Raw genomic sequence first — 54294 nt, 5'->3', positions numbered from 1 at the left:
GAGAAAGATTTTTGAAAACTTTCAATTTATCGTTAGAGGCCAAATGAATGATTTTTGAATAATCATCAGATGTAAAGAGAATGCCTTTATTCCAACATCTGATTTCAGTGAAGCCAGGGCCAGTTGTTAGTGCTTTAATGACTTTAACTCCTTCTTTCACCTGCAGTTGTTGAATTTTTCTAACTCCATCTGTGATCCAGATGTTACCATCCTTGTCACTTGTGATACTATTTATTTTCAATACGTCTAACATGTTTAGTTCATATTTTGCTTTTGTTTCAAAATGAATTTCAATTTCAATTGATTTAGAATTGGTCTGGATTTTATAATTAGGAACATAATGTAGTATTTTCATATCAAACGATTTTGAACTTGTTGTCTTAATCGACTCTAATTTTGAATGCATATTTCGTATAGCTTCAAGAAATTCTTCTGTATTTCGTGATTCGTATTTATTTTCTACTTGTTGTATAACTGTTTTGATATCTTTTTTATCTTCTAGAATTTCAAATTCTTTCGATGACATCAGTTCAGATTGTCTTTCTGTCTTATCTTTATGTTCTTTAAGTAACCTCAAACATTTTGACTGAACTTCCCTTGCTTGTTTTTCCTCCATTAATATATTTTGCTCTATTTCATGTGATTTTGCTTTCTCAATTTCTCCCATTAAATTTACATTTTCTATTAATTTTTCTATCTTAGATTTAGCTTGATCTTGAAGTATTTTCATTTCTTCAACTTTCTTTTGACAAACAGTTTGTATGTCTTCCATTAAATGAAGTTGATGAGTTTTTGCTATGCACATTGGGCAAACTAATAGTTCACACGTTAAGCAGTACATGCAGCACAGTTGTTTTCTATGATCTTTACATTTTACTGGTTTGAATTCAGAATTTGCTTTAGTTTCATCAATATGAGAATGAATGTCCTTCAAATCAACAATGTCATGGAGATCAGCATTCTTGAACTTTGCATGTATTTTATCTGTACATTTTTGGCACATATATAGATCACAGTTCATACATTTCACTTTTATTTTTGTTTCTACTTCACATAATCCACAAGCTAGAATATCCTGGGACCTTTGACCTGACCCAAAATGAGCCATGTTTTTCACTGATATATTCCTATTTTCATGCTTTATAATTCTTGATTATCAAGTTAAATAGTTTTAAAACAAGCAACTTCTATACGCTGTTCAAATAATCACTGTGTTTAAACATGTGATATAAATTATATCTTATCTTACTTTAAACTCATTCATAAAGAAAAATTGTGCAGTTTTGTAATACATATAAACATGATAATACTTGAAACTACTTGAATGTTAAAGTTTACATTCAACAAAATAAAGGTAATATAAACCCTACCAACTGACATACATTTCATAAGATCACATTCAAACTTTTAAAATTATTTTTTTAAAAGTTATTTTTCACTGATGTATTTAAAAAATATTTCGAAGCATGGAGGGTGACTAAGACGCTTATTATTCTTTACATAACTTTTAATTTCCGTGATTTCAAAATGTTCAAGGCTGGGACGATATGGTGACTAAGAAACTGATTCTATTTTTAAATATGCAAGTTTTCAGTGTGTTCCAAATTGATCAAGGCAAGTAGGGTGACTAAGAAACTTAAAGTTTATAAGCCCCATTCTAGGAGTGGGGTTATTTTGCATTCACCTTGTCCGTCTATTGTTGCATACATGTACATTGTCTACTGTAAATATTTCTCTTTTTTCTGTTGAGTGTACAGACACATTGATATGTACTCAAGCTGTTTCACAATTTTTTGTTTAAGAGAAAATATTTTTCAGAACAGACCATGTGATTGCTAAAAAGACCAAGATTGATGCAGAGAAATCTATGACTAAATTAACCTTCCGATATCCTCAATACATTTCTTTTCCACTTCTAAAACAGCTTATAATTAGAATTTCTAGGTAAAATGTCTAAACATGCATTTTACTTCTCATATCAAAAGTATGTCGACTTGTATTTTAGATATTTATTTATTATTTACTATCACTATGTGCCAAACTAGAGTTATATTTGGACACATGTATTGTTGTCTTTATCATCTACGTTTTGACCTCTTACATTTTTTTTTAGACTGGCTATATGAGTTGGACATATACCCAGGCTGCAGGCATCATCGCCACTGTTTGTGTTTTTGAAGATCTTTTATTCTCTGCATCATTCGACAAATTTATCAGATGTTACACCAGACAGGTAATAAAATTAGACATTAAAATGATTTTGGGGTTTCAAGCAAACACAGGTAAGTTGGGTTATATTTTCAGGTAACCATGTCTTGAAAAAAGCTGCTTTTGATCATACCAGTTAGCAGTTTACAAGGCTTAATTTTGCTGGAAGTTCCCTGTTTGAACAATGTATATAAACAAATTCATAACCAATAACAATTTTGATAGAATTCTTTCCAATGGAAAGTATTGGTTATTTGAATATGTAAGTTTTTGAGATAAAATAGGGTTGTTCAGGTTGTTTCAATGTCAGACAGTGAGAAATAATGCTTTATTGAATGGGCATAAACACTTTAGATCAATGAATTTAGTAAAAAGGCAGCCTTTTTCAACATTACCAATGTATTTGTAAGAAAACAATCTAAAGTTAATAAAACTTTATTTATATAGTCTCTGTTAGTGGTAGCCCTCTCGCCAAAGGGAGGCAGTCATAGGTTTGATTCCTGATCAGACTTGAAAATTGATATTGCTGCTTCTGTGCAATGACTGACATTCAAGAATAGAACATCTTAGAACCAGAATCATGGTACCGGGTGAGGTGACATATCTTTCAACGGACTGTTACCTTTTGAACTTACGCTTTTAAAATTCTGCTTAACATGTCAGTGTAGAACAAATCAGGGTTTATTTTCAAATCACACAAAAATGTTCACATTTTCATATGTATTAAATATTTGCCACTGGATATAAAACACCCACTGATTGTCATCATCATCTAGTCTCTCTGTTTTACATAATGCATATTTTAAGGTCGTTCTTGTCGTATAACACACCGAGGGTTGTCAGGATTGTTTAAATGAAAGACCTGCCGTAGAGAGGTCTTTAATTTCTTTGTGCAATCCTGACACTGCAAAGTGTGTTATACGACAAGAAAAACTTAAAAATTTTTCTTCAATAAATGAGAATCAGGATAAAATTTATTAACCCCCCCCCCCCCCCTCTATTATAAAATACATGGCTGTTCCCTTATAGAAAACGAAAAAATGAGCATATTTGGATGTAAAAAAATCAAGAACTGGCACGAATAAAGTACAAAATCGTAATGTACATGTAACACGAAAAAACGGAAATCGGTCAAAGCAAGATTTCCAATACAGTGTGTACCAACAAAATTGTATTCTTCTGTTTTTAAAAATCGTAAACACAAATGTGATAGAATTTTGCTTGTTTTAAAAGTGTTATCAAAAGTTTTGCATAATCAAATTTATCTCACATATTTCTCATTTCCCTTTAATGTAGCTATAAATTCACCAAACTTTTTTCGTTTCAAAAGTTAAAATGTGCGTTAACAACATTTTCTGGTATTTCAGTCTAATAAACGGGTTGTTTCTTCAAAAGAAATACCTGTCGTTCTGAAAGAATATAACTCCATATAGGTATATGATGCACAGTTATCGATAAAGCAAAGTTAAAAATGGATCTATTTTGCAGATTAAATAAGGTTGCCTTTAAATTATCTATACTTTTTTAATATTGACTGAGTAATGAAAGGAGTTGTTGGATAAGTGACAGTAATTTAAAAACACAAGAAAAGCAAAGCAGAAATTCAGTTAAGTCTTTTTATGAATGTTTCAACAAAATCAAATGTCAATATTTCCATTGTTTAATATCTGTATTTCCTATATCCTGTTTCCAGGACCACAAATTGAAAGCATTGTATTATGGAGCAGAGAGAGGACTGGTTACACAGATGACAGTTATAGATGATAAGGTACCAGTGCATTTTACTCTGTTAGATATAGATTTTAAGGATGTTCGCTACTCTTGTTTTTTAATTTTTGTGAGATATTCAGAATCCTCTACTTTTATCCATGCAGGGCCAATAAAAATTTTGCCCACTAACCCCTACTTTTCTTAATTTTATTGCATATAGTTTATAAAGCCATTTTTGGAATCTTATAATTTCCTTGTTATTTTATCATAGTTTTTTAAAGAAAAGAGGTTCCAATATTGAATGTATGAAAAATGTAAAGATAATTATTTCGCGCCAAATTTTCAATTGATTATATCTCAAAAACATGGACTTTTCATTTTTCTGCTTTTTGGGTTCCGTAATATATTTTTTCTGAACATTTGGAGGTGATAACCTAGTTGGATATATTCATTTTGTAACATAATTTTTGTTGAAAATCAAACATTTGTTTTAAATAATTACTGGTAACAGAAATGGAATTGTAGAAGTAATTCCTATCAACAGAGATAAAGAAACAATGTGCCAAGTAATAAAGTAAATTCATGGGGTTGAAATGTATTAATGAAATCCTTGTAAAGTTTTGAGTCTTTTTTTTTGTTGATGAGTAGTAATATTTTGATATATAAGCTATATAGTCCATGACTGCAATTGAGGAGGAATATGGTTTGCGAAGATTGTATATGTCCCTTGTATGGGGATATACAACATAAATTGAAGTTAAAATAATCAAACAAGGGCATGTGTTAAAAACACTAACAGCCAATAGACAATTTTACCATGTTTAGCTTTGAAACTGTACTGGAAAAATACAAGAACAACCACAGAAACTAAATTCTTCTGGATCCAGTTGCCATCGTTACCTTAACAGTTATGTTATTACCCATGCTAATGTCTCAATGATATGGTAGTTTGAATACAAATATATTCTGGATTGTGATTGAAGCAAATGAAAATAACACTTTATATAAATTTTAGGCATCAAAAGCACTTATCTGGTTTTACCTGAAATTATGATAACATGCAATTTAGTATCCTTGAAATTTTTATCAAACTTAACTACTAAATTCGAAACTTATGAACATAAATGAATCCACAAGCATTTCAACTGATTTCCATAGATAAACTTTTGTATAATTTGTATTACTAGTATTGTTTTGATGAATGAACACTAAACTTCTTTCTACATTAAACTGATAAGCACTATTAGTGATTTGAGATGACATGTTGTGTTTATTTATTCATAGTTTGAAGGCTGTTGTCATGTTTTTGGAATCAAACCACATTTATTGTCTCATGTGACACCCGACACAAAAACTGTTCCGTTGTCTATGGAGAGGATGTAAAGATTGGTTATCAACAAAAGAAGGTCATCAGGCAGAATAACTTGAATGACTAATTATTTCTTAATACATACATATATGAATAAAATGTCAATGAGATCATATGTATTTGTGTATGTAAAAATGAAACGTGGAGATGTGGTAATGATGGAAATTAAACCTCTGTCTACCAAAGACTGAAGAACCAGAAAGCATCTACAGATCACCATATGGTCTTCTACAAATTGAATGAGCAACCACCCACATCTTGGAGCAAGTTATAAAATGGTCTCTAAAAATAAAAATTTGAAGTTATTAAAATAAAATTGCTAATAGTGATAAACCAAAGACTTTTTTTAACAGAAATAACAACAACGAATTAACAACAGGGCCCTGGTTTAGGATAGATCTCTTGAATATGTGATTGGGTTAAACAAGTTTTTAAGGACTCAACCCTTTTCACTGTGACAGTGGTATCAAAGTTAAATTATGCATCACTAAAGAATCCAAAAACAGATTATGAAACAATGCAAATTAGAAGACTTCACTTAAATTGTTTGATATCATATCTTACTAATAATGGTTTTTTTTTATATATATTTTGGCAATTTGGTGTTGATAGCAGATATTTTACCATTTCTGTTTTATGTGTTCATAATTTGTTTGTACACCGGATGATTTAGATTCACAAACTTTACATGGAAGTTTTATGGACTATTATTCAATTTTTGGTTTAATCAACATAGTTTGCACAACAACAATCTCTTGAAGAAATTGTGTTAATCCTATAGTAAAGTAATTTGAAACTGGTTTTTTTTTCAGGAAGCAGAGGAGCACATGAAACTTCACATATTTAACTGATTGACATCTTAATGCTCCAATGATGCAACATTGATAAAGTTGTGTAAGTGGTGCTCATAGAATCCCATCAATTCACCTGGTGCTGATAGAAAGACATAGAGACACAAATATGATTTATAGAGAATATTCCTGAAAGGGAAAACAGTATTCTCTCAGTAGTCTTTGTGTTTTTTAAGTCTTCATTATGGATAGCAAATACAACTATCAATACATCATATAGGTAGATAAATTCGGCACAAGTTTGTTTTAAGATATCACTAATACCAATCTTGTATAATGTTTGAAGAGAAGTTATTAAATAAATGACAAAGGATTTACTGAATCAAACACTTGATAAATTAAAGTAAAGTGTTAAACAGAAAAGTATACAGACAAAGCAGATCTAAGATATTGACCTTTCTACTGAGTTAAGGTATCCTGAATATAAATGAAACACTTGCCACTGGACATCGATCAGGCAAGGAAACAAGCAACAAACAATTAACCTTTTTACCTGTGAAGCTTATGTCTTTTAGATTGATCCTTTACTCTGAACAATATATTGTGTAGATATATCAAAGAAGTGGGTTATATATATAGCAACAGAGGTTTAAATGCAGGCTATTGAATTTGTTATTTAGACCAATTGGAGAAAGTAGAAAATAGTTTTTTATTTGTGATTTTAATGAATAAAGAAAGGCATTAGTTTATAAATTGTATTAAGATAGAGCAAATATGGAAAGATGTGTTATCAGTGAGGTGTTTTATCACAAAAGAGCAAACCATTAAATAGAAAACTTATTTGAAATGATGAAAGTACACACTTATATAAATGTATACTGAGGAAGATGAGGTTATGCTTGAAATAATGTTTACGATTTTTCTGTTAGTGCCATACTGTAAAAATATCACTTCTGTTTGTGTATATTGACACACTGTACATTTGTTTATGGCTTTATTTCACTTGTTTTACACACACACACACACAATATATATATATATGTACAGTAGGCATCACTGTGATTAGTAACAATTTTTGTATCTTGTATATGCCATTAGATACCCAGGCACTATACAACATGGCTTGTCAAAAAGTGTTTAATTTTCTGAATTAGTATTTACTTCTATTCATACACTATTCTGTTTATATGGGTAGATGTTTCAACATGAAATTAGCAAATCCCTGTCAGACTGTAAATCTGTTTTGTGAAGTGCTTTTGGACATAAACATGTATGCCTGTCAAAGGTCAGGAGCCTGTAATCCAGTGGGGATATTGGTTGTTGTCTGCAATAGTTTTTCGTTTATTATTCAGACCCTTGGTTTCCCTTTTGAACTGTTTTATATTTTGTTATTCAAGAGTCATTTTTAGCTCACCTGGCCCAAAGGGCAAAGTGAGCTTTTCTCATCACTTGGTGTCCGTCGTCGTCGTCTGTTAACTTTTACAAAAATCTTCTCCTCTGAAACTACTGGGTCAAAATTAATCTAACGTGGCCACTAGGCCATTAGGGTATCTAGTTTCAAAAATGTGTCCGATGACCCTGTCTGCCAACCAAGATGGCAAACATGGCTAAAAATAGAACATATGGGGAAAAATGCAAGTTTTGTCTATTATTTTGAAAACCGTTATAAATAGAGAAAATCTTACAGGAACAGAAATGTTAAGAATGTTGAATTCTACCAATTGTCCATATACCTCAAAACTGTCAGACGACATCTTTTAGGAGTTATTGCCCTTAAATGACAAATTTTACCATTTTTTTAGCTCACCTGGGCCGAAGGGCCAAGTGAGCTTTTCTCATCACTTGGCGTCCATCGTCCGTCGTCGTCGTTGTTTTTACAAAATCTTCTCCTCTGAAACCACTGGGCCAAATTTAACCAAACTTGGCCACAATCATCATTAGGGTATCTAGTTAAAAAATGTGTCAAATGACCCTACCAACCAACCAAGGTGCCGCCATGGCTAAAAATAGAACATAGGGGTAAAATGTAGATTTTGGCTTATATCTCTGAAACCAAAGCATTTAGAGTAAATCTGACATGGCTAAAACTGATTATCAGGTCAAGATCTATCTGCCCTGAAATTTTCAGACGAATCTGACAACCTGTTGTTGGGTTGCTGCCCCTGAATTGGTAATTTTAAGGAAATTTTGCAGGTTTTGGTTATTATCTTGAATTTTATTATAGATAGAGATAAACTGTAAACAGCAATAATGTTCAGCAAAGTAAGATCTACAAATAAGTCGCATGACCAAAATTGTCATTCGACCCCTTTAGGAGTTATTGCCCTTTATAGTCAATTTTTAACAATTTTTCGTAAATTTTTGTAATCTTCTACAAAAATCTTCTTCTCTGAAACTACTGAGACAAATTTAACCATACTTGGCCATAATCATTATTAGGGTATCTAGTTAAAAAAATTTGTCCGATGATCCCGCCTTCCAACCATCATGGCTGACTTGGTTAAAAATAGAACATGGGGGTAAAATGCAGTTTTTGGTTTATATCTCTGAAACTGAAGCATTTAGAGCAAATCTGACAGGTGGCAAAACTGTTCATCAGATTTAGATTTTTGTGCCTTGAAATTTCCAAAGCATCAGTAAATACAGGTGAGCGACACAGGCTCTTGAGAGCCTCTAGTTTCATTTTTGCCTATTATCTTGAAAACTATAATAGATAGAGGGAAACTTTAAATTGCAAAAATAATCAGCAAGACAAGCTCTACAAATAATAAGTCTACACGGTCGAAATATTCAGTCGACTCCTTAAAAGAGTTATTGCCCTTTTATGAAGATTTTTTACCAATTTTTTGCGTTTTTGCCTCACATCTTTAAAATTATAATAAATAGATAGAAACTTAAGTAATTAAAAATTATCAGCAAGACAAGAGCTACAATTAAGACACTATGGAGGAAATTGTTCGACGACTCCTTATTGGAGTTATTGATTGCCCTTAAATGACAAATTTTACTATTTTTTTTCATTTTTGCCTATTATCTTGAAAACTATTATAGATAGAGAGAAACTTTAAACTGCAAAAATGAATGATCAGCAAGACAAGTTCTACAAACAAGTGTGACATGGTCGAAATTGTAAGTCAACTCCTTATAGGTTGCAATTCTGTAAATATAGACAATGCAATTTCCCATAGGAACTCCCTTTGCGGCTTAAACTGTGCCACTTTTACTATGAAGTTTCATGAAAAATTATATCCCAGAACAGAAAGTTGATATGCACTACTATTTTATTCAAAGGTCAAAATATAGGGCTGTGCGGCATATTTTCAACATTTATATGCCCTGAACTTCTCAGAGTTTAAACTTGTACTAAAATTCTATACTGCCCCTTCCTCCATTTTTGGACCTCCTAAGTACTAAGTTTTAGGCGCTGCCATGTTTTTCTAGACTGGTAACATTCCCAAGTTATGTCTCTATGAGATGAAACACAGAGATCATATCTGGGAACCAGTACGTTAACAAATTAACATATCTATGAATATTATATATCTTTCCAAATGAGGCGTGGCTTGTGAAACAGCTGTATTTACAAAGTGCAACCTATACAAAACATTTATTCAAATAGAAAACTCATGAAAAACACTTTTTCTCACAACAATACTTATTTATCAGAATTATAGCCTTAAAGAAATCACTGCATATACTCTAACTTTTCTTTTACAGTACATTTTATACCCCCACCCCTGTTTCAATTTTTTAAAGAATTTGAAAACAAGACTTTAATTATTGTCAACTCACCCTATGTGCATGTTTTTTGACATGAAATGTCTAGAACTTGTTTGAAACTATTCTTATAACAAATTAAAAGCATTTCAGAATACTATAAATGTAAAGTTTAGTAGTTAATCATTCCAACATTCAAGATTATATAAAGTATCCAATCCTGCCTTAGTCTCCAGTCCACATATTACTGTATGCCTATTTGTTAATTAAAGTTAACAATTTCTACCTCAAATGGTCAGTGTAGAAAAGTTGTCACAACAATATCATCTCTAAAAGAGGGAGGAAAGATACTAGAGGGACAGTCAAACTCATAGATCGAAAACAAACTGACAACGCCATGGCCAAAAATAAAAAGACAAACAGACAAATAATAGTACAGATGACACAACATAGAAAACTAAAGACTAAGCAACACGAACCCCACCAAAAACTGGGGGTGATCTCAGGTGCTCCGGAAAGGTAAGCAGATCCTGCTTCACATGTGGCACCCGTCGTGTTGCTTATGTTATTGCAAATCCGGAAAATAGTCTAATTCGGTTGGTCAAATTCGTGAAAAGGGAAAGGTATTGTAGTTACGATATAAGGAACATATCTGATATCATCTGTGAAACGGTTATTCCATAACGGTCAACCAACTCGTGATGGCGTCTGTAAAATTTACGAAGGGATGATTTCAACTTCACCATTTGGAACTCTTGGTTTAATAGCTTCCTTGTGAGCAGCAATCCTCTGTCAAGGAAATCATGATAGGAAATACAAGCCCGGGAATATCGTATCAATTTGGAGATATATACTCCATATGCAGGCGCTGCTGGAATGTAGCTACATAGAAATGGAAAGTTCACAATTGGGAAGCTGAAATCATCTCTTTTGTCGTAAAGTTTTGTTTTCAACCGACCCTCATTGTCAATTTCTAGATGTAAGTCAAGAGATATATATATATATATATATATATATATATAACATATATCTAACATAATAAAGCTGATATATGAACTAGAAGTGTTTAAACAAAGCCATATTTTCAAAAGTTGTATGTATGAAGTTACCAGTCTTAATGTATGACTTTACTAAAAGTTTTATAGAACTAACTGCTAACATCTGTTTTTTGCATAATTTCAAAGCACAGTTATTGTTTTCTATACAAAAGACTTTAAAATAATAAAATCATAGCATTTACAGGTTAAATTATCTGTTTTGTGACCCCGGGGGTAGGCATTTTTCTGGGTTTTTTTTGCCACTGGGGCCTCACATTTGCTAAATTATTCTGTTTTTTCTGTGAATATGGAATATTAAGTACATTTTTAGGATAGAACACACTATTGTTAGTTTTATTATGGTATTTTTGTATTTCTAGCTTGTATTTTTTTATGCCACGGTCACAAAAAAAGGCACATTTAGGTGTTACGGCTTACTTTTGGGTAATCGACAGAACAAAAACACCCCAAAAACAATATTCAGGAAGGATCTATGAGTTTCAATGACTGCAAAGAGAAAATATCAGCAATTCTTTACCAGTCAAATTACAAATATGCATACATTAAGAATTTTTTTTCAATTCAGGCCTTTCAATAAACTGTGAATTTATGCTGAGTCATCATAGTTAAGGCCCAGGATTTTCTCAATCTTCATGAAGTTATATCCAATTTAAGATGCCAACATGACTTAAATATTGTATACATTGTACCAAGATGGCAAACATGGCTAAAAATAGAACATATGGGGAAAAATGCAAGTTTTGTCTATTATTTTGAAAACCGTTATAAATAGAGAAAATCTTACAGGAACAGAAATGTTAAGAATGTTGAATTCTACCAATTGTCCATATACCTCAAAACTGTCAGACGACTTCTTTTAGGAGTTATTGCCCTTAAATGACAAATTTTACCATTTTTTTAGCTCACCTGGGCCGAAGGGCCAAGTGAGCTTTTCTCATCACTTGGCGTCCATCGTCCGTCGTCGTCGTTGTTTTTACAAAATCTTCTCCTCTGAAACCACTGGGCCAAATTTAACCAAACTTGGCCACAATCATCATTAGGGTATCTAGTTAAAAAAATGTGTCAAATGACCCTACCAACCAACCAAGGTGCCGCCATGGCTAAAAATAGAACATAGGGGTAAAATGTAGATTTTGGCTTATATCTCTGAAACCAAAGCATTTAGAGTAAATCTGACATGGCTAAAACTGATTATCAGGTCAAGATCTATCTGCCCTGAAATTTTCAGACGAATCTGACAACCTGTTGTTGGGTTGCTGCCCCTGAATTGGTAATTTTAAGGAAATTTTGCAGGTTTTGGTTATTATCTTGAATTTTATTATAGATAGAGATAAACTGTAAACAGCAATAATGTTCAGCAAAGTAAGATCTACAAATAAGTCGCATGACCAAAATTGTCATTCGACCCCTTTAGGAGTTATTGCCCTTTATAGTCAATTTTTAACAATTTTTCGTAAATTTTTGTAATCTTCTTCAAAAATCTTCTTCTCTGAAACTACTGAGACAAATTTAACCATACTTGGCCATAATCATTATTAGGGTATCTAGTTTAAAAAATTTGTCCGATGATCCCGCCTTCCAACCATCATGGCTGACTTGGTTAAAAATAGAACATGGGGGTAAAATGCAGTTTTTGGTTTATATCTCTGAAACTGAAGCATTTAGAGCAAATCTGACAGGTGGCAAAACTGTTCATCAGATTTAGATTTATGTGCCTTGAAATTTCCAAAGCATCAGTAAATACAGGTGAGCGACACAGGCTCTTGAGAGCCTCTAGTTTCATTTTTGCCTATTATCTTGAAAACTATAATAGATAGAGGGAAACTTTAAATTGCAAAAATAATCAGCAAGACAAGCTCTACAAATAATAAGTCTACACGGTCGAAATATTCAGTCGACTCCTTAAAAGAGTTATTGCCCTTTTATGAAGATTTTTTACCAATTTTTTGCGTTTTTGCCTCACATCTTTAAAATTATAATAAATAGATAGAAACTTAAGTAATTAAAAATTATCAGCAAGACAAGAGCTACAATTAAGACACTATGGAGGAAATTGTTCGACGACTCCTTATTGGAGTTATTGATTGCCCTTAAATGACAAATTTTAATATTTTTTTTCATTTTTGCCTATTATCTTGAAAACTATTATAGATAGAGAGAAACTTTAAACTGCAAAAATGAATGATCAGCAAGACAAGTTCTACAAACAAGTGTGACATGGTCGAAATTGTAAGTCAACTCCTTATAGGTTGCAATTCTGTAAATATAGACAATGCAATTTCCCATAGGAACTCCCTTTGCGGCTTAAACTGTGCCACTTTTACTATGAAGTTTCATGAAAAATTATATCCCAGAACATAAAGTTGATGAGCACTACTATTTTATTCAAAGGTCAAAATATAGGGCTGTGCGGCATATTTTCAACATTTATATGCCCTGAACTTCTCAGAGTTTAAACTTGTACTAAAATTCTATACTACCCCTTCCTCCATTTTTGGACCTCCTAAGTACTAAGTTTTAGGCGCTGCCATGTTTTTCTAGACTGGTAACATTCCCAAGTTATGTCTCTATGAGATGAAACACATAGATCATATCTGGGAACCAGAACGTTAACAAATTAACATATCTATGAATATTATATATCTCCCCAAATGAGGCGTGGCTTGTGAAACAGCTGTATTTACAAAGTGCAACCTATACAAAACATTTATTCAAATAGAAAACTCATGAAAAACACTTTTTCTCACAACAATACTTATTTATCAGAATTATAGCCTTAAAGAAATCACTGCATATACTCTAACTTTTCTTTTACAGTACATTTTATACCCCCACCCCTGTTTCAATTTTTTAAAGAATTTGAAAACAAGACTTTAATTATTGTCAACTCACCCTATGTGCATGTTTTCTGACATGAAATGTCTAGAACTTGTTTGAAACTATTCTTATAACAAATTAAAAGCATTTCAGAATACTATAAATGTAAAGTTTAGTAGTTAATCATTCCAACATTCAAGATTATATAAAGTATCCAATCCTGCCTTAGTCTCCAGTCCACATATTACTGTATGCCTATTTGTTAATTAAAGTTAACAATTTCTACCTCAAATGGTCAGTGTAGAAAAGTTGTCACAACAATATCATCTCTAAAAGAGGGAGGAAAGATACTAGAGGGACAGTCAAACTCATAGATCGAAAACAAACTGACAACGCCATGGCCAAAAATAAAAAGACAAACAGACAAATAATAGTACAGATGACACAACATAGAAAACTAAAGACTAAGCAACACGAACCCCACCAAAAACTGGGGGTGATCTCAGGTGCTCCGGAAAGGTAAGCAGATCCTGCTTCACATGTGGCACCCGTCGTGTTGCTTATGTTATTACAAATCCGGAAAATAGTCTAATTCGGTTGGTCAAATTCGTGAAAAGGGAAAGGTATTGTAGTTACGATATAAGGAACATATCTGATATCATCTGTGAAACGGTTATTCCATAACGGTCAACCAACTCGTGATGGCGTCTGTAAAATTTACGAAGGGATGATTTCAACTTCACCATTTGGAACTCTTGGTTTAATAGCTTCCTTGTGAGCAGCAATCCTCTGTCAAGGAAATCATGATAGGAAATACAAGCCCGGGAATATCGTATCAATTTGGAGATATATACTCCATATGCAGGCGCTGCTGGAATGTAGCTACATAGAAATGGAAAGTTCACAATTGGGAAGCTGAAATCATCTCTTTTGTCGTAAAGTTTTGTTTTCAACCGACCCTCATTGTCAATTTCTAGATGTAAGTCAAGATATATATATATATATATATATATATATATATATAACATATATCTAACATAATTAAGCTGATATATGAACTAGAAGTGTTTAAACAAAGCCATATTTTCAAAAGTTGTATGTATGAAGTTACCAGTCTTAATGTATGACTTTACTAAAAGTTTTATAGAACTAACTGCTAACATCTGTTTTTTGCATAATTTCAAAGCACAGTTATTGTTTTCTATACAAAAGACTTTAAAATAATAAAATCATAGCATTTACAGGTTAAATTATCTGTTTTGTGACCCCGGGGGTAGGCATTTTTCTGGGTTTTTTTTTGCCACTGGGGCCTCACATTTGCTAAATTATTCTGTTTTTTCTGTGAATATGGAATATTAAGTACATTTTTAGGATAGAACACACTATTGTTAGTTTTATTATGGTATTTTTGTATTTCTAGCTTGTATTTTTTTATGCCACGGTCACAAAAAAAGGCACATTTAGGTGTTACGGCTTACTTTTGGGTAATCGACAGAACAAAAACACCCCAAAAACAATATTCAGGAAGGATCTATGAGTTTCAATGACTGCAAAGAGAAAATATCAGCAATTCTTTACCAGTCAAATTACAAATATGCATACATTAAGAATTTTTTTTCAATTCAGGCCTTTCAATAAACTGTGAATTTATGCTGAGTCATCATAGTTAAGGCCCAGGATTTTCTCAATCTTCATGAAGTTATATCCAATTTAAGATGCCAACATGACTTAAATATTGTATACATTTATCATTGAGCATGTTTCGTCGAAGGAACTGTGCTGCATATAGTTAACCTTTTAATCCTCTCACTCGTCTTGCTCAAATCTTATTGCTGACATTGTTAAGCTTGAGTTGATCGCGGATTATCCAATAATGAGAGTTTAACCGCCTCAAGGTAGGTGGTGTAACAATTGGGTGTTCAGATAGATATGTGGAGTTAACAAGCAAGTGACAACCACGAGGAAACGGTCATTCCTTCTCTCGACCTATATGACGTCCACCAATGCGTCATTTTTATCACAAAGGAAGCCAGATTGTAGATATCTTACTTTCTTTTAAGTATATAAAGGGAAGGTATCCAAACTCCAAGGTTAATACAAAATGGAAAAGTCCTTAAAACCTGACAACATCAAACGCTCGACTATTTCAACCAACGAAACGAATTAAAAACAAATGTCATATTCCTCACTATCAAGCGATCATCCAAATTTGGCAAATTATTCATTAAAGGTTTTATAATTGATTATTAAATTGCCCTCTGCTTAAGAATGATAAAATATAAAAGAGGATGGTGAGGCCTTTGAAGAATCAGTTAGATTTATTGATTGCACCACAATAGAAAATACAGAAAACCAGACTTTGATTTACAGTGGTCATCAACACATACATTGTATTCATTGAGGTTATGAAAGATACCAAAATAAGAATAAGATATCTGAAATCTGGCTTCCTAGGTCACAAGAATGATGCGATGGCTTACACAGATTGATGCAGTCCATATACCCAGAGGAAACATTACCTTTCCCTCGTTATTTTCACTTTCTTGTTATCACCATATATCTAGCTGAACAACCCATTGTTAGACCCTATAATTCAAGAAGTTTACGTTTTACGTTTTCAAGATGAGATTATCACGATCAACGCAAGCTTATCAACGAAAAGACTTGTAAAAAGAGAAGTTAATGTAGAAAACTCATTTGACGAACGAAACTTTTTAAAAATCATAAGCGACATTGGACCACTTATGTTCATCACTGTTCCTTCTTCATAATTAATGTGCATCAAAACTAAAGTTATACTGACATATTTAATTACATATTACTTAATAAGTGTATTCAGTAAATGTTTTAACTAATAATCTTCATTAGTTAAATATATTCATGTGAATTGATGTTGCGTGTAGTAATCGGTGTGATATTGTCAGCTTCCGAAAAAAATGTAAATGAATATACGGGTTGAGTTCATTAAAACTTAATAACATTAAGAGTTACACATGACTTATGAGAATTTCAACTCATCCAACTACCTTGGTTTCGGTTTCTGTTTTGGTATCGGTGTCGGTTTCGGTTTCGTCTTATACTGAAGATGTCTAACATGGAAAATAAAGAGTGAAAGTGCACTCATGCCTACATTTTTAATCAGTGTTTAGTGCAGTTTATTTCTATGATTAACATCAACAATATCTCATGGCTATTGGGATGAAAATATTTCATGAAAATGGCAATTTAGTGTTTAGTTTCTTTCGATATTTGGGATATTGTGGTGATATTTGGTATACAGTTGTATATAAAATAAGGTGATGTGGTATGCTTGCCAAGAGACAAACTTTTCAATGGTCCAAAATGAAGCGGATTTAAGCTATAGGTCATTGTACAGCTTTCAAACCCATACTGCAAAGTCAGCTGTAGAAGGCCCTGAGATGACAAAACGTGAAGCAATTCAAACAACAACAAAAAAACCAATAGCCTGGGGTTAAACATGTCTGTGAGCGCTTAGTTTTTACATACTATATGGGATACAAACGAAAGGAGATCTGAGCTCTTTTCAAGGTGAGTTCAACTCTGATTTCAATTTTCTTTGATTGGCAAGTTTTTTGTCAAAGTTAGATAGTTTTCTCTGGCTACTCCAGCTTCCTCCAACAATGAAAACTGAGCGCTATGATATAGTTAAGCGTGCTGAAAGCGGTGTCAAACACCAACAATCAATCAATCAGTCTTACCTAAAACGGTTACATTAAACTGCAGTAGAAGCTACATTGACCTTTTTGTAGAAATCAGTTATTGGAATTGTCAGCTCAATCCAAACATAGATCATTATGGATAAGATGTTATACATCATTTACTTTAAAAGTTATGTCTATGGTTTTAAAGGTTTTTTAAAAAGCAAATTCGGGGACAAACTAGAAAACTAGTCCTTCTGTACAGTGTTAAAAATGAATACCAACTTGCTTATTGTTGCAGACTGTATGATCTCTTTGGGTGCCTTTGTCTTTAATGTCTTTGAATTGGTTTCTCAAAAATGTATACACTGCATCTGCTTGAATTTATATTGTCAGGCAAATTAACGAAAGACAGAACAATTTTTACCAAATATTGTATTGTTGAACAACGTCAGAGTATTACTCTGATAAACAAAGTGGATATATCTACATGGTTCATAAATAGAGTTATAATACATATATATATATAACAATTGAATAATGAGGATTTTTACAAGACGATTTAAGTTAATATGTACATATGACTGTCACTACTATAAGAATAAAAAGTAGTAGATTCAAGGCCAAAGTTTACTTCTCTTAGGAACTTAAGAACACGGAATTTTGTTGAAAAGTGTTATTTTGTATTATATCTTATGTTTGATATTTTTGTTCATTTAATATTATAAATGTAATGTATACAGCATAATCTTTGCATGCTCAGATTTAAAAAAAATATATATTGTTAGTCGGCTCCACAATTCGATTTTTTCTCTTTGTCTTGTCAAAGAAGTGAAGAGCAGTTTTTTTCTGCTCTTTGGTCGGGTTGTTGTCTCTTTGACACAATCCCCTTTTCTATTCTCTTTGGTATTGTCTTTTGGATATGCACTGTTCCTATGCATTGGTTTCACGGGAAATTAATAACGAAGTGTCCATTGTCAAGTTAAACTTTAAGTTTAACTGTTTAAAACTAGTAAACACTTTTTGAATGAATTGCTTGCATGATACTTTATGCTTTAGGAATTTTGAGACTGGGAATTTTCGTATTGTGTATATTGTGTCTTTTCGAACACAGAAATCCTACTTAATATCCAGCATTACAGGCTGCACATGGATTTAACAAGTGTGCACACGCTGAAATGTCTCGCCTGCTTTACTTATGATTAAGTTTATGTTGAAAGTCTGTAATATGAAGGTTTTACTACAAGTATCACATACATTTAACAATATTCATGTTCTGTGAAAATGAGGGCATGGTGAGACTATGTCAGACATACATGTACACCTTGCCATCATTCCATACACCAAATATAGTGGTCCTATCGCGTATAGTACATGAGAAACAGATCAAACCACAAAAACTTATCATTGACCAATGAACCATGAAAATGAGTTCAAGGTCATATGAACCCTGCCAGACAGACATGAACACCTTACAATCATCCCCTACACTAAAAATGACCTTATGCTTATAGTATCTGAGAAAAATACCAAATTATCCAATGAACCATAAAAATGAGGTCAGGTCAGATGAAACCTGCCAGTCGGACATGAACACCTTACAATCATTCCATACACCAAATATAGTTATCCTATTACTGATAATAAGTTAGTGACAAATAAGGTATCTGCATAGAAGGTATGAAGCATCCATGTCCTCTACCTTCTGAAATATAAGGCTTTATACACATAGTTTACACCGTTGCCGTCGCCGCCGCCGCCGCCGTCGCCGGATTGTAATACATATTGTAATACATATGTGTCGCATTCTGCGACTGTCGTCGCAGGCGAGATAAAAATTGACGCGTAATTTATCTGATTGGTTGAGTTTTCGTTTTGACTTGACCTGCTGTAAAAAAATAAATTACATTAACAATAGTCTTATTTAGTATTCTCAATATTTGTTATGGACATAGACTCGGAAAACCTTTGTTGACGAATTTATGTTGCTCTCTGATTATTGTTTTCCTGTCTCATTGACAGATACGCCAGACTTCTTTTCATTCCTAGATTTAAACATATAAAATGACATCAAATACTTGCATACGTGTAAATAGCAAGAGTAAAAGAAAATATAGGACATAGTGGTTTAGTTAATGACACAAAAAAACATAAACGGAAAAAATTTTGAACAGCCATTTTATTCACAGTTTGGTTTTTTTAATCATGTTGTGAAAAAATAAAAAAAAGAACTCATCAAAGATACCAGGATTGCAATTTTGTACGCCAGACGAGCATTTCGTCTACAAAGGTCTCATCAGTGACGCTCGAATAAAAAAAAAAAAAAAAATGCCAAATAAAATACGAAGTTGAAGAGAATTGAGGACCCAAAATTCCTAAAAGTTTTGTCAAATACAGCTAAAGTAATCTATTTCTGGGAAAGAAAATCCTTAGTGTTTCGAAAAATTCAAAGTTTTGTAAACAATTGATTTATAATTATGACCATATATATGTCACTTTTATTTTTGATTGATTGATTGTTGGTTGCTGGACTTCCAGTGACAAATATTTCATGCATGTTCAGAACGAGAGCAAATTAACAATAAATACAATAGTTAGGTCCTGTAAAATAGGTTGTTCTTGATGAAGGTCGGAAATTTAGACCCAAGCACTATAAATTAAACTTTCAGGATTAATGAACGAAATTACATTCTAATAAACTAATAACACAGTTATAGAGACAAAAGAGAGGCAAAGGATACCAAAGAGGCATCCAATAAGTATTTACAATAAAACAATGATAGGTCAATGTTCAGTCCCTTTGGTAACACTCGAAGACAATTTCTGGTAATCTCTGTAGACGTTTAGTATTTGGTTTTAGTTTTTTGGGCAATGACCCTTTGATCGACATATATTGAACTTTGCAATGACAGAAGTAGGATTGATATCATAAAATATAGTATGTGCCAAAACAAAAAAGATTTGTGAGTGTAAGCTATAAACACTCTCTTTGAATTTTCCTTGAAGTTCGGTATTTTTGTTATTTTACTTTTTTCGAAATTTTCCAAAATACTTTTCGAAATCTGAATGCACGCATACATCGTTTGAATTTGTGTGTCGTTTGGTCGCTCTCTAGTAAGCGAATGTATGAAATGTTTGTTCATTTATCCATCAAATTAGTGGCTTTGTTTAAATATAAACATAAGAAGATGTGGTATGTTTGCCAATGAGACAACTCTCCACCAGATACCAAATGACATAGAAGTTAACAACTATAGGTCACGGTACGGCCTTCAACAATGAGCCAAACCCATACCGCATAGTCAGCTATAAACACACCAAAATGACAAATGTAAATCAATCCAAACGAGAAAACTTACGACCTGATTCATGTACAAAACAATGAACGAAAAACAACTATGATATATACAGCAACAAGCGACAACCACTGAAATACAGTCTCCTTTTTTGGTAAAGGCACATATAGCATGTGCCGGGGTTAAACTAGTTTGCTGGCGCAACCCCCCTCCTCCTAACCTGGGACAGTGATATTACAATATAACATAAGATCACACTATAAAAAATCAGTTGAGGCTGACCTCATCAGATCGACACAAAGCAGAAAAGCAATTAACATAAACGCTGACCGAACGTGGCTGGGAATTTATACAACCCCACAACAAAAAAGACACTAAGGACAGATCTGAGAGTACTTGCAGTTACTGACAACAGTTCAAAGCCAATAACAACTAATAAAAACAATATGTGTATCTAGTCTCACTATTTTTAATATATACCACCTTTGATAAGTGTTTAGTATGACGATAAATTTTCACTTTTGTTCTCGTACTAGGAACAACAAAATTATTCTTTTTTTTTAAATATTTCCGTACTCCATGTATACCTTACAACAAAATTATTTTTATCTACCTGTGTACGTTATTTTATTTGGCGGCATTTTGTCCAAGGTTATGGTTGTCTTTTGATATTGTTTTACATCTAACCCCCTTGTTTAAATTATTTTGTATTTACATTGTGTCATTGATCAAATTTATTCGTTCAGTGTATGTTCACTTGTTTTTGTTAATATGTCTTAGTGTGTCTTTCTATGTTGTGATGTTACACTATTGTTTCAGGTAGGGTGAAGGCTGGCGCCTATTAAAACGTTTAAACCCGCTGCATTTGTTTGCACCTTTCCTAAGTCAGGAACCTGATGTTCAGTGGTTGTCGTTTGTTGATGTGGTTTATAAGTGTTTCTCGTTTCACGTTTTTTACATAAATTAGACCGTTGGTTTTCCTGTTTGAATGGTTTTACACTAGTCATTTTTGGGGCCCTTTATAGCTTGCTGTTCGGTGTGAGCCAAGGCTCCGTGTTGAAGGCCGTACTTTGACCTATAATGGTTTACTTTTACAAATTGTGACTTGGATGGAGAGTTGTCTCATTGGCTCTCATAACACATCTTCTTATATCTACTTAGACTAAAAAACCAATCAGTACATTTCCATCATCTAATGTATTTAGTGTAAAGACGTCATTAACAGTCAGAGAAAAAAACGTTTAAAGTATTTCAAACCCTCATTTCTTAGAACAAAATCAATTTTTTATTTGTTAATATTAGCATATAAGTAATACTATATATTACACTGTTAGTGTAACCACATTAGAAGAAAATGTAAGATAATTTTTTTTTCTCGAGCAATCCATGAAAAATTGTGAGTTTTGCCATTAAAATATGAGCTATCGGAAAATTGTAAACACGTTGTAGTCCATCAAGCATTGCAAACATTCACTGGATTGGTCAATGACCCAGGCAAAACAAATTGAGTATGAAGTAAGCATATTATATTACCGGGAACATTTGTATTTTGCATATCCATATAAGGTAGTGTTTCTGACCTGTTTAATTCTTACAGATTTCATAGCATTAAATATATTTCCTCAGTTGTGATACTTAAAACATCATATAAATCAATAACAATTCACAAACTTGCTAAACTAAAAGGTTAACAATGGAAAATCTGATAACAAGTTGTATGGAAGAATTAAAGATTGAATCAGAATACTTATTTTAGCTAAATATTTTGTCATCAAGGTTTGAACATTTGATACAAAGATATTATGCTCTATTCTAGACTGACAAGCTTATGTTTTAAGCTAGACAGTTTAAAAGGTAGATTTCTCCTGCAAGAAATAAACCTTACTTGTACTAATTAATTTGATCACAAACAGACAAATTTAGTCTTTACTTTTTTTCTTTTGATACAATTGCACGCAGAAAATTCTAATTTTCAAATTCTTTAAAATAACCCCTCCCGGGACTCAAATGCACAATAAAAAAAATGGTAGGCAAGCACACTACCAATAAAAAGTAGGAGTAAATCAAGCATTTTATAGTTTTTCTTGTACAAGGTACATAGCTTATCTTTTCTTCATTTTTGTGATTATAACGCATTGGTTTTAGTTTAGTCCAATTGACCTTCTTTAACCTGATTATGGTCTTTTATTAGTATGAAAATAACAATGTTCTCTAACTATGATAAGCTACACATTAATTGCAAATTTGTTCTTGTTGACAAATTATTAACTTCATTACAACTATTTGAGATTGAAAAATTCGAAAGAGCTACTCTAAACTTTAAAAAAGATACTTTTCTTCTCACTTTTCGACTCCATCACAATTAATGTAATTCATATGCTACCTGTCATTTATTTCATAGAATTTACTTTTGAAAATGTTTTACATGTGGTTTTTCGTAAAACAATGCCTGTTTTGAATTAATGAAGAGTTACAAATGCATCTCTACACAAAAAAATTACAATGAAATTATATAGGTCACTTTGGAATCAGGACTTGTCTGATTTTTCTGCCTAGAATCCAGAGAATATCACATGACTGAGTATCCGTTTGTTTAGTTCTTTGCTTTCTATCCATAAAGTTCCTCTGACATCAATTGTCATAACCCCTGGCTTTTCTAATCCCATTAATGTTATATCTATTATTGTCACTAATTCCCCCCTTGCGGTGACAATATGGAGAGCATGTTGTTTTTTATCAGAAATTATCAAATTCTTGGATTTGGTACTTAACACTTCCACAGGAGTAAAGAAATGTTCATTTGAATTGATAAAGGAATTTCCTATGTATTTCCATTGAATAATTCCATCTTTCCTGATAAGCACTACATCTCCTTTAAGGCCCCCTTTGAAAATACTATCAATGTAGCAGATATCATCATCATTGATTGTCGTACAGCATCGTACAACATCTCTTGTAAGCAGTTGTCTCCCATGATTTTTGTAGATCTGTATGATTTCCCCATCAAATCCTAATCGCATGATGATGGGTGTTTCTACTTTGTCGTTTACCGAGGTACAATCCATTCCCACAATAATTTCATTGTCTGAAATATGAAGAGTGTATGGTGAATTAGGAGAAAGATCTTTGAAAACTTTTGATTCATCATTAGCAGCTAATTGGCAGATTTGTTGAAAAGATGTTAAGAGAATGTTTTTATTTAAACATCTAATTTCAGGATAACCACGGACATTTTTAATTGATTTTAAGGTTTTAATTCCCTCTTTCACCTGCAGTTGATGTATTTCTTTGCATCCATCTGCGATCCAAATGTTGCCTTCCTTGTCACTTGTGATACTGTTTATGCTTGACATGTTGATATCATATTTTGATTTGATTTCAAATTGAATTTCCATTTCAACCATTTTAGAATTAGTTTGGATTTTATAATGAGGAACATACTGTTGTGTTTTTATATTAAATGATTTTGAACTTGCTGTCTGCTCAATTGATTCCAATTTTGTCTGCAGACCTTTTACAGCCCCAAAAAACAACTCTGCGCTTTTTGATTTTTGAATATTTTCTACATCCTGCATGACTTTTTCAATATCTATATCTTTTTCTAACAATTCCGATTCTTTCTTTGACATCAGTTCAGCATGTCTTTTGGTCTCTTCTTTATGTTCTTTAAGTAGCCTCAAACATTGTGACTGAACTTCTCTTGCTTGTTTTTCCTCTTCCAATATCTTTTGTTCTATCTCATTTGACTTTGATCTTTCAATTTCTGCCATTAAATTTAATTTTCCTATGAACTTTTCAATCTTAGTGTGAACTTGATCTTGCAGTTTTTTCATTTCTTCAACTTTTTGTTGACAAACTGTTTGTATTTCTTCCATTAGATGGCTACGATGAGTTGTTGCTATGCATTTGGGACAAACTAATAGATCACATGTAATGCAATACATGCAGCACAGTTGTTTTCTATGGTCTTTACATTTGACAGGTTTGAATTCAGACTTTGCATCAGTCTCATCAAGATGGGAATGAATATCCTTCAAAGCTACAATATCATGGAGATCAGCATTCTTAAACTTGGCATGTACTTTATCTGTACATTTCTGGCACATATAGAGATCACAGTCCATACATTTCACTTTTATTTTTGTATCTGTTTCACATAATCCACAAGCTAGAATATCTTGGGACCTTTTGACTGACCCAGAATGAGCCATGTTTTTCACTGATATATTCCTGTTTTCATGCTTAATAATTCTTGAATATCTACGCCTCTCTTTTAAAAAGTTTCGAACAGGTAATTCCCATACACTGTTCAAATAATCATTGTGCTCAAACATGTGATATAAATCATATCTTATGTTACCTTGAACTCATTCATAAAGAAAAATTGTGCAGTTTTGTTATACATTTAAACTTGATAATACTTGAAAATGTTTGATTGTTAATGATTACATTTAACAAAATATAGGTAAAATAAACCCTACAAACAGACCTGAATTTCTAAGGATCACCTTCAAACTAACTTTTATATTAAGTTAGTTCTCGCAACTGTATGCCAAAAATTTTCAAGCATGGAGGATGACTAAGAAAATTATTATATTTTAAATAAAATTTGTTTTCCAATTATTCCTAAATGTTCAAGGCAGGAAGGGTAGGGTGACTAAGAAATTGATGTTATATTACTTAAGGCAAACTTTCAGTGTGTCCCAAATTTGTCAAGGCAGGGAAGGTTACTTAGAAACTTAATATTTTATTTTGCATTCACCTTGTCCATCCATTTGTCTCTATTTCCATAACTTTTTTCACAGGATTTCCAAAGGAAAAATCGATTATTAGTCCCCTACCGTCGAAGTCGAAGGGGACTTTAGGTTTGCACTCTGTCTGTCTGTCTGTCTGTCTATCCGTCAGTCCGGCAAATCAGTTTTCCACACTTTTTTTCTTCGTGCTTGAAGATATTGATTTGATTTTTGGTATATTGTTTTACCATGACATGTTACAGATCAAGTTGGAATTTTGTTTCGGTCTGATGATTTTGTCCAGAGTTATGGTCCATGGACTTAGTAAATTCACTCAAATATTCAGTTTTCCACACTTTTTGTAGTCATGCTTGAAGATATTGATTTGATAATTGGTATATAGTGTTATCATGACAAGTTATAGATCAAGTTCGAATTTTGTTCCGGTTTAAGGATTTTGTGCAGAGTTATGGTCCTTGGACTTGGAAAATTCACTCAAATAATCAGTTTTCCACACTATTTTTTTATAATTCTTGAAGATATTGATTTGATATTTGTTATATAGTTTACACCATGAAAATTTATAGATCAAGTTAGCATTTTGTTCCAGAACAATGACATTTTAACCGGTAGGGGACTATGTATTGCCATGCAATACTCTCAGAATACTTGTTGATTTGGGGATGTACGGCGGGCGGGCAGGCAGCTGCCAAACAGTGTCTGTTCATTAACTTGAAAACGCTTTGATGAAATCTTTTCAAATTTAGATATGTTGTTTCCTGTGACTAAATGAAGGTCAAGTTCAATTTTCAGGATCTTTTTTTACGATTTTAGCTTTTATCGTTGTTGAGTTGTTGACCTTTACGTCCGTACGTCCCAAAGTTGGTTTCCATTCTCTAACTTTAGTTTACCTCAACCATATGTTACGAAACTTATACACAATGCTTATTACCACAAAACACAGATCAAGTTTGAATTTTGGTAGTGTCACTTTTACTGTTTTAGAGTTGTGCCCCTTTACAAATGGAAAAATTGCTGAATTTTTCGTTTCCCTTCTCTAACTTTAGTTTGCCTCAACCAAATGTTACACAATGCTTATTACCACAAAATACAGACCAAGTTTGAATTTTGGTGGTGTCACTTTTACTGTTCTAGAGTTATGCCCCTTTATAAATGGAAAAATTGCTGAATTTTTCGTTTCCGTTCTCTAACTTAAGTTTACCTCAACCAACTTCTACACAATACTTATTACCACACAACTCATATCAAGTACAAGTTTGGGTAGCGTCACTTTTACGGTTTTTCAGTTATGTCCCTTTATAACTATTTGTTACGCAAGCGGGAGCATCATTTGTGTCCCATGGACACATTCCCCATTTATTTTACTTGATCCTGTTTTGGGGTCCAGATTTGCAAATAACATTTTCATGCAGGAAAATCCGGTTTGCTGTCACTCTGACAACCTCTTGTTTCTCAGTTACTACAGATCAGAATAACTAAATTTTTTGTCAGCAGCTTGACAGTGATTTATTGTAACATTTTACTATGGTGTTACTGATGACACCTTTAGGAGTTATGGTCTTTGATAGATTGGAAAATGGCACTTTATACACAGAATGTGTCAAGTCAAACAAGCCTAAAAGCACCATATATACATTAGAATTTATAAATTCATTTGAACTAGCTGCCGTCTTTAAGTTTAAAAATGGTTACCTTCAAAATATAGAAAAACCCTTTTGCTGTCAATTTGACATATCATTTCTTGTTATTTGTTATAAAAAATAACTGAAAGACATCCAGAGGGCATTATACAGTCTTCAACATTAGTCAGGTGTCTATACAATATGTCAAGCTGTAAATTTTCCCAAGTCTATAAATGTTGTAAATTAATTAACCAATCAAAATCATCCATTTACACCTAATTCTCCGAATAAAAAAAAACATTATGATATAGATTAAACATATTTGATTGTCCAAAATATTACGAAATGACATTTAATTAGTACTGACAAGGTTCCTGACCTTGGAAAGGTTCCTGAAAATGACAGGGTTAAACTAGTTCTTATCTTGTCTTGACAAAGTTGAAAAAGTGAGACTTAGACTTGTGTGTTGTTTCCGGCATCCGCAGCAATGACTTTGAAACCTTTGCTTAGTTTACATGTTATAGTTTGATTAGGCCATTGTAAGTGGAACCACTTTTGGAAGGTCAATGATATTTGGTATATAGTTATATATTTGCATTGGCACATCTCATTTCATGAAGATTGTTTAGCCCTGACCCCTCAGTCATGGTGTATTGACTGAAACTTTTGCAAAGTTTACATGCCAAAACTTATGTTTAGGTCAGTTTAAAATGAACCACTAATGGTAAGTCAGAGATATTTGGTATGCAGCTGTATTTGCATTTGCCTGTCTTATTTCCATGGTGATTGAATGTTTGCACAGTTTATATGTTAAATTATTGCCAGTTTCATTTCAAAATTTGCATTATACTACAAAATTACATAATGGCCAGACATATTTCAGTATCAACAGTTTATTTTTAGATCAACCTTCTACCTTTAAAATTTTGATGAAAAGAATAACAAAATATACCCCAGTACATAAAAGATCAATGGTGTCCATCATCATTGTCTGCTGTGTTAATAATATACATGATATATTAATTTTTATGGCCCTTCAACAAAGTTATCGGTGCCATATAGTTTTACCCTTATCCGTCATTCCGCAACAAACAGTTAAACAGACTTTTTTTCTACACACCTTCACATATTAAGCTAACTTTTAGTATGCAAGTCTACTAAGATGAGTTACAGATCAAGTTTACGTTTTGTTCCGCTCCACTAATTTTTGCCGAAATTACGGGCTTTGGACTTTGAAAAAAGCAGTTATACAGACTTTTTTCTAAATGCCTTCACATATTGAGCTGTAATTTTGTATGTGAGTCTACTATAATAAGTTAGAGATTGAGTTTAAGTTTGGTTTTCCTCCGCTGATTTTTGCTGAAACAAGGGGCTTTGGACTTTGAAAATAGCAGTCATACAGACTTTTTTTCAAAATGCCTTCATATATTGAGCTGATTTTTAGTATGTGATTCAAATATGATGAGTTACGGATTGATTTTATGTTTGATTCCACTCTACTGCTTTTTGCAGAAACAACAGGCTTTGAACTTTGAACATTTTTTGAAAATAACAGTTATACAGACTTTTTTTTTTCTTCTAAACACCTTCACATATTGAGTTGATTTTTAGTATATGAGTCTACTATGATGAGTTACAGATTGAATTTACGTCTGGCTCCACTCCACTGATTTGTGCCGAAAAACCAGCATTGGACTTTAAAAATATCGTGAAAATAACAGTTATACCGACTTTCTTTCTCAAATTTCCACTCCTAAAAATGGCTTCAAGCTTTTATTGCGAGCAGGGTCATTTGTGTCGTTCCCACATCTAGTTTTTAAATCTTTTAGTCTGAAATACTTATCTGAATGATTCATAGGGTCAGGGATTCCTGAAGACAATATAATATCCCATGCCAATTGTTACTACCGGTATTGTATATCATGTATTTAAAGTGTTTTGTGAAATGCTGAAAATCAACTTGTTTTCTTTATCATTAGAGGTAAATTGAATCAAATATTGGGGTAAAATGGTCCTTTAATGAATGCTTTTTGCAATTTTGAACCATTCCAATCACCACAATTTTGAAAAATGGAGTTATAATTATAAAAAAAAATTTCTAATAATTTATTGATATGACAATTTGTACTAGTTTCACTAGGAACAATATGAAATGGATTTTGGCTGTCTTTATACTTTGGTTTATTTGGTATCTAAATAATGAAGTGTTGATATTAAAACTACATAAAAAAAAATCGCCAATAACTTTTAAGAACTGTCTTAAATTTCAGTGTAATCATGCATAAATATGTTAAAATATTTCAATTGAATTTAAAAAAAAAGAAACTACATTTATATCAACAATTGTAAGGTATATAATATCAATACTTGGTTACAAGATCAATAGATTATTGTCACAACATTTCTATTAAAAATTATTGTACTATATACATGTTCTTCAATTATCATGTAAAATCAATTAAATGAATGTTGTCCGACTGTTTACAATCTTTAACAGTTAGGAACATGGATTTAGGTATAATCTTATGGTCCAATCTTTTTTTTTATATAATAACTTAGTAAATCCCTCTTTGCTGTATATAGAAATTTAATGCTTATTATGCACATATTGTCTAATGGAAACATTCCTCTTTTTTTCTGTTTAATGTATAGAAACATTGACATATACTCAAGCTCTTGTACAATCATTTGTTTTAGACGAAATTTATATCATAACATACAATTTGATTGCTAAAAAGAGTTAGATGGATGCAGAGAAATTTGTGACTAACTTTAACTTCAAGATGTCCTCAACTAACTTCGCTGCATTAAATACCCATTGGTGGCCTTCGGCTGTTGTCTGCTCTTTGGTCGGGTTGTTGTCTCTTTAACATATTCCCCATTTCCGTTCTCAATTTTATTCTTTTCCACTTTTGAATAGCTTATAACTTTAATATCTGGATAGAATGTCTAAATATGATTCTAACTTCTCATATTAAGGCTATGTCTAGTGTTTGAGATATTATCTTATTTTTAGTATGTGCTGAAACTAAAGATATGAATTGGAATCATATATGTTGTTGTCTTTATCACCTCTGTTTTGATATACTTTGAAATTGCATATTAAACTTCTTTTTTTTAGACTGGAGATATGATTTGGACATACACCCAAGCAGCTGGTATCATCACCACTGTTTGTGTGTATGAAGATCTCTTATTCTCTGTATCATTTAACAAATTTTTCAGATGTTACACTAGACAGGTAATAAAATTAGACATTCAAATGTTTGTTTAGGAATCCATGCTAAAACGGTTAGGTAAGTTATAATTCAGTAATTATCTTAATTCTTTATTTGAAATAAAAAGGGCAAAAGATCTGAGAACAAACTTTCTATCATATCAAAAATAACAAAATATATGTTGATAACAATAAGCTTATGAATATTTGATGTGGACCAGGAGTTACCCTCCTTGTATACTGTATGGACTAATTCTCCCCTTTTATTATTGAACAATTATTGTTTGTTATGTGTATTAATAATCATAATTAAATTGTATTGTCTGTATCTGTAATTTGATTTATATGCTTGTAATAATCCCTATAATTAGGAAAATAAAATAATAACTTATTAAAAATGGTCACCACATCTTTAAAAAGGCTGTATTGGATCAAATCAGTTATCAGTTTACAAGACTTGTTTTGGCTGGAAGTTCCCTGTTTAAACAATGTATATACACAAATTCATAAGCAATAACAAGTTTGGTAAAATTCTTTTCCAATGGAAAATAATGGTTATTTGAATATGTTAGTTTTTGATTTAAAACAGGGTTGTTAAGGAAATGATGATACAATTTAGGACAAGGGATAAATACAACTTTGTTAATGGGACATAAAAACTCACAGAATTTAGAAAAAAGGCAGCCTTTTTCAACATTACCAATTCTAGGTGTAAGAAAACAATCTAAATTAATTAAACTCTATTTATCTAGTCTCTGTTAGTGGTAGCCCTCTCGCCAATGGTTTGATTTCTGGTCAGACTTGAAAATTGATATTGCTGCTTCTGTGCAAAGACTGAGCCATTTAAGGAATAAAGCAAAAGCTGGTCATTTTAGAATCAGAATCATGGGACCCGGTGAGGTGACATCTTTCAAGGGACTGTTACCTTTTCAATTAGCGCTTTAAAAATTCTGCTTAACATGTCAGTCTAGAACAAAGCAGGGTTTATATTCAAATCACACTACCATGTTCTCATTTTGATTTGTATTTAATATTTGCCACTAGATATGAAACAGCTACTAATCATCATCATCTAGTCTCTGTTATAGGTACATTTATTGCATATTTTAAGGTTGTTCTTGTCGTTTAACACACCGAGGGATGTAATAGGATTAATCAAATGAAAGACCTGCCGTAGGGAGGTCTTTCTTTGGGCAATCCTGACACTGTAGAGTGTGTAATACAAGAAGAAAAACCTTAAAATATTTCTTCAATAATGGAGAATCAGGATAAAATTTATAATATCCCCCCTCCCCACCAAATAACAATGCTTTCTGGTATTTCAGTCTAATAAACAGAGAAAAGGATTGTTTCTGCTTAAAACATATTAAAGATGGAAAATTAAAAGAAAACCCAAATTGGCAACAACACACCATAACTATTAAATGAATTAAATGATTTAGTACACGATTATTTGCGTTTTAATCAGGGAAAATAATGACCTTACACAGGTCATTATTTTATGCCCTGAAGCAAATTTCATCGAAACTTGGCATCATCCGGGTTGTTTATTCAAAAGAATGACCTGTTTTTCTGAAAGAAAATAACTCCATATAGGTATATAATGCACAATTATCGATAAAGCAAAGTTAAAATGGATCTGTTTGCAGATTTAGTGAGGTTGCTTTTGAATTATCTATACTGTTTTAATATTGACTGAGTAATAAAGGTATTTGTTGGATAAGTGCCAACAAGACAGCAATTTAAAAACACAATAAAAGCAAAGCAGAAATTCAGTTAAGTCTATATAATATGAATCGTTCAACAAAATCAGATGTCAATATTTTCATTGTTTAATATCTGTATTTTCTTTATACTGTTTCCAGGACCACAAATTGAAAGCTTTGTATTATGGAGCAGACAGAGGACTGGTTACACAGATGACAGTTATTGATGATAAGGTACCAGTGCATTTTACTCTGTTAGATATAGATTTTTTAAAGGATGTTCGCTACTCTTGTTTTTGAATTTTTGTCAGATATTCATAATCCTCTATTAATATAGGGTCAATAAAAATTTTGCCCGCTAACCCCTCCTTTTATTTTCATAATTTTATTACATATAGTTTAAAAAGCCATTTTTGAAATCCTATAATTTCCTGGTTATTTGATCACAGTTTTTTTAAAGAAAAAAGGTGCCAATGTTGAATGCATGAAAAATCTAGTGATAATCATTTGCCCCCAAATTTTCAATTGATTATATCTCAAAAACAAGGACACAGACCTTTGATTTTTTCTGCTTTTTAGGTTCTATTATTTATATACAGTCAATTTATAACAATCTTTTAAAAAGCTTGTTATTTTGAAAGAGAGGAGCGAACAGCCTGAAGTCATAAAATAATATAAATGTTAATGTTTATTTACTTTTACACACAAGACTAACTAGTACAAGATACATTAATGAAGACAAATAACTATATGTAGCACATATGATTAATACAATTTTGAAAGAAAAAAAATCATTGATGTAAAATGTTACAACCTTACAAAAAGATTTGTTGCATAGTATATTTTTTCTAAACGTTTGGAGGTGACAACCTAGTTGGATACATTCATTGTATAACATAATTTATTGTCTCGCCTTGACGGAGTCAAAAAGCAAGACATATGTATGCTGTTGACGGCGACAACGGCGGCGGCGGCAACAACAATGTATTAGTTTGTGATTAGGTCTAGTTCATGGTGAACCACTAGTGGTAGGTCAATGATATTTGGTATGCAGTTGTATTAGCATTGGCACATCTCATTACAATGGAGATAATTTGGCCCCACCCCCTCAGTCAAGGTCTATTGACTTTGAAACTTTGCTTAGTGTACATGTATTAGTTTGTGATTAGGTCAGTTTATGGGGAACCACTAGTGGTAGGTCAAGTATATTTGGTATGCAGTTGTATAAGCATTGGCATATCTCATTTCCATGGAGATTATTTGGCCCCGCCCCCTCAGTCAAGGTCTATCGACTTTAAAACTTTGCTTAGTTTACATGTATTAGTTTGTGATTAGGTCAGTTTATGGGGGACCACTAGTGGTAGGTCAATGATATTTGGTATGCAGTTGTATAAACATTGGCATATCTTATTTCCATGGAGATTATTTGGCCCCGCCCCCTCAGTCAAGGTCCATCGACTTTAAAACTTTTGCTTAGTTTACATGTATTAGTTTGTGATTAGGTCAGTTTAAGGGGAACCGTTAGTGGTAGGTCAATGATATTTGGTATGCAGTTGTATTAGCGTTGGCACATCTCATTACAATGGAGATAATTTGGCCCCACCCCCTCAGTCAAGGTCTATTGACTTTGAAACTTTGCTTAGTTTACATGTATTAGTTTGTGATTAGGTCAGTTTATGGGGAACCACTAGTGGTAGGTCAAGTATATTTGGTATGCAGTTGTATTAGCATTGGCACATCTCATTACCATGGAGATTATTTGGCACCACCCCCTCAGTCAAGGTCTATTGACTTTGAAACTTTGCTTAGTTTACATGTATTAGTTTGTGATTAGGTCAGTTTATGGGGAACCACTAGTGGTAGGTCAATGATATTTGGTATGCAGTTGTATAAGCATTGGCATATCTCATTTCCATGGAGATTATTTGGCTCCGCCCCCTCAGTCAAGGTCTATCGACTTTAAAACTTTTGCTTAGTTTACATGTATTAGTTTGTGATTAGGTCAGTTTAAGGGGAACCGTTAGTGGTAGGTCAATGATAATTTGTATGCAGTTGTAGAAGCATTAGCACATCTTATTTCCATGGAGAATATTTGGTCCTTACTTCTCAGTCATGGTCTATTGACTTTGAAACTTTTGCTTAGTTTACATGTATTAGTTTGTGATTAGGTCAGTTTAAGATGAACCACTAATGTTAAGTCAATGATATTCGGTATGCAAATGTATTGGCATTTGCAAGTTTCATTTCCATGGAGATTATATAACCCCACCCCTTAATTATGGTTCATTGACTTTGAAACTTATACATAGTTTACAAGTTAATGTTTGTGTTTAGGTTTGTTTAAAGGGAACGACTTATGAAAAGTCAATGGTATTTGGTTTGCAGTTGTATTAGCATTGGCACATCTCATTTCCATGGAGACTGTTTAGCCCTGTACATTCAGTCATGGTTCATTGACTTTGAATATTTGCATAACTTACATGTTAAAGTATTGTAATTTTAATTTCAACATTTGCATTATCAAAATAACAAATAGGCGAGACATATCTCTGTGTAAACAGTTTATGTTGATCATTAATCATTTCTTTTAGATAATTACTGGTAACAGAAATGGAATTGTAGAAGTAATTCCTATCAACAGAGATAAAGAAACAATGTGCCAGGTAATAAAGTAAATTCATGGGGTTGAAATGTATTAATGAAATCCTTGTAAAGTTTGGATCGAGTCTTTTTTTGTTGATGAGTAGTAATGGTTTGATATATAAGCTATATAGTCCATGACTGCAATTGAGGAGGAATATGGTTTGCTAAGATTGTATATGTCCCTTGTATGGGGATATACAATATAAATTGAAGTTAAAATAATCAAACAAGGGCATGTGTTAAAAACACTAACAGCCAATAGGCAATTTTACCATGTTTAGCTTTGAAACTGTACTGGAACAATACAAGAACAACCACAGAAACTAAATTCTTCTGGATTCTGTTGCCACCGTTACCTTAACAGTTATGTTATTACCCATGCTAATGTCTCAATGATATGGTAGTTTGAATACAAATATACAAAACTATTATATTCTGGATTGTGATTGAAGCAAATTAAAATAACACTTTATATAAATTTAAGGCATCAAAGGCACTTATCTGGTTTTACCTGAAATTATGATAACATGCAATTTAGTATCCTTGAAATTTTTCTCAAACTACTAAATTCGAAACTTATGAACATTAATGAACCCAGTCCCACAAGCATTTCAATTGACTTCCATAGATAAATTTTCGTATGATTCGTATTATTATTCCAACAATTTTGATGAATAAACACTAACTTTCTTTCTACATTAAACTTATAAGCACTATTAGTGATTTGAGATAACATGTAATGATTTTTCATTCACAGTTTGAAGGCTGTTGCCATGTTTTTGGAATCAAACCTCATTTATTATCTCATGTGATGTCTGATCATGTGACACCTGACACAAAAATGTTTCGTTGTCTATGGAGAGGATGTAAGGATTGGTTATCAACAAAAGAAGGTCATCAGGTAGGATAAAAAAACTTAAATTATTTTTCGAATGACTTATTTCTTGACATAAGCATATATAAATTAAATGTCAGTGAGATCATATCTATTCATGTATGTAAAACGTGGAGATGTTGTAATGATAAAAATGCAACCTCTATTTACTGAAGACTGAAGAACCAGAAAGCATCTACAGTTCACCATAAGACCTTCTACAATGAGCAACCACACACATCTCGGAGCAAGTTATAAAAGGGTCTCTAAAAATAAAAATGTGAAAATAAAATTTTTTAAAATCGTCCGTCGTCGTTAGCTTTTACAAAAATCTTCTCCTCTGAAACCACTGGGCCAAATTTAACCAAACTTGGCCACAATCATCATTAGGATATCTAGTTTAAAACATGTGTCCGATGACCCTGCCAACCAACCAAGATGGCCGCCATGGCTAAAAATAGAACATAGGGGTAAAATGTAGATTTTGGCTTATATCTCTGAAACCAAAGCATTTAGAGTAAATTTGACAGGGTAAAACTGATTATCAGATCAAGATCTATCTGCCCTGAAATTTTCAGACAAATCTGACAACCCGTTGTTGGGTTGCTGCCCATGAATTGGTAATTTTAAGGAAATTTTGCAGTTTTTGGTTATTATCTTGAATATTATTATAGATAGAGATAAACTGTAAACAGCAATAATGTTCAGCAAAGTCAGATCTACAAATAAGTTGCATGACCAAAATTGTCAGTCGACCACTTTAGGAGTTATTGCCCTTTATAGTCAATTTTTAAAAATTTTTCGTAAATTTTTGTAATCTTTTACAAAAATCTTCTTCTCCGAAATTACTGAGACAAATTAAACCATACCGGGCAATAATAATTATTAGGGTATCTAGTTTAAAAAATTTGTCCGATGACCCCGCCTTCCAACCATCATGGCCGACATGGTTAAAAATAGAACATGGGGGTAAAATGCAGTTTTTGGTTTATATCTCTGAAACTTAAGCATTTAGAGCAAATCTGTTCATCAGATTTAGATTTATCTGCCCTGAAATTTTCAGACGAATCCAACAACCCGTTATTGGGTTGCTGCCCTTGAGTTAGTAATTTTACAGAAATTTTGCAGTTTTTTGTTATTATCTTAGATATCATTATAATATCTAATATCTAATACTATTAATTATGATTTTAACCTTATGTTACATGATTTCCAAAGCATCAGTAAATACAGGTGAGCGACACAGGCTCTTGAGAGCCTCTAGTTGGTTTAATCAACCGTGTTTACAAATCAACAACCTCTTCACAAAATGTGAGTTAATCCTATAGAAAAGTAATTTGAAACTGTTTTTTTTTTCAGGAAGCAGAGGAGCACATGAAACTTCACATATTTACCTGATTGACATCTAAATTTTTCAAAGAAACAACATTGAAAAAGATGTGTAATGGTGCTCATAGAATCACATCAATTCACCTGGTGCTGATAGAAAGACATGTAGAGACACATATATGATTTATAGAGAATATTCCTGAAAGGGAAAACAGTATTCACTCACTAGTCTTTGTGTTTTGCTATTCTTCATTATGTATAGTAAATACAACTGCCAATACATCATATAGGTAGATAAGTTCAGCACAAGTTTGTTTTTAGATATCACTCATACAAATCTTGTACAATGTTTAAAGTGGGTTAAATAAATAATTGACATGGGATTTACTGAAAAAAACACCCAATAAATTAAATAAAGTGTTAAACAGAAAAGAATACAGACAGAGCAAAGCAGATCTAAGATATTGACCTTTCTACTGATTTAAAGTATCCTGAAAATGCATGAAACACTTGCCACTGGACATTGAACAAGCAAGCAAGCAACAAACAATAAACCTTTTCACCTGCGAAGCTTAGGTCTTTTAGATTGATCCTATACTCTGAACAATTTATTATGTAGATATATCAAAGAAGTCTAAGGTTATATATATATATATATAGCAACAGAGGTAGAGAGAGGAAGCGCTGTGTTTTAAATACAGGCTGTTGAATTTGTTATATATACCAATTGGAGATAGAAAACAGTTTGTTTATTAGTGATTTTAATGAATAAAGAAAGGCATTAGTTTATAAATTGTATTATGACTGAGCAATATAGAAAGATATGTTATCAGTGTGGTGTTTTATCACAGTAGAGCAAAATAATAAATAGAAAAACATATATAAAATGATGAAATTACACACTGATATAAGTATATATTGAGAAAATAGAGGAAATGCTAGGAATTATGTATTTGATTTTTCTGTGCGTGCCATAGTGTAAAAATATCACTTTTGTTTGTGTATGTAGGCACACTGTATATTTTGTTTATGACTTTATTTCACTTGTTTTACACACACACACAATATATATATGTACAGTAGGCATCACTGTGATATGTACAAATAAATATAGTAACAACTTTTGTTTCTTATTTATGTCATTCTATAACCAGGCACTATATGAATCTGATGGAAAAACGAGTGCTGTTAAAAGTGTTGATTTTCTGAATTAGTGTATACTTTTATTCATGATTTGGGTGTTATGTCATTAAAATAGCAACTCATAAAACACAAGTTAACAAAAGATGGAAATTTTAGGAAGTGTGATACATTTTCCTTAAAATACTTTGATATGCACTGTCGAAATATGATAAGAAAAACATACCTGCAAGATTTAATTTTAACTTTGGCATGTTTGAAGTAAAAACTAAAAATTGCATACTTAGATATATTTTATGCCCCCGCCGTAGCGGAGGGGGTATTAAGTTTTACCCTTGTCCGTCCATCTGTACGTACGTACGTCCCAAAATTGGTTTCCGTTCTCTAACTTTAGTTTGCCTCAACCAAATTTTATGAAACTTAAACAAAATGCTTATTAAAACAAAACACATATCAAGTTAGAAATTTAGTGGTGTCATTTTTACCGTTCTAGAGTTATGCCCCTTTACAAATGGAAAAATTGCTAAATTTTTCATTTCCGTTCTCTAACTTTAGTTTTCCTCAACCAAATGTTATAAAACTTATACACAATGCTTATTAAAACAAAACTCAGATCAAGTACAAATTTGGGTCGCTTTTATCGTTCTTGAGTTATGCCCCTTTATAATGTTTTATGCAAGCGAGGGTATCATCTGTGTCCCATGGACACATTCCCCATTTATTTTTGAATAGCATAATTTTCGCCCTGTTTTCTGCAAAGTGTTCTTAGTTTCCATGCATTTGAAGTTAGTTACCAAAATGAAGTTTACTTACATGCGAAAAACACTATATGAACAGAAAGTATTTTTTGTGAAATCAAGCTTCAGATTTTATTCTTGCAAGTAAAAATGCATCTAGGAATCTACTGTTGATTTTTTGTTTTGAAATTTTGGTGTATTCTTTAAGCAATATTCAACCAATCCCAAAAGAAAAGATGGGACCCATGTATTGCTTATTAGCTAAAAGCAGAAAAAAAACAGATATTTTAAATTCCTTTTTTGGGGCTTGCTTACATTACAGTGGATTTTAATTCAACATCATTGTTTAGCTATTCTACTTTAAATAAATCAAAATGATATAAGAATCACGGTCATAGATTGAAACTTGTAAAAGAAAGAAAAGTATCAAGTCTGTTATTTGCCCCGAACTATTTTCCCTTGTAATAGATTCAATCTAATTATATAAATATCGTTGATATTCTGCTTTACCACTGATTTCAATTTCATGCAACCGATTTGATTAGGCTAGTAAATTTTCTACAAATTGCAGATACCTTTCATTAGCAATATTTCAAAGACAACACTTCAATTTAGATGTGTTATTTTCTGCAGCTGCTACAATTTCTTTTGCCGTTAAAGGTCACATAAGTTTTTTCAATGGCAGAATACTACCTATTTAAAATAAGATCAAGTCCTAAATGTCCATGAATCTAATTCCTGTGTTTCATTTTTAAGATGTAAGCAACCAACATTCAATCAATCTTTTTAAAGACTGCAATTCTTTCTTTGAGTTGAAAAGACTAAAACGAGTGAATATTTTCAACCTGAAACTAGAAGTTCAATTGCATTTACAGAATTGAATAATCATATTGTGATCACTTTATACATTTTCCTCCCCCTGACACAAGCCATTATTTATGGCTCACAGTTTTCACCATGATTAGGTCACCTAACCCTATTTGCCAGGTGATCTATTGCCATCACTTAACTCCTGTTGTTGTTGTCATAAAACTTTTTCAAAAATCTTCTCTTCATCCTCAAGTTTGAGTTTTTTGTTCCTGTTAAATCAACCAGCATGGGCGTCATGGCTAGAAATAAAACACGAGTTTAAAATGCATTGTCTAATTTCTTGAAAATCATAATATGTTTTGTATGTTAACTAGAAAACTATTATATAGGCTGAAATTATGAAGGACAAACAGATTAGCAACACAAGATATACAAACTTGACCACGAAAAGCTGTATATCTGAAATTAAGAAATTCGTTTCTCATAAACATTTTTGTTACGAAAAAGGTGAGCGATTTAGGCTTAGAAGCCGCTCTCTTGGTTTTTGTTTCCCGCATTTCCATTTATCTTAAACAGAACAGAATTGAAATAAAATGGCATCTTTTATTTGTTCAATCAAAATTTCTGGATTAGCATGTTGGATATGATTAAAGCAACAACAAATAAGACAACAAGATGATGATGAATACCAGTATATATGGGGATAGGTGCCAGTTAGATGTCACTACATAAGGCTTAAAAACTCATCAAGGATATCAGGCCTATAATTTTGTACGCCAGACACGCGTTTTGTCTACAAAAGACTCACCAGTGACACCCTTATTAAAGCAGTTGACCAAAAAAGGGGAGGAGCAAAAATTCCGAAAAGTTTGGCAAAATACAGCTAAGGTAATCTATTCCTGTAGGAATTCATCGTGGTCAAACTGCAATTTATTTATTTTTTTAATACAATTATTTGTATTTATAACGATTTTTAATTGTGAATGCGTTTTCTGCCCATATTGAGTTTATTCTTCCCATTAAGTAAGTTTGCTAAAATTGTAAGGTTTATTGTTAAAAAATAAACCACTATGGTGTCATTGATAATCTAACTCCCTCAGGCATAGCTTACTTTAGCTGATTTTGGCTATTCTTTTAAGGTCCAGTTTGGTTAAATAGCTTTTCACCTTTTCAGGTATTTATACATCATTGGCTTTTCTTTTTTTTGGATTTGAGCGTTCTTGAAGGAAAAATTAAGAAAAAGGCTTTGGATACACGAAATTTAAGAATGATGATTTTTCCTTAACACAATGTTTTGATAGGACATTCAGCATATGTCTAAACGATTACTCCTCACAACCAAAGCACAATCTATGTATAGTTACTGATAAAACTAACCAAAAACTAACCACTTAGCTTTCTGAACCTCCAGTTTGCTTTTTCCATAAATTTCCAAAAAAATAAAAAATGAATGAGACAATGAACTGAACTTTGGTATCATACCCTATTTATATTTACACAGGGTACTACAATTAATAAATTAATGCAGGTCAAAACCATTGTAACCCGTCTCAGATAATACTGATCAGTTTTGTCCAGATTTGTTATATACTATATTAATATAACATATTTCCAAGATAAGTGATCTAGTGGAATGGTCAGGTTTGGATAAACAAAACAAACTTGTAGAGTTCTTATTAAAAACGGGATATCACATCCTAATTTTTACGGCAATATTGTCTATAAAGCCCGTAAATTTAAAAAAAGATCCGTGTAAACTAAATGGTCTTTTGAATAAACTTATTCGTAATGGTCATAATCATAAATTACTTGTTTAGAAAACGTTGAATTTTTTCGAATACTAAGGATGTTCTACCCTCGAATAGATTACCTTAGTTGTATTTGGCAAAACTTTTATGGACTTTCTGGTCCTCACTGCTCTGCAACTTTGTACAGTTATTTGGCCTTGTTAACTTTTTTTAAACGAGTGTCTCTGGCGCGAATGGCGTACAAAATTTCAATCCTGGTATCTTCGTGAGTTTTTTTTCCTTAAAAGTTACAAATTCAACACAGTAGTAAATGTTGTTTTTATTAGTGTTAACATTGATTTTGTTTTTGAAACATTAAAACATTACTTAATATTTATCATATATATATCGCTTTAAATGTACAGGTATGATAAATCGTGATCCTACATCCTGACGATACTGTTTACTTATATTTTGGCATTGCACAAAGTCATGCGTTTCTCAGACTGTTTATTGATGTCTTTTACACTACATCCGTTGGATTTGTAATGATGATACTTAAGTTTGGGAAAACATGATTTATTTATTAGTTGTAATTAGCTTTTGCAGTAACTGCGTGTACTCTTTATTTTGGTGCTTTGTGTCTTTCGTTTTTGTGCCTCTTACCGATCTTTTTAGTTAAGCCAATTGCAACTGATTTTAACTGTTTGTTCTTATGTTGGGCTGTAACACCACTGTCCAAGGTTCGGGGAGGGTTGAATCCTCACAAGTATGTTTAAACCCGCCATATTCTTTATGCGCCAGTCCCAAGTCAGGAACATGTTGTTCAGTGGTTGTCATTGGTTCATGTCAGTCAATTTTTTTCTTCGTAAATTAATTTGTTATAAATAAGGCCGTTAGTTTTCTCAGTTATATTGTTTCACATTTTTCATGTCAGGGCCTTTTACCGCCGACAATACGGTATGGGTTTTTCCCATTGCTGAAGGCCGTTCAGTCGCCTATAATTGCTTACATTCACTTCATTTGAACTTTGGTGGATAGTTATCTCATTGGCAATCATACCACATTTTATATGTATATTGTCAAGAAGAATACTGTGAAGACTAATATTTCTATTAATTATTCTATTGTTGAATATTTTTAGAATAAGACTAATATTTCTATTAATTATTCTATTGTTCTATTGTTGAATAATTTTAGAATATTTCTCTGATAAACAGGCTGAATAAATTTTCATTGTTCAAAAATAGAATTAGATACCTAAACATGAATAGCAACAGTGATGTTTGTTATAGAATGATCTATGTATGTGTGTATTGTAAATGTGGATACTAAAAAGAAAGTAAATTGGTAGGGTACGAGTTCAAATTTTAGTAAAAAATTTGATAAATTCTTAGAGTACATGTTTCTTGTTTAGTTAAAGTCTTACATTTATAAAACAATATTAAATTTTTTATCAGTCTTCATCTTCAAAAAGTCATATGAATTACTAAAAAATTGACAAACTTTCAAGAATAAAAAAAATATATTTAAACTCTGATAACAAATTGCTTTGGAGGAAATCCAAGCTTGCATCAAAATGAATATTTTGTTATTAAGGCTTCACTTGTTTGATATAAACATACTCTTCTCTATATTAGACCAATAAGGTTAGTATTTTAACATTCTAGTTTACAAGGCGAATGTCTTCTGCAAAAATTCATGGTACTCATACATATTAATATATTTTAATTCAAGCAGACAAAAGTGTTTTTGTTTATTGTTCTAATTACCTCTTCCTGTGCTAAAAAGCAGAAAATTCTAATGGAAAATTCCTGTTTGACTTGGCTCTGCAATCCTACCCACAATTTCTTAAATGTCAATCAATCCCATTATTACCAGATCTTTTGGATAAAACAAGCAAAAATGTTTTTTTTTAGGTTATCTTGTAAATACAATGGATTGAATGAAACCTCTATACGTCAAAGTCAAGTGAACCAAACATAACAGTTCAACTTATCCGAGGTTCGAGTCATTTATTTCATAATCATGAGACAGAATAAACAGTAACTAGGAAGTATTTTTTTCACAACTGATAACCGTCTGATGTTTACAAAGATAAGTTAATATACTATACGGTAGAAGAGAGAAGCGAATGATACCAAAAGGATATTCAAACTCATAAGTCGAAAACAACTGACAATGCCATGGCGAAAAACGAAAAACGACGAAAAGACAAACAGTACACAAAATTCAAAAAAGAAAACTAAAGACTGAGCATTACAAGCCCCACCAAAAACCGGGGGTGATCTCATGTACTCCAGAAGGGTAAGCAGATCTTGCTGCACATGTGGCACCCGACGTGTTGCTCATGTAAGTACAAATCCGGTGATAAATCTTATTCGGTAGGTCACATTCGAGGAAAAGAGAACGGGATTGTGGTTCCGATTGATTTCACTCCCATTAGCCTACTTTAATTCAGAAAATTTCATGAAAATATACAATCTCATTCCACTTATGTTATAGTATTTACTTGAATACGAATATTTGACATGAAAATTTAAAAAAAGTTGGAAATAATTAGTTTTCTGGACAAATTTCAGGCATTCTTTGACTTATGTGCTGATAATTATTATATAAATGGTGAGCAGTAGTTACTTTCATTATTCTCAATTAACAATGCATAGGCTCGCTATAATGTATCAGCATTTGCGTATTTTAGACAAGATGCCATCTAATTATTCATCGAGATGACCTCCAAAGACTGCGGACGGTCATATAACCCAATATGAATATAAATATAAATAGAGAGCGAGCACGTGCAATCGGATTTCTGAAGCTCCGTTTGATTTTATGTTATTACTTTGACATATATGTAACTCCTCGTTGTACCTGTACTTTTTTTTTGTGGGCCGGATCAGTCAGCAAAATGGTTATTCCTGGTCGCTTCCTTGTTTCAGTTTTCAATGTTGACATTCGTTTCTTGTTAATGAATGAGCCACGTGGTGAACACCTGCACAACCACTCATCTAAAGGTCAAATTGAAAAGTTGCATGAATACGGATTCAATTGAGTTGAATTATTGAGTTGTAAGTCAATAATACACCAGAGATGTGTTTTAGGTTATTTTGACGAAATTGAGCCAAACTGACTGCTAATAGCAAAATATAATTTCTTTATTCCGCTTTTATAAATGTTTGAAACAAAACAAAATATATTCCATTTTTTTGTCGAATTCGTAGCTAATGCCCCTTTAACTGATAGCTTGATTTCATCCACCATAAACGTTTAGATAATGTTAACCGTTGCACAATAATTGTATCGTTATGCTATCATTCATCCATTTGCCTAACAGTAACAATTACCGGTAATAAAGTTTTTACAAGTAATTTTTTTATATAACAAAATCTGTTTTATATTACTAGCAGTTGCAATTACTTCACTCTTCAAAAATAGAAAAGTTCTTCATAAAATGATACTGTCAACTTTGTTATCAGGATATGTAAAACCTGACATTTCTGTCAGAATCCAAAGAATTTCACAGGGCTGAGTATTGTTTTGTTTAGTTCCTCGCTACTTATCCATAAAGTCCCATTGTTATCAATTGTCATAACCCCTGGATCTCCCACTCCAATCATTGTTAAGTCTAAGATTGTCAGTAATCCCCCCTTTGTACTGAGGAAATGGAGAGCATGCTGGTTCTCGTCAGAAACTATGAAATTATAAGACCCTGTTGTCACAACTTCAATAGGAGTAAAAGGATGTTTATTTGAATTAATTAAGGAGTTTCCACTGTATTTCCATTGAATAATTGCATCTCGACTGATGAATACTACATCTCCTAAATAGCCTTTACTGTTAATACTATCAATGTAGCAGATAGCACCATCATTGGTTGTTGTACAGCATCGTACAACATCTCTTGTAAGTAGTTGTCTACCATGATTTTTATAGATCTGTATAGTTTTCCCATTAAATCCCAATCTAATGATGACGGGTATGTCTGTTTTGTCTTTTACAGAGACACAGTTCATTCCTACAATAACGTCATTGTCTGAAACAGAGAGCGCAAAAGGCAAGCTAGGAGAAAGATTTTTGAAAACTTTCAATTTATCGTTAGAGGCCAAATGAATGATTTTTGAATAATCATCAGATGTAAAGAGAATGCCTTTATTCCAACATCTGATTTCAGTGAAGCCAGGGCCAGTTGTTAGTGCTTTAATGACTTTAACTCCTTCTTTCACCTGCAGTTGTTGAATTTTTCTAACTCCATCTGTGATCCAGATGTTACCATCCTTGTCACTTGTGATACTATTTATTTTCAATACGTCTAACATGTTTAGTTCATATTTTGCTTTTGTTTCAAAATGAATTTCAATTTCAATTGATTTAGAATTGGTTTGGATTTTATAATTAGGAACATAATGTAGTATTTTCATATCAAACGATTTTGAACTTGTTGTCTTAATCGACTCTAATTTTGAATGCATATTTCGTATAGCTTCAAGAAATTCTTCTGTATTTCGTGATTCGTATTGATTTTCTACTTGTTGTATAACTGTTTTGATATCTTTTTTATCTTCTAGAATTTCAAATTCTTTCGATGACATCAGTTCAGATTGTCTGTCTGTCTTATCTTTATGTTCTTTAAGTAACCTCAAACATTTTGACTGAACTTCCCTTGCTTGTTTTTCCTCCATTAATATATTTTGCTCTATTTCATGTGATTTTGCTTTCTCAATTTCTCCCATTAAATTTACATTTTCTATTAATTTTTCTATCTTAGATTTAGCTTGATCTTGAAGTATTTTCATTTCTTCAACTTTCTTTTGACAAACAGTTTGTATGTCTTCCATTAAATGAAGTTGATGAGTTTTTGCTATGCACATTGGGCAAACTAATAGTTCACACGTTAAGCAGTACATGCAGCACAGTTGTTTTCTATGATCTTTACATTTTACTGGTTTGAATTCAGAATTTGCTTTAGTTTCATCAATATGAGCATGAATGTCCTTCAAATCAACAATGTCATGGAGATCAGCATTCTTGAACTTTGCATGTATTTTATCTGTACATTTTTGGCACATATATAGATCACAGTTCATACATTTCACTTTTATTTTTGTTTCTACTTCACATAATCCACAAGCTAGAATATCCTGGGACCTTTGGACTGACCCAAAATGAGCCATGTTTTTCACTGATATATTCCTATTTTCATGCTTTATAATTCTTGATTATCAAGTTAAATAGTTTTAAAACAAGCAACTTCTATACGCTGTTCAAATAATCACTGTGTTTAAACATGTGATATAAATTATATCTTATCTTACTTTAAACTCATTCATAAAGAAAAATTGTGCAGTTTTGTAATACATATAAACATGATAATACTTGAAACTACTTGAATGTTAAAGTTTACATTCAACAAAATAAAGGTAATATAAACCCTACCAACTGACATACATTTCATAAGATCACATTCAAACTTTTAAAATTATTTTTTTAAAAGTTATTTTTCACTGATGTATTTAAAAAATATTTCGAAGCATGGAGGGCGACTAAGACGCTTATTATTCTTTACATAACTTTTAATTTCCGTGATTTCAAAATGTTCAAGGCTGGGACGATATGGTGACTAAGAAACTGATTCTATTTTTAAATATGCAAGTTTTCAGTGTGTTCCAAATTGATCAAGGCAAGTAGGGTGACTAAGAAACTTAAAGTTTATAAGCCCCATTCTAGGAGTGGGGTTATTTTGCATTCACCTTGTCCGTCTATTGTTGCATACATGTACATTGTCTACTGTAAATATTTCTCTTTTTTCTGTTGAGTGTACAGGCACATTGATATGTACTCAAGCTGTTTCACAATTTTTTGTTTAAGAGAAAATATTTTTCAGAACAGACCATGTGATTGCTAAAAAGACCAAGATTGATGCAGAGAAATCTATGACTAAATTAACCTTCCGATATCCTCAATACATTTCTTTTCCACTTCTAAAACAGCTTATAATTAGAATTTCTAGGTAAAATGTCTAAACATGCATTTTACTTCTCATATCAAAAGTATGTCGACTTGTATTTTAGATATTTATTTATTATTTACTATCACTATGTGCCAAACTAGAGTTATATTTGGACACATGTATTGTTGTCTTTATCATCTACGTTTTGACCTCTTACATTTTTTTTTTAGACTGGCGATATGAGTTGGACATATACCCAGGCTGCAGGCATCATCGCCACTGTTTGTGTTTTTGAAGATCTTTTATTCTCTGCATCATTCGACAAATTTATCAGATGTTACACCAGACAGGTAATAAAATTAGACATTAAAATGATTTTGGGGTTTCAAGCAAACACAGGTAAGTTGGGTTATATTTTCAGGTAACCATGTCTTGAAAAAAGCTGCTTTTGATCATACCAGTTAGCAGTTTACAAGGCTTAATTTTGCTGGAAGTTCCCTGTTTGAACAATGTATATAAACAAATTCATAACCAATAACAATTTTGATAGAATTCTTTCCAATGGAAAGTATTGGTTATTTGAATATGTAAGTTTTTGAGATAAAATAGGGTTGTTCAGGTTGTTTCAATGTCAGACAGTGAGAAATAATGCTTTATGGAATGGGCATAAACACTTTAGATCAATGAATTTAGTAAAAAGGCAGCCTTTTTCAACATTACCAATGTATTTGTAAGAAAACAATCTAAAGTTAATAAAACTTTATTTATATAGTCTCTGTTAGTGGTAGCCCTCTCGCCAAAGGGAGGCAGTCATAGGTTTGATTCCTGATCAGACTTGAAAATTGATATTGCTGCTTCTGTGCAATGACTGACATTCAAGAATAGAACATCTTAGAACCAGAATCATGGTACCGGGTGAGGTGACATATCTTTCAACGGACTGTTACCTTTTGAACTAACGCTTTTAAAATTCTGCTTAACATGTCAGTCTAGAACAAATCAGGGTTTATTTTCAAATCACACAAAAATGTTCACATTTTGATATGTATTAAATATTTGCCACTGGATATAAAACACCCACTGATTGTCATCATCATCTAGTCTCTCTGTTTTACATAATGCATATTTTAAGGTCGTTCTTGTCGTATAACACACCGAGGGTTGTCAGGATTGTTTAAATGAAAGACCTGCCGTAGAGAGGTCTTTAATTTCTTTGTGCAATCCTGACACTGCAAAGTGTGTTATACGACAAGAAAAACTTTAAAATTTTTCTTCAATAAATGAGAATCAGGATAAAATTTATTAACCCCCCCCCCCCCCCCCCCTCTATTATAAAATACATGGCTGTTCCCTTATAGAAAACGAGAAAATGAGCATATTTGGATGTAAAAAAATCAAGAACTGGCACGAATAAAGTACAAAATCGTAATGTACATGTAACACGAAAAAACGGAAATCGGTCAAAGCAAGATTTCCAATACAGTGTGTACCAACAAAATTGTATTCTTCTGTTTTTAAAAATCGTAAACACAAATGTGATAGAATTTTGCTTGTTTTAAAAGTGTTATGAAAAGTTTTGCATAATCAAATTTATCTCACATATTTCTCATTTCCCTTTAATGTAGCTATAAATTCACCAAACTTTTTTCTTTTCAAAAGTTAAAATGTGCGTTAACAACATTTTCTGGTATTTCAGTCTAATAAACGGGTTGTTTCTTCAAAAGAAATACCTGTCGTTCTGAAAGAATATAACTCCATATAGGTATATGATGCACAGTTATCAATAAAGCAAAGTTAAAAATGGATCTATTTTGCAGATTAAATAAGGTTGCCTTTAAATTATCTATACTTTTTTAATATTGACTGAGTAATGAAAGGAGTTGTTGGATAAGTGACAGTAATTTAAAAACACAAGAAAAGCAATGCAGAAATTCAGTTAAGTCTTTTTATGAATGTTTCAACAAAATCAGATGTCAATATTTTCATTGTTTAATATCTGTATTTCCTATATCCTGTTTCCAGGACCACAAATTGAAAGCATTGTATTATGGAGCAGAGAGAGGACTGGTTACACAGATGACAGTTATAGATGATAAGGTACCAGTGCATTTTACTCTGTTAGATATAGATTTTAAGGATGTTCGCTACTCTTGTTTTTGAATTTTTGTCAGATATTCAGAATCCTCTAGTTTTATCCATGCAGGGCCAATAAAAATTTTGCCCGCTAACCCCTACTTATATTTTCTTAATTTCATTACATATAGTTTATAAAGCCATTTTTGGAATCTTATAATTTCCTTGTTATTTTATCATAGTTTTTTAAAGAAAAGAGGTGCCAATATTGAATGTATGAAAAATGTAAAGATAATAATTTCCCGCCAAATTTTCAATTCATTATATCGCAAAAACATGGACCTTTCATTTTTCTGCTTTTTGGGTTCCGAAATTTATATACAGTCAATTTATAACAGTCTTTTAAAAAGCTTGTTATTTTTAAAGAGAGGAGCGAACATCCTGAAGTCATAAAATGATGTAAATGATAATACTTATTTACCTTTACACATAAGACTAACAAGTACAAGATACATTAATTAAGCCAAATAATTATATGTAGCACACTTGATTAATTCAATTTTGAAAAAAAAAATATTGATGTAAAATGTTACAACCTTAAAAAAAGATCTGTTGCATAGTATATTTTTTCTGAACATTTGGAGGTGATAACTTAGTTGGATATATTCATTCTGTAACATAATTTTTGTTGAAAATTAATCATTTCTTTTAGATAATTACTGTGTAACAGAAATGGAATTGTAGAAGAAATTCCTATCAACAGAGATAAAGAAACAATGTGCCAGGTAATTAAGTAAATACATGGGGTTGAAATGTATTAATGAAATCCTTGTAAAGTTTTGAGTCGTTTTTTTGTTGATGAGTAGTAATGTTTTGATATATAAGCTATTTCTGTCCATGACTGCAATTGAGGAGGGATATGGTTTGCTAAGACTGTATATGTCCCTTTTTTATGGGGATATACAATATACATTGAAGTTAAAATATTCAAACAAGGGCATGTGTTAAAAACACTAACAACCAATAGGCAATATTACCTAGGGACTTTCCGTTTAGAATTTTCCTCGGAGTTCGGTATTTTTGTAATTTTACTTTTTACCATGTTTAGCTATGAAACTGTACTGGAACAATACAAGAACAACCACAGAAACTAAATTCTTCTGGATCCTGTTGCCATCGTTACCTTAACAGTTATATCATTACCCATGCTTATGTCTCAAAAATGGTAGTTTGAATATATTTGAATACAAAAAAACTATTTTATTGGGGATTGTGCTTGGAGCAAATGAAATTAAAACTTTATATTTAAATTTTATGTGTCAAAAGCGCTTATCTGGATTTACCTGAATTTATGATAACATGCAATTTAGTATCCTTGAAATTTTTATCAAACTTAACTACTAAATTCGAAACTTATGAACATAAATGAATCCACAAGCATTTCAACTGATTTCCATAGATAAACTTTTGTATGATTTTTATTACTAGTATTGTTTTGATGAATGAACACTAAACTTCTTTCTACATTAAACTGATAAGCACTATTAGTGATTTGAGATGACATGTTGTGTTTATTTATTCATAGTTTGAAGGCTGTTGTCATGTTTTTGGAATCAAACCACATTTATTGTCTCATGTGATGTCTTTCATGTGACACCCGACACAAAAACTGTTCCGTTGTCTATGGAGAGGATGTAAAGATTGGTTATCAACAAAAGAAGGTCATCAGGTAGAATAACTTGAATGACTTATTATTTCTAAATACATACATATATGAATAAAATGTCAATGAGATCATATGTATTTGTGTATGTAAAAATGAAACGTGGAGATGTGGTAATGATGGAAATTAAACTTCTGTCTACTAAAGACTGAAGAACCAGAAAACATCTACAGATCACCATATGGTCTTCTACAAATTGAATGAGCAACCACCCACATCTTGGAGCAAGTTATAAAATGGTCTCTAAAAATAACAATTTGAAGTTATTAAAATAAAATTGCTAATAGTGATAAACCAAAGACTTTTTTTAACAGAAATAACAACAACGAATTAACAACAGGACCCTGGTTTAGGAAAGATCTCTTGAATATGTGATTGGGTTAAACAAGTTTTTAAGGACTCAACCCTTTTCACTGTGACAGTGGTATAAAAGTTAAATTATGCATCACTAAAGAATCCAAAAACAGAATATGAAACAATGCAAATTAGAAGACTTCACTCAAATTGTTTGATATCATATCTTACTAATAATGTTTTTTTATATATATATATTTTGGCAATTTGGTGTTGATAGCAGATTTTTTATCATTTCTGTTTTATGCGTTCATAATTTGTTTGTACACCGGATGATTTAGATTCACAAACTTTACATGGAAGTTTTATGGACTATTATTCAATTTTTGGTTTAATCAACATAGTTTGCACATCAACAATCTCTTGAAAAAATTGTGTTAATCCTATAGTAAAGTAATTTGAAACTGGGGTTTTTTTCAGGAAGCAGAGGAGCACATGAAACTTCACATATTTACCTGATTGACATCTTAATGCTCCAATGATGCAACATTGATAAAGTTGTGTAAGTGGTGCTCATAGAATCCCATCAATTCACCTGGTGCTGATAGAAAGACATAGAGACACAAATATGATTTATAGAGAATATTCCTAAAAGGGAAAACAGTATTCACTCGGTAGTCTTTGTGTTTTTTTAGTCTACATTATGGATAGCAAATACAACTATCAATACATCATATAGGTAGATAAATTCAGCACAAGTTTGTTTTAAGATATCACTCATACCAATCTTGTATAATGTTTGAAGAGAAGTTATTAAATAAATGACAAAGGATTTACTGAATTAAACACTTGATAAATTAAAGTAAAGTGTTAAACAGAAAAGTATACAGACAAAGCAGATCTAAGATATTGACCTTTCTACTGAGTTAAGGTATCCTGAATATAAATGAAACACTTGCCACTGGACATCGATCAGGCAAGCAAACAAGCAACAAACAATTAACCTTTTTACCTGTGAAGCTTAGGTCTTTTAGATTGATCCTTTACTCTGAACAATATATTGTGTAGATATATCAAAGAAGTCTAAGGTTATATATATAGCAAAAGAGGTTTAAATGCAGGCTATTGAATTTGTTATATAGACCAATTGGAGAAAGTAGAAAATAGTTTTTTATTTGTGATTTTAATGAATAAAGAAAGGCATTAGTTTATAAATTGTATTAAGATAGAGCAAATATGGAAAGATGTGTTATCAGTGAGGTGTTTTATCACAAAAGAGCAAACCATTAAATAGAAAACTTATTTGAAATGATGAAAGTACACACTTATATAAATGTATACTGAGGAAGATGAGGTTATGCTTGAAATAATGTTTATGATTTTTCTGTTAGTGCCATACTGTAAAAGTATCACTTCTGTTTGTGTATATTGACACACTGTATATTTTGTTTATGGCTTTATTTCACTTGTTTTACACACACACACACAATATATATATATATGTACAGTAGGCATCACTGTGATATGTACAAATAAATTTAGTAACAATTTTTGTATCTTGTATATGCCATTAGATACCCAGGCACTATACAACACGGCTTGTCAAAAAGTGTTTAATTTTCTGAATTAGTATATACTTCTATTCATACAATATTCTGTTTATATGGGTAGATGTTTCAAAATGAAATAAGCAAATATCTGTCAGACTGTAAATCTGTTTTGTGAAGTGCTTTTGGACATAAAAATGAATGCCTGTCAAAGTCAGGAGCCTGTAATCCAGTGGGGATGTTGGTTGTTGTCTGCAATAGTTTTTCGTTTATTATTCAGACCCTTGGTTTCTCTTTTGAACTGTTTTATATTTTGTTATTCAAGTCATTATTAGCTTACCAGGCCCAAAGGGCCAAGTGAGCTTTCTCAAAACTTGGTGTCCGTCATCGTCGTCTGTTAACTTTTACACAAATCTTCTCCTCTGAAACTACTGGGCAAAATTTAACCAAACTTGGCCACAATCATCATTAGGGTATCTAGTTTTAAAATGTGTCCAATGACCCCGTCTGCCAACCAAGATGGCCGACATGGCAAAAAATAGAACATACGGGTAAAATGCGAGGAAATCGTCCGACAATTCCTTATTGGAGTTATTGCCCTTAAATGACGATTTTAACTATTTTTTTTGGCGTTTTGCCTTATATGATAAAAATTATAATAGATAAATAGACACTTTAAATCATAAAAATGATCAGCAAGGCAAGATCTACTGACAAGTCAATTTTTGCCAATATAGTTAGTAGACTGTCACTCTTTATAGGAGTGATTGCCCTTAAATGAGGATTTTTTTTACCCTCTTGTGTGTTTTGAGCAAATCTAAAGAAGGTAGAGAGAATCTAAACAGACTAAATGATTAGCAATACAAAATCAAGAAAACAGATTTTTGTCATGAATTCTATTTTCGTCTACATTGTTGAAGAGTCCTTTGTTGAATATGCACATAGACCAAGTGAGCGACACAAGCTCTTTAGAGCCTCTAGTTAACTTACTTATAAGATGGGGGTTTGGCTCACTGTTACGGGGTGTGTTGTGACCTGTACCTGTTGGTTTTCCTTTTTGAATTGTAAATCTCTCATACCAAGCTCTATGCTCATTTTAACATGAGTACTGGAGGTATTATATTTTTCAATATTTTTACACCAAGCCGTAGTAAGTTCTTCCAATGGGCAACTCAGAATTTGTGTCGTTGGAAATGGACACATTTGAAAGGTATCCACTTATATTTGATGCAGCAAAAACATATATACATACATTATAACTTTATATTATGTAAAATAATTGCAGATAAAGGTTTTTGTTATGGTATAGAAAGCTAACTATGTCTAACAGAATAGTATTACAGGTACTTTCTATAAAATCACAAACTAAAATCTTCAATTATTATCAAATCATAAATAATAAGAAGAATGATTCATTCAATACTTAGATTTGTAAACTTTTGTTAGAAAATATTTTAACTATATAAAACCAAAATAGAATAGTCCCAAAAGACTTGAAAACTTTAAAAAAAAAATCTCACTTTCCC

At 32.0% G+C, this 54294-nt stretch overlaps 3 protein-coding genes across 3 annotated transcripts in view; 1 reads left to right on the top strand and 2 right to left on the bottom strand.

Annotated features, from left to right (window-relative positions):
- Nucleotides 1-1108, bottom strand: part of LOC127737113 (uncharacterized) — a 2037-nt gene extending 929 nt beyond the window's left edge. The window contains exon 1 of the mRNA XM_052247646.1: nucleotides 1-1108. This exon is cut by the window's left edge and continues 929 nt beyond it. Coding sequence (XP_052103606.1) covers nucleotides 1-1108 — 1108 coding nt within the window.
- Nucleotides 1109-21979: 20871 nt separating this feature from the next.
- Nucleotides 21980-24959, bottom strand: LOC127737112 (uncharacterized). The gene has a single exon (XM_052247645.1). The coding sequence runs from the start codon at nucleotides 24957-24959 to the stop codon at nucleotides 23178-23180; it is 1782 nt and encodes a 593-aa protein (XP_052103605.1). The 3' UTR covers nucleotides 21980-23177.
- A 5172-nt stretch (nucleotides 24960-30131) lies between these two features.
- LOC127737111 (zinc finger protein 106-like) lies at nucleotides 30132-51879 on the top strand. Its single transcript, XM_052247644.1, has 5 exons — nucleotides 30132-30242; nucleotides 32084-32158; nucleotides 34516-34587; nucleotides 35325-35468; nucleotides 51702-51879. The coding sequence occupies exons 1-5, from the start codon at nucleotides 30132-30134 to the stop codon at nucleotides 51738-51740; spliced, it is 441 nt and encodes a 146-aa protein (XP_052103604.1). The 3' UTR covers nucleotides 51741-51879.
- Nucleotides 51880-54294: the final 2415 nt, after the last annotated feature.

Source organism: Mytilus californianus, unplaced genomic scaffold, assembly GCF_021869535.1.
Source record: "Mytilus californianus isolate M0D057914Y unplaced genomic scaffold, xbMytCali1.0.p SCAF_4, whole genome shotgun sequence".
Classification (NCBI taxonomy): domain Eukaryota; kingdom Metazoa; phylum Mollusca; class Bivalvia; order Mytilida; family Mytilidae; genus Mytilus; species Mytilus californianus.
This window is presented reverse-complemented; position numbering and strand designations above follow the sequence as displayed.

What these genes read in the sequence shown, in the direction of transcription:
- LOC127737112 (XM_052247645.1), bottom strand. Translation starts at nt 24,959, where the DNA reads ATGTTTGAGCACAATGATTATTTGAACAGTGTATGGGAATTACCTGTT.
- LOC127737111 (XM_052247644.1), top strand. Translation starts at nt 30,132, where the DNA reads ATGATTTGGACATACACCCAAGCAGCTGGTATCATCACCACTGTTTGT. An exon ending in ATAAAGAAACAATGTGCCAG is followed by an intron (nt 34,588 to 35,324) that starts GTAATAAAGTAA and finishes TTTCATTCACAG; the next exon opens with TTTGAAGGCTGTTGCCATGT. An exon ending in CAACAAAAGAAGGTCATCAG is followed by an intron (nt 35,469 to 51,701) that starts GTAGGATAAAAA and finishes GGTTTTTTTCAG; the next exon opens with GAAGCAGAGGAGCACATGAA.